The 72089-nt window shown below is 49.4% G+C and overlaps 1 protein-coding gene and 1 long non-coding RNA gene across 3 annotated transcripts; one reads left to right on the top strand and one right to left on the bottom strand.

Moving 5' to 3' along the window:
- Positions 1–30768: 30768 nt before the first annotated feature.
- LOC100283670 (uncharacterized) lies at positions 30769–33664 on the bottom strand. Of its 2 annotated transcripts, none has more exons than XM_020547765.2 (2): positions 32897–33097; positions 30769–32563 (listed from the first exon to the last, which is right to left on the bottom strand). In XM_020547765.2, the coding sequence occupies exons 1-2, from the start codon at positions 32975–32977 to the stop codon at positions 31475–31477; spliced, it is 1170 nt and encodes a 389-aa protein (XP_020403354.1). In that variant the 5' UTR covers positions 32978–33097; the 3' UTR covers positions 30769–31474. The 2 variants fall into 2 exon arrangements, with proteins under 2 accessions (XP_020403354.1, NP_001356786.1); NM_001369857.1 differs by lacking the exon at positions 32897–33097 and adding an exon at positions 33476–33664 and having other exon boundaries at positions 31167–32563.
- LOC109943968 (uncharacterized) lies at positions 32973–34210 on the top strand. The gene is made up of 2 exons (XR_002267098.3): positions 32973–33667; positions 33777–34210. It is a non-coding gene; the product is annotated as an uncharacterized lncRNA (long non-coding RNA).
- The last annotated feature ends 37879 nt before the right edge of the window (positions 34211–72089 follow it).

Raw genomic sequence — 72089 nt, 5'->3', positions numbered from 1 at the left:
GCCTGGGATCCCGGATTGGCGTGAAATTTGGCAAGTAGGTTACTGGAAGTGTGGTGAAGGTGCCTGAAAAATTTGGGTTCAATTGGAGCAAGTTTGGCTGGTTTGGGTATTTCACCGAGCACGTGGTGTGCGGGGATCTAGGGTTTTAGGGAAATGGCCATTTAGGGTGGGAATGCCCTCCCGAAGGAGCTAAAGGTTTGCAGGGATACACAATGGAGGTACATGAACACATTTCATCAATTGGATTCACAGGAATTGGAAGATTTGCAAAAGGTGGGAGAAGGGGTGGAGAGGAGGCAGACTTATCACAGGGGACTGAGAGGAAGAAGAACAGGAGATGGGAGGAAGACTTGCTCACCGAGGGAGGGAAGGAGAGAGGCGAGGTCGCCGGCGATGGTGGCCGGAGATGGTGGCCGCCGGAGAGGTCGCCGGGAGGAGGAAAACGCCAGACGCAGAGGCTGGGCGGCTGGGAGAAAAGAACCAGAGAGCCTCTGGCTCGGCTCGGGCTGGAGGCTGTTTTTTAAAACGCGAGATGGGCACACCGGACAGTCTACAGTGGCTGTCCGGTGCACACCGGACAGCGCACAGTAGATGTCCGGTGAACCACCGGACAGCGCACAGGAAAAGAGGAGTTTTGCGCGCGGCTGCCGGTGCACCGGACATTGCACAGTGCAGTGTCCGGTGCACACCGGACTGTCCGGTGAGCCCAGACAGAGAGGAGTTTGGAAAATTTTGAATTTTTCTATCTAACTCCTAACCAAACCAAATCCCAACTTATAATCACACAAAATAACACTTGTTGGGACAGGTATTGGCACCCTCATATACTTTTCAAAATATTTTGCCATAGGCTAGATAATTTTTAGAGAAAATAGGCAAATGGTGAAATTTGCATTTGGGCTTGCACTAGGGGTTTTCAAGAGTGATTTGAGTTTTGAATACTCCCCCTAAGTGCAGTACCTCATGCGTATTTCAAGAACCAATAATTGCATGAAAAGAAAGAATTTAAGTGCTAAAAGCTTAAAAACTAAGACTTGTCAAGTTTGACCCGAGTTAAGCTTTTTCACTCGCTTTATTGGCGGTTATCTCAACTAGGTTAGACAAGCCCTAGATGCAATACAAGGAATTTAAATATGCAATGCAAGCTTGACAACACCATTTGACATTTCACATAAAATTTCTGAGATCAAGAATATTTAGTTCATTCCTCAACATGCAAAAGCGGGTCTTATCAAGCGGCTTAGTGAAAATATCCGCTAATTGATCTTCCGACCTCACTCCTTCTAAAATGATATCTCCTTTAGCAACATGATCTCTAAGGAAGTGATGACGGATATCAATGTGCTTGGTGCGAGAGTGTTGTACAGGATTATTAGCAATTTTAACAGCACTCTCATTATCACACAACAAAGGTACTTTTTCTAGAACTACGCCATAGTCTAGAAGAGTTTGTTTCATATATAAAATCTGTGTACAACAAGCACCTGCGGCAATGTATTCCGCTTCGGCAGTTGACAAGGCAACACTATTTTGCTTTTTGGATGTCCATGAAACTAGTGATCTACCAAGCAGATGGCATCCCCCAGAAGTACTTTTCCTATCAATTTTGCAACCGGCATAATCCGAATCGGAATAGCCAATTAAATCAAAAGTAGCTCCTTTGGGATACCACAGACCAACGCTTGTGGTGTGCTTGAGATACCTAAGAATTCTCTTAACAGCGCGAAGATGAGCTTTCTTAGGATTAGATTGAAATCTAGCACACATGCAGACACTAAACATAATATCGGGCCTAGATGCGGTAAGGTATAATAAACTACCAATCATAGAACGGTAGAGAGTTTGATTAACCGGGTTACCTCCCTCATCTAAGTCGAGATGTCCATTTGTAGGCATGGGGGTCTTGATTGGTTTGCACTTCTCCATGTTGAATCTTTTCAACAAGTCTTTGGTATACTTCTCTTGTGAGAGAAAGTTACCATCTTTCATTTGCTTGACTTGAAAGCCGAGGAAGTATGTTAGCTCACCAATCATTGACATCTCGAACTCCTTCGACATCAACTCACCAAATTCCTTGCAATGACAGTCATTTGTCGAGCCAAAGATTATATCATCAACATATACTTGACAAATGAAAATATCACCGTTATGTTTCTTTGTGAAGAGAGTTGTGTCGACGGTCCCGATTTTGAAGCCCTTTTCGATGAGGAAGTCGCGAAGACGCTCATACCAAGCCCTTGGAGCTTGCTTTAGCCCATATAGCGCCTTGGACAACCTGTAAGCATGATTAGGATATCTAGGGTCTTCAAATCCAGGCGGTTGCTCAACATATACAAGTTCATTTATGAAGCCATTTAAAAATGCACTTTTTACATCCATTTGATAAAGTTTTATATCATAACATGATGCATATGCAAGTAGGATACAGATGGCTTCCAGTCGAGCAACCGGTGCAAAGGTCTCTCCAAAATCTAAGCCTTCAACTTGAGAAAATCCCTTTGCGACAAGTCTTGCCTTGTTTCTTACAATCACACCTTGATCATCTTGTTTGTTTCTGAACACCCACTTTGTTCCAATGATTCTTGCATCTTGTGGGGGCTTCTCTAGGGTCCAAACTTCGTTACGGGTGAAGTTGTTAAGTTCTTCATGCATGGCATTCACCCAGTCCGGATCCTGTAGCGCCTCATCTATACAAGTAGGCTCAACACAAGAAACAAAAGAGTGATGTTCAATAAAATTAGCATGTTTATGTGATCGAGTAATAACCCCTTGTGAAGGACTCCCGATGATTTGGTTTTGAGGATGAGCTTGAAGTAGTGATGAGTTTCTCCTGTCAACCACTTGGGAAGAAGATCCTGGAGCATCAACATCTTCGGCTTGTACCCTTGCTTGTTCATGAGAGACAAATGTATCTTCATTTGCATGCCTCTCATCCTTTTCATCATCTTGTGGTACATTTGATGAAGAAGGCCTGTCAATGATTTGCACCTCTTCTTCATCTTCTTTTGGTTTGATAGCTCCAATAGGCATGTTCTTCATTGCTTCCCTAAGTGGCTCATCACCTACATCATCAAGATTTTCAAGTGCTCCTTGGGAGCCATTAGTCTCATCAAATTCCACATCATATGTTTCTTCTACCACGCCAGTGGCATGGTTGAATACTCGATATGCTTTGGACTTTAATGAATAACCCAAAAGAAAACCAATATCACAACGTCTTTGAAACTTCCCTAGATGATGGCGTTTTTTGTAGATGTAGCATTTGCACCCAAACACTCGGAAGAAGGAGACGTCTGGCTTTTTCCCATTTAGCAGTTCATAAGGAGTCTTCGCAAGTAGCCGGTGAGGAAATAGCCTGTTTGATGCATAGCAAGCAGTGTTGACAGCTTCGGCCCAAAACCTCTCCGGTGTGTTATACTCATCAATCATTGTTCTTGCAAGAGTGATCAAGGTCCTATTTTTCCTCTCAACAACTCCATTTTGTTGAGGTGTATATGTGGCAGATACTTCATGCTTGATCCCAATTTCATCACAGTACTCATGAATGTTGGTGTTGTCAAATTCTTTGCCATTGTCACTTCTAATCTTCTTAATCTTGCAATCAAATTCATTTTGTGCTTTCTTGGCAAACTTCTTGAATATAGATGCAACTTCAGATTTGTCATGGAGAAAGAACACCCAAGTGTATCTTGAGAAGTCATCAACAATCACTAGACAGTAGAGGTTGCCACCGGCACTGACATAATTTGTAGGTCCAAATAAATCCATATGAAGTAGTTCCAGTGGCCTCGATGTTGACATGAAAGCTTTAGTGGGATGTGTATTAGCAACCTGCTTTCCAGCTTGACATGCACTGCATGGCTTGTCCTTTTCAAATACCACATCCTTTAATCCTCTAACCATATCTTTCTTTAATACCTTCTTGAGTGTGCTCATCCCAACATGTGCAAGCCTCCTATGCCAAAGCCATCCAAGAGAAGCTTTGGTGAAGAGACAAGTTCTTAAGTCTGCATCTTCTGAAGTGAAATCCACTAAGTAGAGGTTGTTGTATCTAAAACCCTTGAATACCATTGATTCATCATCCATTTTTGTTACAATAACCTCTGATGGAGTGAATAAGCATTGAAGTCCAAGATCACAGAGTTGTCCCACTGATAATAAATTGAAGCTCAAAGGTGCAACTAAGAGAACATTTGATATTGAAAAATCATTTGAGATTGCCACCTTGCCAAGTCCTTGTACTTTTCCTTTTGAGTTGTCTCCAAATGTGATTTTATCTTGACCATCAACATTCTCATCTAATGAGGTGAACATCCGTGGGTTGCCTGTCATATGTTGTGTGCATCCACTGTCAATAACCCAATGGCTCCCACCGGTCTTGTAGTTCACCTACATTCACAGATAATTCAAGCTTGAGTTTTGAGAGCCCTATATTGCATAGGACCAGTGACTCTCTCAATTAAGGACTTTGCCACCCAGATTTGTCTAGGTCTACTCTTATTTGGTGGACCTAGGAATGTAACCTTAATCTTTCCATTTGCAACCTTTCTTAGAACATAGTGAGCATTGAAAGTAAATGGTCTTGAGTGCTTAGGCAAGGGAGTTGGTGGTTTAGTTTTGCAGTTGTGGGCAAAATGACCTTCATTTCCACACTCAAAGCATTTGATAGGCTTGTGAGTCTGCATTGGCTTGTATTGAGTGATAGCTTTCTTTTGCACAAAAGCATTGTATCCAATACCACTCTTGTTATTTTTCATAACAGTGTTCATAAGCAGCTCATTTTGGAGGTATTGACCCTTGTTGAACTTTTGCACACTTGTTGCAAGATGTTCATTTTCACTTTTTAGTTTCTTGACCTCATTCTTAAGCCTTTGATTATCCACTGCCAACTCATTGTTGAAATCATTGTTCTCAATAGCAACTTTTCCTCTAGTGGTTGCATCAGTCAAATAATTCTTCAATTTTTGGTTGTCTAAAGTCAGGACTTCAACTTTTTCAGTCAATTCAGCATGTAGACTAGTTTGCTCTTCTTGAATCAAATCATCACATGAGGTTGCTACATCAAGCTTAACAACAGGGTTAATAGCCTCATGTGTTTTGCAAGATAAAAGTTCATTTTCAACAAGAAGATTGTCATGATCAAATTTAATTTGAGTATAGTCTTCCTTGATCTTAACTAGTCTATTTTGCAACTCCCTATTAGCTTCATTTAATTTGTCCTATTTCTCCTTAGCATCTTTTAGGGAGTTTGTGAGCTCATTTACAGTTGATGACATAGTTTTATTTTCTTCTTTTATTTCATCACTAGCCTTCATAACTATGTCATACTTGGCATTTAAAGATTCATTTTCATTTTTCAACCTATCACATTTAGCTTTTGACTTTCTAATGATTTGAGTATATTCTTTAAGTAAGTCAGCTAACTCATCATATGAAGGTGAAGCAAATTCTTCATCACTATCACTATCACTAGCATCATCAATATTAATATCATTTTGTACCTTTCGTTCACCCCTAGCCATAAGGCACAGGTGAGAAGTGGATGATGGCGATGGTGGTGGTGAAGAGAAGTCCCCGGCGATGGCCGCAACTTTTTCATCATCCTCTTCTTCACTTGAAGAAGATCCACTTGATGATTCGACGTCGGTGAGCCAGTCGCCAACAATATAAGCCTTTCCATTCTTCTTTTTGTGGAACCTCTTTTGCTTCCCATCCCTTCTTTTGAAGAATTTCTTTTCTTTCTTTTCATCATCGCTGTCATCTTCTTTCTTGCCCTTGAACTTGTTCTTCTTGGGCTTGTTGCATTGATGAGCAAGATGACCAAGCTCACCACAGTTGTAGCAGTCCATCTCAGAAATGGGCTTTCTTTTGTTGGAAAAGAACTTCTTCTTTCTTGAATCAAATTTGATGCCTTCTTTATTTAGCTTCTTCAACATCTTGGTGGTCTTCCTTACCATCAAGGCAATGTTTGCATCAAGGTCATCATCACTTGAGGATTCTTCCTCAACTTGTATTTTTGCTTTTCCTTTTCTTTCAAGATTTGCTTTGAGAGCCAAATCCTTTCTTTTGGAAGATGATTCTTCTTTGTTGATGTGCATGTACATTTCATGGGCATTGATCTTTCCCAAAATTTGTGTAGGTGTGGTAACTGAAAGATCCATTTGATGTAGCACAGTGACAATGTGTCCATATTTGTCTATTGGGAGGACACTGAGAATCTTCCTCACAACATCCGGTTGTGAGATTTGAGTAAGCCCCAATCCATTGACTTCCTCTACAAGAATATTAAGTCGTGAGTACATAGCGTTTGCATTTTCATTAGTAAGCATTTCAAAAGAATTTAACTTTCGCATAGCTATGTGATATCTCTCCTCACGTTCACTTCTAGTTCCTTCGTGTAGAGCACACATGTCCATCCACAAATCATGAGCATTTTTATGATTCCGAACTCTATTGAACACATCTTTGCAAAGGCCTCTAAAAAGGGTGTTTTTGGCCTTCGCATTCCATTTCTCATAATTGAACTCATCACCTACAAGATTTGTGGGATCTCTAGGTTGGGGAAACCCTTGTGTGGCGGCTTTATAGACACCAATGTCTATAGCCTCTAAGTATGCTTCCATACGAATTTTCCAATAAGGAAAATCGTCACCATCAAAAACGGGAGGAGGTCCATCCCCACCGGACATCGTAACTCTTGCGGTTAAGCTAATCTATGAGCAACAAGGCTCCGATACCAATTGAAAGGATCACGATGCCCAAGAGGGGGGGTGAATTGGGCTTTTCTAAAAATCAACACTAATTAAAACCTAAGCAAGAGCTAAACAAGAGCCCAACTTCACCCCAACAACTAGCACTAAGAAAATAATACTAGAAATGTAACAAGGCTAAAACAATGCTTCAAATACTTGCTAAACAAATACACAAAGTAAAGAGCTTGAATTAAGTGCGGAATGTAAAGCAAAGTTTAGAAGACTCCTCCAATTTTTCCCGAGGTATCGAAGAGTCGGCACTCTCCACTAGTCCTCGTTGGAGCACCCGCGCAAGGGTATCGCTCCCCCTTGGTCCTCGCAAGAACCAAGTGCTCACTACGAGATGATCCTTTGCCACTCCGGCGCGGTGGATCCCTCGAGACCGCTTACAAACTTGAGTCGGGTCACCAACAAGATCTTCACGGTGATCACCGAGCTCCCAACGCCACCAAGCCGTCTAGGTGATGCCGATCACCAAGAGTAACAAGCCATAGACTTTCGCTTGACCAAGAGAAGCCTAATGCAAGTGGTGTGTGCTCTAGGTGGCTCTCACTAGCGCTAATGAGGAACAAGCGTGGATTATGATTCTCTAATCTCCTCACAAGGCTTTTGGTGCTTGCAATACTCTACCAAGGTGCTGGAATAAATGTGGAGTGCAAGACATTGAATATGGTGGGTGGAAGGGGTATAAATAGCCCTCACCCACCATCTAGCCGTTACAGGCAACTTGCTGCGCGATGGCGCACCGGACAGTCCGGTGCGCCACCGGTGCGCCAACGGTGCGCCACCGGTGCGCCAACGGTCACTTCCAACGGCTAGTTCTGACACAGAGCCGTTGGACTCATGGCGCACCGGACAGTGAACAGTTCACTGTCCGGTGCACACCGGACAGTCCGGTGCGGTGTCCGGTGTGCCGCTAAAATTCATTTCCGAAGGCTGCGCTCTCGGGTTTCTGCGACTGGGAGAGTCCCTGCCGTGGACCAGCCTGGCCCACTTGGTAGAGGGTGCACCGGACAGTCCGGTGCACACCGGACAGTCCGGTGCCCCAAAGCCAGGAACTCTAAGTCTTGTTTTTCAGCTGATTTTCAAATCGGTTTTCGTTCTGACTTTTGTGTGAGTTCTAGAGTGACACCTAGCACTGTATATGAGTGTGATTGTGCACCAACACTACACTAGAACTCTCTTGGTCAAACTACTCATCGACAACCCCTCTTTATAGTACGGCTAAAGGAGAATAAAAGACCTAACTAAATCGCGAGTGTCCACATCTCCTTGACACTCGGACTCTTTAGACCTTCACCTTTTGTTCCGTCGTTTTAGCCGTCGCTTCGAGTTCTTATCTCCGGGATTGTTTTCACCGTTGTAGTACTTCTACCTGCCATGCGACCTAACTTACCATTTGTCTCTGCAAAACACACGTTAGTCACATATAATATTACGTTGTCATTAATCACTAAAACCAACCAGGGGCCTAGATGCTTTCACCTACTCCACGTTGTGGCGTCCCAATGGATGAGGGTTGCAATCAAACCCTTTCAAGCGGTCCAAAGACCCACTTGAATACCACGGTGTTTTGCTTTCACTTTACTATATACCGCTTGTGAGGAATCTCCACAACTTGGAGCCTCTCGCCCTTACACTTTGAAGTTCACAAAGAAGCACGGAGTAAGGGAGGGATTAGCAACGCACACAAGACCCGAAATCAGAGTACCAACATGCACACAAGTCGCAACAAGAGCTCACAACACAACTCAGCGAGTTCACAACTCAAATGGAGCTCTAATTGCTATCACAACGAATCAAATGCGCGGAATCGAAGTCTTGGTGCTTAGGAATGCTTAGAGAATGCTTGATGTACTCCTCCATGCACCTAGGGGTCCCTTTTATAGCCCCAAGGCAGTTAGGAGCCGTTGAGTGCATTCCAAGAAGGCAATTCTTGCCTTCTGTCGCCTGGCGCACCGGACAGTCCGGTGCACCACCGGACACAGTCCGGTGCAGATTTCTTTCCTTCTTTGGCGAAGCCGACCGTTGGCGATTTGGAGCCGTTGGCGCACCGGACACTGTCCGGTGCACACCGGACAGTCCGGTGCCCCATCTGACTGTTGGCTCTTGCCACGCGTCGCACGCGGATTCCGCGGCCGACTGTTGGCTCACCGGACAGTCGGGTGCACACCGGACAGTCCGGTGAATTATAGCCGTACGCCGTTAATCACTACCCGAGAGCAACAAGTTCGCCTGAGCCCGCCTAGCGCACCGGACACTGTCCGGTGCACCACCGGACAGTCCGGTGCACCACCGGACAGTCCGGTGCACCCAGACAGAGCTGACTATGGCTGAACAAAGCCATCTTTAATTTCAACTTGATTTTTCCTGTTTCCAGCACTTAGACACAATACATTAGTCTCTAAAACAATGTACTAAGTCCGAGAAACATACCTTTATACTTGATTTGTACTTTGTCCACCATTTAACACTTAGGCACTTGTGTTGGACACTAAATCACCAAAATACTTAGAAATGGCCCAAGGGCACATTTCCCTTTCAGGTGGGAGTCTTGCGGCCCAGTTTGCTCACTAGGTCGCGGCAATTGCTGCCGGCAAGGAACGCCCCGATGACATTCGAGTCGGTGATGTTGGGCAGCTCGGTGCGCTGCTTCGAAAACCACCGGATGTACTCTCGCATGGATTCCCCTGGCTGCTGGCGGCAGCTTCGGAGGTCCTAGGAGTTACCAGGGCGCACGTACGTGCCCTGGAAGTTTCCAGCGAAGGCCTTGACCAGGTCGTCCCAGTTGGAGATCTGCGCAGGAGGCAAATGCTCCAGCCAGGCCCGGGCTGCGTTGGAGAGGAACAGGGGGAGGTTGCAGATGATGAGGTTATCGTCGTCCGTTCCTCCCAGCTGGCATGCCAGCCGGTAGTCCGCAAGCCACAACTCCAGCCTTGTTTCCCCCGAGTACTTGGTGATGGTAGTCGGGGCCTGGAAACGGGTCGGGAACGGCGCCCGTCGTATGGCCCGGCTGAAGGCTTGCAGACCTGGTGGTTTGGGCGAGGGGCTCCGATCCTCCTCACTGTCGTAGCGTCCCCCACGCCTGGGGTGGTAGCCTCGGCGCACCTTCTCGTTAAGGCGGGCTCGACGGTCACGGCGGTGGTGCTCGGTGCCGAGGCGACCCGGGGCTGCAGGCGTCGCGTCCCGCGTGCGCCCGGTGTGGACCGAGGCCTCCCGCATGAGTCGGGAAGTCGTTGCGCGATGCTCCGGGGGCACCCTTGCCTTCGGGAGGCAGAGCTTTCGGCATGTCGGACCGCGACATCCTCCAGGAGATTCTTGAGTTCTCCCTGGATACGCCGCCCCTCAGTGGTAGATGGCTCTGGCATTGCTCGGAGTAGTATTGCCGCTGCAGCCAGATTCTGGCCGACCCCGCTGGAGGCCGGGGGCAACCTTGCCCTGGCATCGTCAACGATACGGTGCTGGACGTCATGGGCCTGATGACGCGCTTCTCCGGCGAGTGCTCGACCTGCCCACTCCTGCTCGATGTTTTGCCGAAGCTGCACAAGTTGCCCTGCTTCTTTGTCGAGCTTGGCCTGCATCTCGCGGATTTGCTCGAGCTGTGTGTCCTGACCCCCCGCAGGGACTGGGACCATAGCTAGCTCCCGCGGGATGTCAACGCGAGAAGCAGGCCCAGGGGGATCATCATCCTCCGGCATACCAAGGTGGTTGCCTTCGTCGCGACCCCCAGATCGACGTGGAAACATTCGCGACTTGGGCCACAACCTTCGTCGTCAAGGCTGTGGCCATCATCAGAGCAACCAGAGAGGCAGTAGTCACATGCAGTCATGAAGTCTCGCATGGCACTAGGATCACGGAGCCCGGAGAAATCCCAACCGCAGTCGGGGTCGTCCTCTTCCTCGGAACCCGGGGGCCCGTAGGTTGAGACGACCATCATTCGGTCCCAAGATGACCACATATGGTACCCCGGAAGGTTAGGATATGCCTTTATGAAAGTGTTCACCGAAGCGGGGTCGTTTGGTGGATCGAAGCTGAATCTAAAAGGCACAGGGTGGAAAACGGACGGTACCTCTTGATCGATGGACGGTGACGAAGTCGCGTCGGGGACGGACTGCACCGTTATCTCAGGTGCGAGGCTAACGCCTAGCAAGTCCTTCGCGAGTGTGCTGGCGTCATCTGTCCGCTTGGGGTTGGCACGTTGCGGGGAAACGACACTCATCGTTGTCTTAGGTACGAGGACAACGCCCGACATGTCCCCCACTGGGGTGTCAGCGTCGTCGACTCGCTCGACAGCCGACGAGGTGCCGCCTCCTGCCTGGCCACGGTTGCCCCATCTCCTCCTCCTGCGGCGAGGAGGGTGGCGAGACAAACCCGGATGCTGCTCTTCCGCCACGGGGGGAAGACGTCGTCGAGTTCGCCGCCGCCGGGCGAGCTGACGACCGTCGTTATTGCTGTCGCGCTGCGGAGGGGGGAGGAGTACCATGTCGTAGCTACCGTCGAGGGACATGAACTCGAGACTCCCGAAGCGGAGCACCGTCTCGGGCTGAAGAGGTTGCTGGAGACTACCCATCTGGAACTCAACGGGAAGGTGTTCGTTAACACGCAGCAGGCCCCTACCTGGCGCGCCAACTGTCGGCGTTTCGGACCCGGGGGTTCCTGGACCGACGAGTAAATTTGTCGCTGCGTGCCCCTGCCCAGATGGTTTGTCACGAGATGGAACACAAGGGAGAAACACGACTCGTATTATCTTGCACCAGGGGGTGTGCTCGTAGTAGGGGTTACAAGCGTTCGCGCGAGAGAGAGTGAGCCTGTTCGTTAGCTCGTTCCCCCGCGCGACCCTCCTGCATGAAGGCCCTGGACCTCCCTTTTATAGATGCAAGGATAGGGTCCAGGTGTACAATGGGGGTGTAGCTATGCACTAACGTGTCTGGCAGAGAGGTGCCTGAGCCCTGTGTACATGCCAACGTGGCTGTCGGAGAGGTGCTAGAGCCCTGTGTACGTGATAACGTGGCCGTCGGAGAAGTGCCTGAGCCCTATAGAAGCACAACTGTCGGTGCTGCTGGGATCCCGCTGACGTCTCCTTGCTTCCGTAGGGGGCTGAGAACCACCGTCGTCATGGACGCACGCGGGGAGCCATCATTACTTGTTTCCGGGGCAAGCCAGATGGGACGCCGGTCTTGTTCCCTCGTAGCCTGAGCTAGCTAGGGGTAGGATAATGATGTATCCCCCGTGGCGCGGTTGGTCCGAGCCCAAGGTCGGGCGAGGCGGAGGTTTCTCCTGAGGCCGAGGCCGGGGTCGGGCGAGGACGCGATTCCTCCCGAGGCCGAGGTTGAGGCCGAGCCCTGGGGTCGGGCGAGGCGGAGACCTCCTTCCGAGGCCGAGGTTGAGGCCGAGCCCTGAGGCAGAGACCTCCTTCTGAGGCCGAGACCTAAGGTCGGGCGAGGCAGAGCTTCCTGTTGCGCCCGAGGCCGAACTTGGCTATTGTCAGTCTCACCCTGGTGGGTGGCACAGCAGTCGGAGCGGGGCGAGCGGTGTTGTTTTCCTGTCAGGTCGGTCAGTGAAAGGGCGAAGTGACTGCGGTCACTTCGACCTTGCTGACTGAGGCACGCGTGTCAGGATAAGGTGTCAGACGATCCCTGCATTGAATGCGCCTGCGATACGGTCGGTTGGTGAGGCGATTTGGCCAAGGTTGCTTCTTGATGAAGCCTGCCCGAGCTGGGCTTCGGGCGAGCCGAGGGTGCGTCCACTGCTTGAGGAGGCCCTCGGGCGAGGCATGAATTCATCTGAGACTACTGTTCCCGCCCGAGCCCGGGCTCGAGCGAGGCGAGATTGCGTCCCTTGGTAGACGAGGCCTTGACCTGAACCGCGCCCAACAGTTATGCGGTTTGTGCTGATAGTGGTTACCAGTCGTGTTTAGGAGAGTTAGGGGTACCCCTAATTACGGTACCCGATAGCGCCCATCAGTCTTTGCGGTTTGTGCTGATGGTGGTTACCAGCCGTGTTTAGGAGTGTTGGGGGTACCCCTAATTACGGTATCCGACAACGATACATGTGGTTTGGCCTGGCACCGTATCGACTCGATATACGAGGCGTGTCGTGCTTGAGCCATTGTCTCTATCTGTAGTGTCGATCTGTTCTGGCTCGATTATTATTTTATTTAAAACCCGTTTATATATATTTACTATAGCTTATCCCTATTTTGACACAAGTCTTGGTTTAGCTGGTTAGCAAAGCGTAGCTAGCGTTTCTGTCGCGGCTAAAAATTTCCGTATTTGAAAATCTAGAGACTAAATTAGAATAAAAATTATTTTAATTTTTGTGTTGACAATATAAAGGCTAAAATGGAATAACAAATTATTTTAGTGTCCGTATTTAGCAATTTAGCGAGTAAGATAGAATAAATTGGAGAGACTAAAAATTAGTTACCGGAAACCAACACACTCTAAATCATATAGTATAGCATAATTCACCCTTTTATGCCCAATAGTGTTTTCTATACGTCTCGAGGAAAAAGTCTCTAAGGTCACACACCGATGGCACACGGACAACCAATAGCACGTGGTAGCGGAGATCTATAATTCAAAAAAAAAATGGCAATCCTTCTGGAGACGAATTCGCGAAGACCAAAGACGTAGAAAGTATGGGGAGGCGGATTCGTAGCTACCACAGTACAATAGTCGATCAAGAGGCCCGCGCGCCCTATTTTCCCGTCACAGGGGGGGTAGGCTAGTAGTGCTGTTGCCGAGATGATTCGGAGAACCTGAGCTACTGTTCCAGCACGCGGCATTGTTCCCACTCTGGTGTAGATATATCCTCGGCAAGCAAACTCCAACAGTGTCAGTTCTTGTGGTCGCCTGGAATGAAGGCGTGGTCGATCTTTTAATGGACAGACAACTTTGGTTGGATTATACATTTATTTATATCATGCTGAGATGATCACGGTGAATGAAAAAAGAACACTGCAATTCATGCAACGCATGCAAGCCCCCAACTTAACAGTTAACAGCCACCGAGTGCCGGAAGAGTCTGACGAAACGAAAAGGTCGAAAGAGTCGCCAACCACCCACCCGCGCCTCTTATTATGTAGTACTGAGAAAGGCATGTGCAACTGCACTGCACATGGCGACCGGCCGGGGCGGATGGGTCCTGCTCCTGCAGTGTGCTTTTCGGCCGCATAGATTGCGGTGACACGAACATAGTGGACGCGCACAGATACGTACGCCTATGCCCCCGTTTGTTTCGGCTTTTTGCAGCTTCTAGCCACCAGAAGCTGCTGCGGACAGCCAAACACTCAGCTTTTCAGTCAGCTTCTATAAAATTCGTTTGGGTAAAAACCATTCAAAATCAACATAAACATATAATCGGTTGAGTCGTCGCAATAATAGTTATCTGTCACTTTATAGATCCTGAGTCCCATGGACAACTTTATCTTCCTCCATACGTAATCCTAATGATACTCAGATTCTCTACACAGCTAGATTTTCCCCACAGCTAGATTCTCGGAAAAGTTGGTCAAAAAAAAGCTGAACCAAACAGGCCCTATGTCAGGTGAGAATGAGCTGCGCAGTGGAAAATGCTGCTGTCCCAGGCGCTTCCTCACCGTACCTGTCGCCACGACGACTTGGCCGCTAGGGCCATAATATATGTCGTCAGTCGTCACGTCTTGCTGCAGGCAGGTCCATACAAGACAACGAGGCATGGGCACGGGCAACATAGCTTTCGTAACCCGTAAGCGCCTGATACGTAAGCAAGATGGTGTGAGCAATGAGAAACTATCTGAGAACACACGGAACTCACCGGACGTCCACGTCAGAATCATCCACGTCCGTCCTGTACGCGTGGACTAGTAGTATACACCAGTAGAGCTCTGTGACTGTGTGTGTTATATCAGCATCAAGAGATGGGAGCAGCAAGGCGCTTCTGTCATGAGCCGTGACCGTGAGCGTACTACGTACTTTGCCTCGGCGGCTCTGCCGGTTCGTTGTGGAGGGTGGCGGCTGTTTTGCCGGCGGGCGGGCATTGATGACATGCGTCGCCGTCGCCGAGGCCGTACCGGATCGTAACCATCGGGATCGGGCTGCCGCATTGAATTCGATCGGCAACATGCAGAGATGGGCCTTGGCAGCTTGGAATTGAATGGTGGGTGGTGGCCCTAGATCTACGGCAGATGGCGGCCTACCTACACGTACGTACGTCGGTCGGTGTCAAGCGTAACCTCCCTCCGTCCCGTGGAACTCAAATTCTCTTGTTCCTAGTTCGATCGACCGGAACGTGTCTCTCTCTTTCTTCTCCAACTAGTTCGGGACGTTGCAGTTGAGTAGTAATTCACCGAGCCACGGCGGCGCGCGGGGGCCGGCGGAGGCGCACCGGTCGCTGTTGGCGCGCGGCCGCCGAACACACACCGGGGACTAGTAGTGCGCGCGGGGATGGCGCCACAAGCCCACAAGTAGAGATGGTCAAACGGGCCGTCCTGCCTGACCCGGTCCGGGTCCGGTGAAGCCCGGTCTGTATTGGGCCGACCCGCCAGGCACGCCAGGTAAATCGGGCCGAGCCATATTGACCTGCGGGTTTGAAATGCTGCATAAGTCCGGCATGACGCGGGCCTAAACGTGTTGGGTAGGCCCACCCTGAAAACAGGGTCGTGCCGGCCCGAGCCCATTTTCAATTGGCTACTGGCGGCCGGCTGTGGGTTGGCTCTCGGCCTACATGATGCTCGCGATCGCGAGGCTCGAGTACGACGGCGCCGCCGACGGCCGGTGGTGCTTGACGAGGGCAGACACCGCCGCGATGGGGCTCGCGCTGGCCCTGCGCCGGTCACGCTCCCTGACCAGCTCGTGCGCCAGCCGCTCTAGCTTCTTCGCGTTGCTCTGCTCCGCCACCACCTTCCCGCGGAACAGCACCGACTCCACGTTCCTCTGCGCCAGCATCTCCTCCGCCTCCGCGGCGGCGCCACGGCTCGGCCCTCGCGGCGTCCCTGTCGCCTGGATGCAAAAGCAGGGGGGTTAGTGTGTCAACCAAGATTACTCACGACCAGAGCAGAGCATGAGCAGCACTGGACAGTGAAAGCAGAGGACAGGTGCCGAGCGGTGGAGACTGGGGAAGAGAGACGAAAGCCGAGGACCGCCGAGCCGACGAGAGCCGACGAGCGTCGAGCGGCGATCTGCGGAGAGGCGGCGCAGCGGCGATTAGGGTTTCGCCTTTCGAGGAAGAGAGACGAGCGGCTGCGGCCTGATCTATCCGGCCGAGTGGGCTGTCTGTCTGTGGCCTGTGGGGAGTGTGGGCCGAGACGCCGAGTGGGTTGTTTTCACGAGCGGGCTTTAACCGGGCCTGATCTATAAACCGTGTCGTGCTAGCCCAACAGGCTGTATACTGTGCACGAACCCGGCACGCCTATTCGGGCCAGGCTAGCACGGATCCGGTTAAAACGGGCTGTGCCATGTCTCGTGCCGGGCCGGCGAAGCTTGCTTCCATTCGTGCTTTCGGACCGCGGCCCTTCTGTACATATGTAGCCACAAGCCAAACGGCCGGGCCCCAGGCCAGGCCTTCCCCTCCCAAGTGTCAAGTCGGCGAGCGTGTGAGCCGTGAGCCGGCGGCAGGGCAAGGGCAGGCAGAAGCCGCAGAACCGCAGGAACCTTTGCTCTCCCGTTCGTTCTATCGCAGCTTTGTCCTGCTGCCGCTGCTCGCTCGGGGCCCAAGATGATCAGGCAGGTGAAATCTGAGAACTGGTGGAAAAGCAGCCTCGCCGTCTGTCCGGACAGCAGCAGCTAGCCAGCGCCCAGCGGCCACTCCCCTCTGTCCGACGGACAGTTATCCGAGAATCTAGCTAGCAGCAGTAGGAGTATGGGTTCTTAGTACTAGTATATGGTAAATAAACTCTATTGATTGGTCCACATAGAGTAGTACACTTAGTACAACTACTCGCTGGAGGCAGGGAGGACAACGAATACGAGTTGTGTACAGGAGCAACCGAGCAAGCAAGCAGGCAGGTATGTCGGCACGTGGGTGTGTGCTCCGGCGGCCAGAGGGCTCTCGCTCGACCGACCCCGATCTTGATCCCAAAATCGCAGCTGCTTTTGCTACCCTAGCACCCTACACGAACGGTGGTTGGCAACATTTCCAAGTGCAGGGTACGGTGGTCACCCACACACGCGACCCAGATGGATGGCTAGCTAGCTAGCTTGGACACGACACCAAGGGAAGAGGGCCGCCCCTGCACCCTGCAAGCGTGTCTCTTCTCGAGACCTCTAGCTCTACGCCTCTACTACCGGACGCCAGCATACAGGAACACCGTCCGCGCACACACTAATTCCTCAACATCTGTTGAATCGTACAAATAGATTGTCTACTTTATTTTAATAGCTTAAGTTTTTAGGTTTATTTGGTTAGTGCGTCCACTGCTATGTCCCTTTATTTTCACGTTTACGTCTTTTTCTCTGGCCTCACGTGAGTGAGAGTGTTGAAGTGTATAAGGCGATGTTTAAATGCACTAAAGCTGATAGTTAGCGACTAAAATTAGCTGAGACATCTAAACACCCTAGCTAATAATTCAGCTATTAGTAAATTAGTTAATAGTTAAATAGCTATTTGTTAGTTAGTTAATTTCAGTATCAATTTTTAGCCAACTAACTATTAGTTCTACTGTAGTAGATTGTCTATCTTCTACAAATAACTTTAACTTTTGGGTTGAGTGCATGTGCTTGACCTAATTCCCCAAGGTCCACACGGTGTCTTGCATTCTACTCTCGAGTCCCACTTCCATGTACAGTTCCTAGGTGGACTTAGTGAGCGACAGGGACGGTTCTCCTTCTAAGTAAGCAGCATGTACGATCGTGCATTTTAGCATTACACAAGATATCACTTGGCCATCAAGGTGTTATTTCAGTTTCAACAATGGTGTGGCACGATGGATGTACCATACAATATACCATATCTCCAGATGTTTAGTTTCGTGAATATGGTTTAGTTGATGCATCATCATGAATAGGTTATGTGATCATCTTTAGTTAGCAGATCCTTGAGGATCAACTTAATACTTATGTCCTCAACTTCAATAGTTCGATCTTAGGCTCTTTGGTTTGTTGTTACAAGAAAGTAGTAACACAACCTTATTATCACAATACATAATAAGAGAGTTTGAAATATTTTTCCAGAACTTTAAGGCCCAGACTAAAATTCTTAAGCCAAAGAGCCTTGCCTTTGCCTCATAATAAGTAATAACTTCAACTTGCTATACTTTGCTTAGAGCATTTTCAGAAAATTGCTCCTCCAACGAGGGTGAAAATATAGCCCGTTGTGGATCTTTTATTATCCACACACCCTCCCAGATCAACATGTGAATAATCCATAAAATCAAGAATGCATACCTAACCTTTGATATGTGAGCACTGAATCTTTATATCACATCCTTCAGCCCTGAAACAGGCTTAGGTTGTAACTCAGAGTCCTTAACTCCCCCAAGGGATCCTCTAGCACTAGGGATATATATCTTCGAGTCCATTGGATGCGAGTGGCACCAAGGGCTTACATTTAAAGGTACCCCAAAATGTGAGGGCCCTAGGGCTTATAACATCAAGTACACTAGGATGCAAGGGGTCTATGAGCTTATAATGTCAGGTACCCCTAGGTACGAGGCACCTTGACGGCTTATACCGTCAGGTGCCTTGGGACGCTAGAGGTTCCGAAAGCTTACATCGCGTCAGGTGTCCCAAGCGCGAGGGGCCTCAAGAGGTTTTATTGTTGTAAGCCTCAAGGCACGATGGGCCCTAAGAGCCGACGTGGTTAGGGGCCCTAGTACACAAGTGGTCCATGGGCTTATACTATTAGGTGTCATGGGACAAAGGGGCTTCGCGACCTCACACTGCCAGGTGTCTCGAGACGTGAGAGCCTCCAGAGGCTTACAGTGTCAAGTGTCACAATGAGTCGGGGCCCCCAGTGGCTTATACTGTTAAGTGCACCGGGACATGAGGAGCCCTAGGGATTTATATCCTATATAGCAGGTTATACATTTTTGGGCTTAGTTAGGAACACTCTTGTATAATCCGAGTTAGTGTTGGGGCACTATATTAGTCAAGGCCAAGGGAGCCCCCTCCCCTACTCATGGGGTCATGAGAGTAGTGTTGACGCCCTTTTGGAGGCGTCAATTACTCAAGAGAACCGTGGCGGTGTCCTCTGCACAGGGGCGGACGGTCCGCGCGCAGGGCCGGACGGTCCGCGCGCAGGGCCGGACGGTCCGCGCGCAGGGCCGGACGGTCCGCGGCCTGGTGCGAGGCGCGGTGGTACTCTCTGCGCAGGGTCGGACTGTCCGCGGCCTGAGGCCGGACGGTCCGCGGCCTGGTGCGCGGCTAGGGCTTCTCTGCCTGACGGCCGGACGGTCCGCGCCCTGGGGCCGGACGGTCCGCGCGTACGCAGAGGCGGCGGAAGTCGTCGGCGGCGCCTGGATCTCGCTCCCGGGAGGGACCCCGTCGGGGAGGAGAGATCCAAGGTGGTGTCTAGGCTCGGGCCGGCCGACCTAGACTCCTCTAATCGGCGTAGAGTCGAAGAGAGGCGAAGAATTTGAGATTGAGAGGCTAAACCTAAACTAGACTAGAACTACTCCTAGGATAAAATGCGAATAAAAGTTGTATTGATTCGATTGTTGATTCTTACAAATCGGCCGTAGACCTCTCTATTTATAGAGGAGGGGGGCTGGACCCTTTACACAACTGATTCCGAGCTAATCCCGCGAATATAGCTAACAACCGTAGCACAAAACTCGGAACCCTAATCTGTTCTGCGCACGCGCGGACCGTCCGGCCCACAGGCGCGGACCGTCCGGACCGCGGACCGTCCGGCCTCAGGGCCGGACAGTCCGCCGCTCAATTCTGGTTCGAACATATGCCCCCCTGCCTTTTGGTGGAGCTGGGCGAACCAAAAGCAACTAACTCGATGTGATTACATCGGTTTCCTTAGGCATCTTGCCACATACTAGGATGGTACTGTTTGAGGAAACGCCCATTCAAAGCCTTAGGTAAATCCTTGCCTTGTAATGTTTGTAGTAAATAAGCGTTACCAGACATCACCTGTTTCACTTTATAAGGACCCTCCCAGCTTGGCGACCATTTCCCGAACTTTCGGTCTTTATTCCTCAGAGGTAGAATGGTCTTCCACACCAAGTCTCCTACTTGGAATGATTTTGCTTTGACCTTCTTGTTGTAGGCCCTGGCTACCATGATCTTGTCCTTTTCTATTGCTCCCAAAGCTATCATCCTCTTGTCGGTCACCTCATCAATATTATCCATCATTGAATTATAATAATCAGTAGCAGTTAGATCATTTTGTCTGGCAAACCTGACAGCATTCAAACTTATTTCCACAGGTAACACTGCTTCCTGCCCATAGACAAGCTCAAAAGGAGATACTTTAGTAGCACTATGCTTAGATATTCTATGAGCCCATAAAGCTTCAGACAAAATCTTATGCCAATGTCTAGGATTATCAGATACCTTTTTCTTTATCAAATTAATCAACGTCCTATTACTAGACTCGGCCTGTCCATTGGCCTGAGCATAATATGGAGACGAATTAAGGAGCTTAATTCTGTATAATTCAGCAAATTCACGTACCTCCTTTGACATAAAAGAAGTACCTTGATCTGTAGTCAAGGTCTGGGGAATGCCGAATCTATGAATAATATGCTCAGTTATGAACTCAATTACCTCCTTGTGCGTCATGTTCTTTAGAGCAACGACTTCAGTCCATTTGGTGAAATAGTCAGTGGCAACTAACACAAACCGATGCCCCTTTGATGATGAAGGATGGATTTCTCCAATAAAGTCTAATCCCCATCCTCTGAATGGCCAAGGCTTGATGATAAGATGTAATTCGGCTGCAGGGACCAACTGTAGGTCGCCGAATTTTTGACACACTTGGCACCCCTTGTAGTACTTGAAACAATCAGCTGTCATACTAGGCCAATAAAAACCAGACCTTCGCAACAACCACTTCATCTTTGGGGCTGATTGATGGGTACCACAAATTCCTTCATGTACTTCGGCCATGGCTAATATAGCATCATCTGGGCCCAAGCACTTAAGCAGGATATCATTAACCGTTCGGCGGTAAAGTTCATCACTCATCAAAACATACTTGAAAGCTGTTCGCCAAATGTTCTTATCTGTCCTGATATTGGGATTTTGCAAATAATTAAGTATAGGTATCCTCCAATCACTTGTATCGGCTTCATTGTCAGCCGAATCGATTAAGAGAACCTTTCTGGTAACCTCGGACGGTCCGGCGTCAACACGCGGACGGTCCGCGACCTGGGATTCTGGCTCTGCACTGGTTATCAGATTTTCAGTTTTGTGAAATTTCCCTCTCTTTATCCGATAACCCGATGCATCTTGTGCCAAGTTGTTAGCTCTATGATTCTCAACTCTAGAGATATGCTGAATACTGAATTCATCAAAAGAATGGATTATGCTCCAACATTTCTCAAGATAACTATTTAGAGTACCATCAAGACATTGATATTCTTCTAACACTTGTTGGACAACCAGCTGAGAATCACCAAATACCTTCACATGTTTTACTCCCATACCATTTAACAGTTCTAAACCGAATAGGAGGGCCTCATATTCAGCTTGATTATTAGTGCAATACGTTTTCAATCGGCTAGAGAAGTCAAAGGAGACATTACTTGGTGAAACAAGCACAATGCCAATTCCTTGCCCTTCATTGCAAACCGATCCATCAAAATATAAAGTCCAAGGAGTAATAGTGAGGTATGACATGTCTAGTTCATGAATATCATTAACCCGATGTTCTACAATGAAATCTGCTATGACTTGGCCCTTCATAGATTTCAATCGTTCATAGGCCAAGTCATATTCTACGAGTGCATAGGCCCACTTACCAATTCTACCACTCATAATTGGGTTATGCAACATGTATTTGATCACATCGGCTTGACCAGAAACAGTGCAATGACTAGACAATAAATAGCATCTACATTTGGTGCATGCAAAAAACAAGCATAAGCATAACTTTTCAATAAAAGTGTACCTTATTTCAGCATCCACCAACCTTCGGCTTAGATATGTCACCACATGCTCCTTCCCCTCGGTTTCTTGTGTCAGAACAGCCCCAATGACCTTATCCTCAGCTGCAATGTATAATCGGAATGGTACTCCTGCTCGTGGTGCTTTTAATACGGGAGCCGAAGATAAGTATTTTTTGATGAGATCAAATGCTTCTTGTTGTTCTGCCCCCCAAGCGAATTCGGCATCATTCTTAAGCCGAAGAATAGGGGTGAACGCATCAATCTTCCCGGCTAGGTTAGAAATAAACCTTCGTAAATAATTCACCTTGCCGAGAAACCTTTGTACCTCGACCTTACAGGTCGGAGGTCCCACATTCCGAATAGACTTGATTCGGTCAGGGTCTATTTCTATACCGTGTTCATGTATGACAAATCCTAAAAACTTACCAGCCGACACTCCAAAAGCACATTTACGTGGGTTCATTTTCAAACCATACTGACGCATTTTATCAAAGGCTTTGCGCAAATCAGCTATATGAGAACTAAACTCAGCCGATTTGACTACAATATCATCAATGTAAACTTCCACAGTGTTTCCTAACAATTCATGGAAGATCAAATTCATAGCCCTCTGATAAGTAGCACCAGCATTTTTTAGACCAAATGTCATGACAACCCACTCAAATAAACCAATGAAGCCTGGACATATAAAGGTCGTTTTAGACGCATCTTCTTTGGCCATGAAAATTTGATTATATCCGGCATTACCATCAAGGAAGCTAATAATTCTATTTCCTGATGCATTATTGATTAATGTATCGGCTATGGGCATGGGATATTCGTCTTTAGGAGTTGCTCTATTTAAATTGCGAAAATCAATGCATACTCTAAGTTTACCTGACTCCTTCTCCACCGGCACAATATTGGAGACCCATTCTGCGTATCTGCAAGGTATGATAAAATCAGCTTCTAGCAGCCGGTGGATTTCGTCCTTGATGCGTGGGAGAAGATCTGGACGAAATGTTCTAGCTCTTTGCTTGAAAGGTCTGAAACCAGATTTAATAGGCAGCCGATGCTCTACGATCTCTCGGCTTAATCCAGGCATTTCAGTATAATTCCAAGCAAAGCAATCTGAATATTCCTTCAATAGACCGATCATCTCATCTCTAGGATCGGTCTCCAGGGTCTTGTTTACAAAAGTCGGCCTTGGAGTTTTACCATCTCCTATGTCAATCTCCTCCAAAGGATCGGCCGATGTAAACCCCTGTCCTAGTTTATCAAGATCTCTGAATTCCTCTATCATGTCCCCCACAGAGGAATCAGATGATCTTTGTGTGATGGCGGACTTTCCGGTCTCGTGGACCGGATCATCCGTAATACTGTCTTTTCGCTGTGGTAGATGTTCGGTCTTAAAGTCCGAACTCTTTTGTGAAAGACCAGACCATCCGGCCTTGGCGGCCGAACTGTCCGTGACCAAAGACTCATGAACTTTGTGTGTATTCATCATTTAACTTTATTTAGGATTTAGCCGATTCTCCATCGGCTCTAGCATTACAGGAATGAAACCTTTCTTATCTATACTTATGAATTGATAATCAGAAAAGTCTACTCCTGTGAGACATGTAGCAGTCTCATAAGTCCAGAGTACAGGGGCATCGGCCACAGCGATGCAAGCCGATACATCAGCATGTACTTGTTCTATGTCATCGCCTACCCATTGTATCAGCATTTGATGTAATGTAGAAGGTATACATTGATTGGCGTGAATCCAATCTCTGCCTAGGATTAAACTGTAATTTCCTTCTACATCAGCGACGAAGAATGCAGCAGCAAGGGTCTTAGTCCCGATGGTTAATTCAACGGACGTGACTCCCCTGGCTTTGATCGAACTATCAGTCCCAACACCGCTGAGGGTCATGTTGGTCTTGACAAGTTCGTCATCTTGTTTACCTAATTTTCTGTATAATGAATAAGGCATTAGATTTACAGCCGCCCCTCCATCTACCAACATCTTAGCAATCGGTATCCCATCAATGTGACCGCGCACGAAGAGCGGCTTTAAATGATTTACCGATTCCTTTGGTTTAGTAAAGGCGGCTTCTTTAGGACCAAAATCAAACTGGGCAACAACAGGTTCATCGTCGCCGATGATAGTACAATCGGCAGAAAATGTAATAATATTTACATCCATACCTGGGCGTTCTGGAGAAGCCTCGTAGTCGACCAGGTCTTCTCCCAGCAGGTCGTCCTCTTCCATTGATGTTGTCGTGTCGTTGGAGGCTTCCAGGTGAACGGCGGACGGTCCGCGTGTGGGGGCCGGACGGTCCGCGCTTGGTGCAGGTTGTCCAGAGACTTCCTGGTGAACGGCGGACGGTCCGCGCGCAGAGGCCGGACGGTCCGCGCCTGGTGCAGATTGACTTTCTATTTCTGTGGCCGTTTGTTTTTTCTCAACGGCCTTCGGTCTCCATTTCTTTTGTGGTGGCGGGTATAGTGGATGTGTGTCATTAAATGTCTTTTCCGCCTCCTTCTCCTGGCTCTCCTTTGCTCTTAGGCGCTGTAATTTTCTCTTTTGGGATCGTGTCAATCCCGCTGGGCACCATTGAGGCATGGAGTATTTTGGATCAGCTGTTTTGATGGTAGCTGTATCCTTTTCTGTTGTGTTGGTCGATTTGCCGAAAATCATCGGCCCTTTATTGTCTCCCTGTATGACAACATCTGCAGTGCCTATTTTGATGATGTCCTTTTTTGTTGTTCTTTGAGTTGCTACAGGCATATGCCCCCCTGCCGGATTGGTCGGCCTAGGAGGCCGAGTAGTCCGGCAATCTTGTTGGGCCTGTGCCTGGTGACCAGATTCAGCAGCGCTCAATCGGTCTTGCACTGGCGGCGCCAACCTATCAAAAACGGATGTTTGGGGTGCCCCCCAGGTGGGGTACTGTGGCATCCCAAATGGATATGGTGGCATGCCCCACATTTGATTTGGGACATATGGTGGAGGTAAGTAGGTGTATGGATATGGCATAGATGGATAAGGAGGTGGAGGGGTCCATGTCGGTATGTTAGGTCTTAATTGTACAATAGGACCTTTCATTTCTTCCGATTGGTGAGGTGGTCCAATCGGCCTGACCTGACGTTGCTCATGAACGGGTGAGCGGGATCGCTTTGGTGGTCGGTCACTGGGGCCGGCCTTTTTTTCACGTATTTAGACAACAATTGATCGAAAGTCGGGCCAGGCTTGATCAGCCGACCAGCTGCTTTAAATGTATTTGTTTTCCACGTACCTATCTCGGGTCGTCGTGGTTTGAAGGTACGTGGTTGCTGCGGGTCCTGAGCACGGCCGGACCGTCCGCTGGAGTTCGCCGGACCGTCCGGAGAAGCGTCGGACAGTCCGCGTCTGGATGGCGGACCGTCCGCGATGCGCAGAATGGGTTCTTGCGCCTGTCTCCCTGTCTGTGTTTGCCCCCCAGTGCCAGAGGCTGTGATGGTCACCTTCAAGGTCTCCCCTCCATCAGGAGTCTTCTCGGCTACCACTTTTCTGCAAGAAGTCTTATGATTCCCACCGGCCTTTCTTGCATCGCCGATGACTATTTCTTTGCCTTTGCCTTCATCGGCTGTGTTTGGCCGAGTCAGGACTTTCTTGCCCTCAAAGTCGATCATGTTCATTAGAAAGGGCTCCGTGTCCACCTGCATTTCCTGAAATTTCAATCGTCCTTCGTTAATGGCCGATTGAATCTGTCGACGGAATACATTACAATCATTAGTGGCATGAGAAAATGAGTTATGCCACTTGCAATACGCACGACGTTTTAGCTCGTCGGCGGATGGAACAGTGTGATTTATTTTAATGTTGCCATTTTTGAGTAATTCATCAAATATTCTATCACACTTACCAACATTAAATGTAAACTTAACCTCCTCTTGCCGTTTCTTTTGAACCGACTGTAAGGAGGCACAAGCCGAAGATTTGGCCTGCTTTGGCCAAACCATTTCAGCAGCATACACCTCTGCTGATTCGTCCTCTGAGCTACTTTGGTCGCATTCTACTACATGTACGTTGTGACGAATTGTTTTAGTAGTTTCTTTGCTTCGGCTTTCACAAGCCAAAGCTCTCTGGTGTAATTGTGCTAGTGTAAAGAATTGGATGCCTTCTAATCTTTCTTTTAAATAATATCGTAGACCATTAAAGGCTAATCCTACTAACTGTTTTTCTGCTACATGAATTTGAAAGCATCGGTTTCTTGTATCTCGGAATCTCCGGATGTAATCATTAACCGATTCATCTTTTGTCTGTCGCAATGACACTAAATCTACCAAATCCAACTCATAGTCACCGGAGAAAAAATGATCATGAAATTTTTGTTCTAGATCCCCCCATGATGAAATGGAATTAGGAGGTAAAGTGGCATACCATGCAAACGCGGTTCCTGTTAAAGATAACGAAAATAAGCGCACGCGAAATGCCTCTGTGTCGGCCAATTCTCCCAATTGTGCTAAGAACTGGCCTATATGTTCACGCGTGTTTTTCCCTTGGTCACCCGAAAATTTTGCGAATTCGGGTATTCTAGTTCCCTGTGGGTATGGGTGGTGATCAAATCGGCTGTCATAAGGTTTCCGATATGATTGCCCCCCAGGGACCATGCTTACTCCGAGCTTATCTCGGAACGCCCCGGCTATTTCTTCCCTTACTATATCAATGGCAGCCGGTGCAAGACCACCAGCTCTCTGGTCAAACATAGGTGGGGTTGGTTGGATATTAGCATGTTGTCTTTCCTCCCATTGGTTTGAGTTACGTGGTGCATTTTCATTTGCCCTATATGGGTCATAGGTCTGATCGTTTCTTTCCGGCCTTCTAGGTGGGGCCAGAAAGCTTTCCTGGGCTTTGGATCCTGAATTAATGGGCTGGTGCATCGCATAGTGTGATGGGAAGTGTTGCTGGGATGGGCGAGGATTCATGTAATAATCCTCCTCAAAATACTCATGCGCGGACTGTCAGGATACGTACCCGGACCGTCCGTGGTTATATGCGGACCGTCCGTCGTTGTATGCGGGCCGTCCGACTGGGTAGTTTGAGTTCTGTACCGTGTGTGGTGGCTCGGGCGCATATCTGGGTAACTCATTAAAAATAGGCCCGACTGTTGCTGGCCCGGACGGTCCGCGCTCACGTGCGAACGGTCCGGGCATGTGCAGATCGGCTGGTTTGCTGCCGATTTGCGGTTGCTTAGGGTATGTGTCCATCGGCATCCCATAAAGGGGTTGTGACTGGTCGTGACAACCTGTAGCCGATGTGTTACACGCGTTATCTTCTAACCCAACCTCGTGTGAAGGAAAATTTGCGATGTTAGACTTATCGAATGCACGTACTAGTCTTTTAACATCGCTTTGCATACCCCCTATGATGCTCTGCATTTGTTCACGCTGCTCTTCTACATAATTTCTAAGAGATTGTAGCTCGTTGGTATTACTTACATTGGGGATATCTGGCGTGGGTTGGAGCGAAGCCGGATCCGTCGCCCGATGTCGGACGACCTTGTTGTTCCTGTCCACTTTGAAGTTGGCCAGGAACTTTGCTTTCGCCTCCTGGATCATCCGCTAATTGTGCTCCTCGAACTGAAGCTGCTCGTCAGCCGGCAAGGTTTCCCAAGTCGGCTCTATGATGTTGCTTGGAGAAATATCAGAGCTATCCCTTGAACCGGCCATTGAGGACCGATTTGATGAGCTTAGATATGTCCTCCCCAGCGGAGTCGCCAAAAAGTATGTTGACGCCCTTTTGGAGGCGTCAATTACTCAAGAGAACCGTGGCGGTGTCCTCTGCACAGGGGCGGACGGTCCGCGCGCAGGGCCGGACGGTCCGCGGCCTGGTGCGAGGCGCGGTGGTACTCTCTGCGCAGGGTCGGACTGTCCGCGGCCTGAGGCCGGACGGTCCGCGGCCTGGTGCGCGGCTAGGGCTTCTCTGCCTGACGGCCGGACGGTCCGCGCCCTGGGGCCGGACGGTCCGCGCGTACGCAGAGGCGGCGGAAGTCGCCGGCGGCGCCTGGATCTCGCTCCCGGGAGGGACCCCGTCGGGGAGGAGAGATCCAAGGTGGTGTCTAGGCTCGGGCCGGCCGACCTAGACTCCTCTAATCGGCGTAGAGTCGAAGAGAGGCGAAGAATTTGAGATTGAGAGGCTAAACCTAAACTAGACTAGAACTACTCCTAGGATAAAATGCGAATAAAAGTTGTATTGATTCGATTGTTGATTCTTACAAATCGGCCATAGACCTCTCTATTTATAGAGGAGGGGGGCTGGACCCTTTACACAACTGATTCCGAGCTAATCCCGCGAATATAGCTAACAACCGTAGCACAAAACTCGGAACCCTAATCTGTTCTGCGCACGCGCGGACCGTCCGGCCCACAGGCGCGGACCGTCCGGACCGCGAACCGTCTGGCCTCAGGGCCGGACAGTCCGCCGCTCAATTCTGGTTCGAACAAGTAGAAACCCTTTTACTGTGGACCCAAAGTCAGTTTCCTATATGGGGATCTTCATATGTGTCTTGGAAGTAACAAGAGATATGCCCTTCTTTGGACGTTGAGAAATATACTTGTTCAAAAGCGCTCAAAAAGAAAACTTTGATAAAAAAAAACTAAGCATATAGTGCGTTTCTAGGCTTGTTGTCCAGATGCATGCATATGCCTAGTACCTGTCTTCTCTCCTAGCTCTCTTCATCTCTGGCATAAATAATTGAACCAAGTGCAACAAGCTCCATGTTTAGGTAGAAACTGCTACGGAGTAACTTGAAAGGTGAACCCAATGGACATCCCCAGCCGTATCCACGCATTTTTAGCATGCATGAAAGAGATGCGCACGTAGAAGTTAAGGAAGCCATTGCACTAGGAGGTATATATATAGAGGATGCACGGCATGCAACTTCAATTCCACGCAACTAACAATGAGCTATCCCCTTTTGTGGTGCGATGAGCGCGAGGCAAGGACAGCAAGCAGACAAAAGTTGAGACCACAGCCCAGAAAAAAAAGATAAGCAAAGAAAACAAGGCAGATCGGGAGGACACATAGATGATACTGATAGTTAGAAATAAGCAAACAACTTGACAAAGAGCCAAGGAGTTTGGCAAGACTAGTGTTTAATAGACAGCGCCTCCAAGGTTAGATCAGCAGAGCGTAGTCGCAGGCAGTAGTCATCCGACGATAAAGAGTAGTAGAGTACTTCGTTAGAGTAGGACACACCGTATATAGAAACACGAGTGAACTTCCCTTAAAGTTCGTGTACCGTGTTACTTTATCTATTCCAAGCAATGATGTGAATCATCGGAACAAGAGCATGCATGCATAATCTATATCCACGCATTGTTAGGGCATATACAATGAGTATCTTAAGTTGTGTATTAGAGTATGTCTAGGGGTGAATGTAAAAAAACTCAAGACACGTATCTTGACGAAGACACAGTGTCTTAGCTCTATGTTCGAGACAGAAGACTAGCTGATTGGTCACTTTAATTTATTGAATGCTCTGATTAGTACAATGAATATCGTAAGACACATGTTTTAGACATGACCACTGTATTATGTTGTATTTTAGTTGTATCTTGTACTTGGAGTACCGTGCAACAGTGTCTAGGTTGTACATGCCCTAAATTGTTTAAGCTGATACTGTTATCGAGGAGCTAACAAAGAGTAGTAATTATTTGGCATTTGGTATAGCAGACGGCAAGGCACCATATCACAAGAGCAGTTCCAACGACGATGACTTATGAACTACAGTAACTCCAAGTAATTTTACATTTTTATAGCAGAGAGAGAAGAAGATAACTCTTGATTGTTTAGATCATATGAGTTTAATATGTGGATCTAATAAGATTACGAGTTACATCTAAAAGTTAACGTATTGTGAAAGAATTCATCTTAGAGCTAGCTCCTCGTCGTCGTGTGAGAGCAAGTATAATAAAAGACTGTTGTAAATAGATTGAAAGCTGAGATAGAATAGAGAGAAAAAGAGAAGCGATGAGAGAAACGAGTTGTAAACTTAGATACAACTATACAAGAACAAAAAAACTTCGTGAGAGGGACAAATAGACGTGAAGAACTAGCTGTTATATAGATGAACTAAAAGGTAGCAGCTTTGAGGGTGTCCTGGTAGGTACTGCCTTCATGCACAGCGAGGCAAGGCGTAGTTGTTTATTTAATAATACCCCAATTGCCCGATGCATCAACAGATTGATGAAGCAAATATTCCTCCTGCCCGCATCCCTAGGAGAATGTTTTTTTTTGCGGACCCCTTTTTTTTATATTACCACCGGTCGTGGACGCATGGTGACGGAAGAGTTTGTGTGTGCCATAGCCATACTGCCATTGCAGCGGTAGTAGAGAGGCCAACATGGAGAAGGAAATACTTGCATGCTGTACAGGTACACGGCCTGGTTGGAAGTATCATCGGGTGACAACTTTTTGATGTGGGCAGGTGAACTGGGCAAGCGCGAATGCTTAACAAAAAACAGATGAGTAAAAAAGTTGCATCCTTTACCCACTTGGACATGAAAGCATGAGGGACGGAGAAAGAGATCTCACTATCTCAGAAAGATGCACCATGATGAGCAGGGAGAGGTAGGGGTAGCATTGTACCTTTTTTGAAATAACAAAAACGATAAAGGTTGTACAAACGGCCTGCCCAGGCACTTACAGATGGCCAAACATATGATAAAATAATACCTAGTGTATCCATGGGGAGAGAAAGAGAGAGAGTAGTGTTCGTCATACGTACATATGCTCCTGCTCCATGCGGATGTGCCTTCTCTTGCTCCTCCATCCTGAACTCCTCCCCCTCTCTCTCTCTCTCTCTCCTCCTCCCTCGCTAGTGCTTTTCATGGCTGGAAGATTCTTGGTTTGGGAAGATGGTCAGACATGACATCTCAGAGCTAGCCCTGTACAAGAAAAAGGAGCGCATGCAGAGGTGACAGATAAAAAGACAAGCTCGCTAAAGTAGAGAAACATCGAGCTAGCATCAGATATACGGAGCATATTTAGTTTATAACACTGAATACAAATAAAGGACACATTACATGCGCTCAAAAAACACAGCCTTTGTTCTCATAGAAAGTACTTACTATTATATATATGAGTAACAAGTCAAAAACAAAATGAATCTCTCTAATCATTTGGATAGATGGATACACAAACTTGCAAGTCCCCTTGTAATTAACATCTAACTCTACACCAGTAGCTTCAGAGTTCACATACTGCAGCCGTTGTTGTTACCAGCCAAACACACTGATTCACTAAACCTTGTGCCAATGTGTGGCCTGAACACACTGATGTACCATCCTAACTTGAAGCCAGCCCAAAAACAAGCTGCCCAAGCCCCAGTGAAGCAGCTACAACAATGGCAGATATAGTGAGAGATCAGAAATGGGAAAAGACGACCGAGAGATGTCGATCAAGCTTATGTAACATGACCTCTGGTGTGTTAGAGCCCCAATTAAAGTCGATGGTCAGCAAAACACACATGAACTCGCGACGACGACGGCGAGAAAAGACGAAGAACACCACCAGGACCCAGTACTAGGAAAGAGATCAAACACTCCCATGTCAGGGCAACCACCACCAATGCCAACCTCTTATTGAACCCTTGTCTCTACTGCATGCCCATGCACGCTCGCAGGGAGCCTTTGCATGAGCCATGCATGGCGCCGCCCCCCGGCCGTGCATGTTTCTCCATTACCAAGAAGCGCCACTGCCGCCGATCATGCCGCTCCAGAACCCCGGCGTGTCGTGCCCGGCACCCGTGCCGCCGCCGCCTTGCTCCTTGTTGTTGTGGTCAAACTGAGTATGGCTGCTATTTCCATCGCTGGCGCCACCGGTTGCACCACCCCCACCTTCAGAGCCAACCGGCGGCTTCAAGTCTTCGAAGGGGAACAATAACCTGCCCGCGTTCTCCGGCACGCCCTGCAACCCCGCGCTGGAACCGTACCCCGCCGCGGTAGCACCGGACCCCGGCCCGTGCGCGTCGAGAGAGAACCCGAGCACGCTCTGTGACGGTGGAGGCGGCGGCGTGCGGTACTCTCCGAGCGCGAACCCTGCCGCCGTGTAATCTCCTGGCATCGCCATCGGCATCGGCATCTGCAGCGGCATGTAGCAGCCGGAGCTCCGCAACAGCTCCATTGCCGAGAGCGCGCCGACCGCGGGCCCCGCGCCGCCGCCCCGACCGTTGCTCGTCATCCCGCCGCCCGGGTTGCACACGTTGCTGCTCTCCAGACTCGGGAACGCCGCGAACTCGGGGGCGTGCAGGCCACCGTGGTGCGGGAACGCCAGGTTGAGGTCGTGGGCGCCCTCGTGCGCCAGCTTCGGGTTCTTGGACCCGGCCCCCGCCGTGCTGGCCATGGACGAGCTCGTGACCGAGCCGGAGGTGGAGGCAGACGCCGACGCCGACGATGAGGAGCGCTTGTTCTTGCGGGAGCCGCCGCCCACGGGGACGTTGCGGAGGGATCCGCCCTCCGTCCAGTAGCGGCGGCACGTCTTGCAGAAGTAGCGTGGCTGCTGGAGGCTGTAGTTGTTGTAGTAGCAGAATTTGGTGTTGGTGGAGTTGCACCGCGGGCAGTTGAGCGCCTTCTCCTTCTGCGGCCGCGCGCGCCGCTCGGTACTACCCGCGCCCGCCAGGGGCGCCGGCGCGCCACCGCCCAGGAGCCCCCCAGGTGCCAACGACGGCGCCGGCGCCGGCGGGTTCGGATTCGAGCTTTGGCTCGGATTTGCGGCGCCCGCGTTGGCCGCCATCAGCATCTCCTCCATGGGCTTCACCAGCCCTAGGCCCTGATGAGGACGCGCGCATGGTGCAGCGACAGCACATCATAGAACGCAGAGGATTAGCACCAAGTTAGTTAAACAACCACAGCAAGAAGCAAGAACAAGTGAACAAAAATAGCATGTGTGGGCACGCAGATGCAGCAGGGAAGGAGGGTGGAGCTGGATGTAGGGATGGTAGAATCTTTATGGTGCAACTAGGAACCAAACAAATGGATACAAAGACAGATTAGAGAGAGGGAAAAGAAAAAGGGAGAGTAAAGGTAAAGGCGATGAGCCTGGCCGCGGAGGAAGAGACGAAGAAAGAGAAACAAAACACCCCACAGACAGCACAAGACACACCTTTGCTGCTTGTGCTCTTGTAGGGTTGTGTGTTTCAGTAGTACTACTGCTGCCGCTGTTGCTTCTGCTACACATCACCATGGGACGACATGACTGCTCTTTTGATGCACAGGGGGTGGTGAGCCAAGGAGACTAGGAGAGATAAGGAGAAAAAAGCCATGGAGGAGTGGGGAAAAGGATGATAAAAGGCACGATAGAGAGGAAAGGGAGATTAGAAAGGGAGGAAAAGAAAGGTGGTGGCTTGTGTGTGCTGCTTCCAATCGCCGATTAAAAGGGCGGGGAAGCTAGCAGAGGATTAAAGCCACAAGGGCCTCACCTCCAAAGGCTACGCATGGGATGGATGCTGATGATGGTATGCATAGATATACACGAAGGATATAAAGGAAGAGCAGAACCCGAGAAGAGACGGAAGGAAGCACGAGAGATCATGCACGCACCAAGAACAAGGCGCAGAGACGAAGATGAACACCGGCAGGATCGAGAAGAACAAGGGCCAAATTATCACAGATGATGCATATGGGCCGGGTAGCTCAGATGCATGTGGTGCAGAACCGATCTTTGTTCTGAAAGAAAATTTACCTGCTGCCAGTGGGCTGCATCCATGCAAGACCTCCAATTCCTTTGCTACCCCCCACAATTCTTTGCTCCTTGGATGCAGTAGTAGTCCGAAGGGAGATGTGGAGAGAAGGGAGGGTGAAGAAGATGAGCTTCCGCTGGATTTCTTGAGGACGAAGAGAGAGAATGCTACCCTGTGCCCTGTGGTTGGCCAGTGTGAGTGGAATTATGCCTCCTTCCCTTCCCCTCTCCGCTCTCTCTTGCCCAATAGCCAATCTAGCAGTGGAGGATTATTTTTTTACAATATTTTTTATGCACCTCTCAGCTGCTCCGGCCAGAACCTCCACCTCTCGTCGTCAGTGATGGGAAAAGAATTTGGAGCGCTGTGTTTGGCTTGCAATTGTGGCCAATTTTTAGTTCTGCTGTACAGGCAGCTGGGGAGAGTAGTTGCGTTCTTGCTCATGACTCGTGAGGTCCACACCAGTCAACCGGCCGGGATTCCACAGAGGAACGCGGAGGAAGCCCTGGGGAATGGCCGTTTGTGGTGCGGAGGGCGGCGTGGCACGTGCGGCCAACCCGACTATTTCCCTGGCCGTCACTATTTTAGTGCTGCTTTTCGCGTTCACCCTTTTTCTTGGCACATGCCACATGACACCTGCTTTTCTTTTCTATTTCCAACACGAAATTGTAATCTTTTTAGATATATCTAATGTGTTTCTCATATGAATACATGCTACCTTGCTTTTGAATTATAAAACATTTTAATTTTTTATATACGTAGTTTCTACTATACATCTAAATATAAATTATGTCTGAATACATAACAAAATATTACATTCTATCCGTTTTTATTTATATGTCATATGTGCTTTGTTCTAAGTTAAACACCTCTATCTTTACTCATTTTTAAATATAAACATATGTATTTAATGTAAGAATTATTTTAAATTTTATTAAAGGAAGTAATTCTATAATATGTATTATAAAACTATAAAATTTAAAATGGACGATACAAAATAGTAATATTTAACTTGGGATAAAAAGTTTGTCAAAGATTGTTCCACAGTGAATTTTTTAAGTAGGTTGCCAGATCGAGAACAAAAGATAAATACATATCAATGTGAGATAACACTATGCATCATGTTTGCAATAGTGTTTATTGCCTATACAATGTGATGAAATGGCCTATTGTTCGACCCTACTTTTATAGTCCAAGAATGAGCGGTACTTATAGGAGACATAACTAGGTCGATTACAAGATATGTTTGGTAACCAAGCCTAGCCGAGACTATCTCGCATTATCTGGTAACTTATCTCTATATGTACATGTGTTTCATCCTAATCAATCAGGTTTTACCATATTTATATGGATATTGATCTTATCTTCAAATATGATACAATTTTTCCATTTTAATCTTAGGGAACTTTATTGCCGATAAGTTCTTTCTCTCATCATGTGGGTTAACTCCCTAGAATCTCAATCGAGCCATGGGCCCACCTATCATGATCTTTTTTGCTCAATTGTCCTTGGATACCATGGTCTATATCTTCAACAGTAGCCCCACGACTTATCTGACTAAGTCAGAGACTCGAGTAGATAATACTCTTATCTTAATTCTTCTTGTATGACTTTGACCTTGTTGTATCTAGGTTGTTTATCTCTTGTAGCCAAGTCCCCAACCTTGTCATGCATCCTCGAGTATGTAGACTTGGCATTTTACTACTTAAAATTCGATCACTTTATCAAACTAGTACTTCAAATTCTAAAAAAATTGTGTTGCTTTGACTTCTTTTATCAACGCAAAAGTAAAGAACTTTGTAATGCTTCAGATTCTATAACTGGTTATAAAAGTTACTACTACACGACCTTTGGACTTTTATAGGCCATATGTTCAAAGTCTTGCCTTCCAGACATAGGATGGTATCCTACCCGATTATGATCTATGTTGTCATTCATACTTGGTTTATAACCTGATTTGATCTATAACACATAACTAACTTACAACGGTAGCCCCTACGTATATAAAGAGAGCTAGGGACCCTTTGTAGCATGAAGGAGATATGGTATAAGACGACATATCCATTGCAGACGCATGATGAAGTCCCACCGGGTTATTATCTTTGTTGTCATTCGTACTTAGATTGAGACCAGATTAGATCTATAACACATAACTAACTTGTAACTGTAGCCCCTTCTAGACATAGGGTTCATTTTATTTATTTATTGTCTTATTCATTTAAGAAAATGCTTTTAAACATACAATATTCATGCGCACAAAAATATTTAATTGAACAAAAATCATTTCTATTTTAATCGATGGGTCCCACGAGGAGTGACAACGGTCTCTATCAACAGGATGAGGCGCTAACGCATACGACCCTGAACATCTCTGCCTCTGCCTCGTGGGACCATCCGAGCTCCACTGTGGGGAACCTCGGCATTATAGTATCTACAGAGACTCGCATACCGGGTTGCGTCGTGCTGGGGGTTGAAACACCGCCAGGTGGCCCATGCCTCAGCCGCCCATCGTCGCGTACCGATGTACTCCCCTTTCCACGGTGTGTCACTGCCGGTGGGACCCGACGGCCAGGTCCTTCCCCTTTGTCATCTTCGAGCAATAGGAAAGAAACATGTGACGCCTAAGAGGGGTGAATTAGGACTTCTAAAAACTTCTTCTAAACTAGGCCACAAATAAAACCCTAGAGCAAAACCTATGCAATTAATCAAACTAGAATGTGCAAACTAGGTTTTGTCTAAGTGTTTGCTATCTCTACCGCAATGGTTAAGTTTCAATCTACAATGATATAAGTATAAAGACAAGATTGAAAATTAAATGTTTAATATAAATGCGGAAGCTAAAGAGCGAGGTAGAGATGCAAACTCTCGTGGATGACGCCGGTAATTTTACCGAGGTATCCGGAACCGCGCAAGGTCCCAACTAATCCTCGTTGGTGCCCCTATGCAAAGGGAAGCCCACGCGAGGGCCAAGCACCTCAGTCGAGTCACTCCGTAGAGAGCCGTGGGCCTTCTCCACGCGCAACTGGTGCTCCACTTCTGGCTCCTCTTGGACGCTCCCTGTCGTCTCTACTATCGAGCTTCTGGACGAAACACCGTGGGCCTCGTTCCCTCCGGTACATGATGGCGGTCGTGACACAAACGCGGTTGCCACGGTCTCGCGAGACTCCCGCCTCACTCGGTACAATTACAACGACTCGCGTGAGAGCCGAAGGGTTGTGTGGTTTATCTAAACTCACTCAACTAATTAGAGTTCACCTAGAGCAAGCGCTAAAGCGGTCTAACTAACCTAAGCACTTCGCAAAGCACCTACGCTAATCACCAACTGATTCTATTAAGCACTTGGGTGTATGAGCACATGGAAATGTGAACTACGTGCCTTGGTATGTCTCTTGGGCTCCCACCCCTTGAAATGCTCGGTTGGGGGTGTATTTATAGCCCCCAACACAAAACTAGCTGTTGGAGAAAAGTTGTGCTCTCTGCGGTGCACCGGACAGTGCACTCCTCACTGTCTAGTACGCCTAGCCGTTAGTCTGACACCGGAGACGACTGTTGGCACGTAGGTTTTTTACACCATACAGTCCGGTGGTCTTCTCTCCACAGTGCCACTTGGAACTAGCCGTTATGGTTATTGTTCCTGGTGCAACGGACAGTCCGGTGTGCCACCGGACATCCGGTGCTCCAGACTAGACAGTCCACCGACAACACTTCCTTTGTTTCTTGGACTTCACTTGATCTTCATAATGTCTTCTTTTGAGGTGTTGCTTTCCTCAAAGTCTTGGTCCAAGTAACTTTAGCATCCTGTGAACTACAAACACAAACACTAGCAAATTCATTAGTCCACAGGTTATGTTGACCATCAAACACTAAAACCTATTTAGCCAAATGGCCCACGGTCCATTTTCCTTACAATCTCCCCCTTTTTGGTGATTGATGATAACACAACCAAAGCAAGCAAATATAACAAACGTTTGAATGAAAAATATGCAATATACTTGTTAGGATGCATGATTGTCCCCACAATGTGATATTATGGACTTAAGCCTCCCCCTAACTCCATAATTCACTTAGTTCCTATTTTAAACCAAAGAGCCAAAACCACTTGAAGGATCAAAATTTTAATTTGGTGGTGTTTGGTGTTTAATACAATTTTCATTGCTTTGGTCCCTAAACTTCTCTCCCTTTGGCATTGTTGGGGGCCTTCGGCTTCCGAAGGTCCTCAAAAACATGATTTAACAGTGTTTCTAGAGTATAATGTGTGAACAGGTATCTTCGGACTCGTATCAGAGAGGGAGAAGCTCAAAAGATACGAAGGTTGACACAGCGCCGAAGCTGTGAAGCAGGAAAGCTTCGGCATGTTCGCAGAAAAGGGAACCGACTTGAAGATGAAAAGGCCATTTAGACCTCGATAGATTACTATAGAATTACCACCAAATGTAAAGGGCATGTATGTAATTTTGTATGGGTTGTACCCCGTGCCTATAAATAGGTGAACAGTACCCCCGTACTGTTCACGCTGATTTGGTGTTCACTTTTGCGTCACGCTTGTACTTTCATTTCCTTCAAATTGGAGGTACATCTGTAATTCAATGTTATTTTTATTTATATATAATAATGATATATGATGGTCTACGTAATTCTTTATGTTTCTTGTAATTCATTCTTCGTCAATATGTAATGCATTTATAAAGGTTCGCCCTTTGTGACCTTCGTCCGAAAATCATTATATCCCAAGGGAAATAATGCTTCGTAGGACGAAGGACTTAACCGATTAACATTTTCTATGTTGCCTTGTTCTTGAAGCATTTGAGAACAAGTCCCCAACATTGGCGCCCACCTCCGGTGAACTCACTTCCACTCTTTGAAGTTTTTTATCTTCGGCGATCATAAACCTTCGTTATGGCGCCGAAGAAAGCTTCAGCACCTGGGACTGCAGCTCTACAACCGCTGGACCACAATCAGGAGACAGTCTCTCTTCGGGAGGCCCGAAGCCAGAAAAGGAAGGCTGTTAGCCCGTCACCACCAGAGGACGAGTTAGATCAAGAAATCAGAGATATGGAGATGCTTCATCAACAAGTGCAGAGGAAGAAAGAAAAGATGGCCAGGCTAGCTGAACTACAGAGGCAGATAGACGAAGCCTCTGAAGAAGTTCGTCACCTTGCTCAGGATGAGCAACACCGAAGGCCTCAGCACCAAGACCTTCATCAGGAGGGTTTTCCCAACGGAGATGACTGGTATGACAATTTCCATCATGGGAATTTTGTTTTTGACGATGCTTCTCCTCTGTCCGCTGAGCTGCAGGCTACACCTTGGCCTCCGTCCTACAAGCCTCCTCAGCTTCCCGTATTCGATGGCCACTCAGACCCGAAGCAGTTTTTGATGAGCTACGAGGCAACAGTATCTTCCTATGGTGGCAATGCTGTGGTCATGGCCAAATCTTTTGTTATGGCTGTCAGAAGTGTTGCTCAAACCTGGTATTCCTCCCTTCGACCAGGAACGATCACTTCATGGCAGAAGCTGAAGGACCTCTTGTTAACTAGCTTCCAAGGGTTTCAGACGAAGCCGGTTACTGCTCAGGCTCTGTTCCAGTGCACCCAGGATCACGAAGAATACCTTCAGGCGTATGTCCGAAGGTTCTTGCGTTTGAGAGCACAGGCACCAACGGTGCCCAATGAAATTGTCATTGAGGCCATGATCAAGGGGCTTCGGCCAGGACCGTCAGCTCAGTACTTCGCCAGGAAGCCCCCTCAAACTTTGGAGAAGCTTCTCCAAAAGATGGATGAGTACATTCGGGCCGATAACGATTTTCGCCAAAGAAGGGAGGAGGCCTTCAGGTTTTCTGAAATGACCAGGGGCTTCGGTGGGAGGTTTTACCCGAGGCATGTTAGATCAATTCATAACTCTACACAAAGTGATGATAAGGGGAGCCAACAGCAAAGGCCACAATATTCCTCACAGGCTTCGGGGCAACAGCAAGCTCCCTTCCGACCACCAGCTCCAAGAGGCAGAGGTGCCAGGGGCTTCGGAGGAAGATTTGGCGATCAACAGAGAAGAATCTTTTGCTTATTCTGTGGTGAGAACAAGGGCCATACTACCAGGATGTGTCATGTTACCATCCAGAAGCAAAAGGAAATAGCCGAAGCCGCAGCACAACAAGCTCAGCCGAAGCAGGTCATGCATACAGCTTCGTATCACTCGCCCTACATCCCAGAGTATGTAGGCAACCACCCTGCAGTTTCTGTTGCTTCGACGAGTCAATCTCAAGCTTCTTGGCAACAACTTCCGCCTCCACCTCCGTTACAGCAAGGACAGCAGCCAGAAGGGAGCCAGTATGCTCCACACCAAAGGGACTTCCGAGAGCAGTCCGAAGCTCGTACAGTCAACAGCACCGTGCCAGAGTCAAAGCACATCTATTGACAAATATCCTACCCTAATAGCAATCTTTTCTATCCAGTTTTGTTTTCTGTAATAAAGGATATTGTTTAGGTTTCATATAAATACTTTCGTTGATTCCCACAAGGAAAATATATTTTTCTCAGGCTTAAATTGTTAAAGTTTAAAGACTTGTGATAATCAAGAGGACCTTCGGACTACCGAAAATTATTCGAAACAGCAAAAAGTCGTTCTAAGGAACGCAGAGTAAGTTGCCGAAGTCACAAAAAAGTCGTTCCAAAGGGAACGCAGTGTAAGTTTTTTGCTCCAAAGTCGTTCCTAAGGGAATGCAGAGCTTACAGCGAAAAGTCAACGCTGATTCCGCCAAAAGTAAAGGCGAAGAAGCTCCAAAGACGTTCCTAAGGGAATGCAGAGCTTACAGCGAAAAGTCAACGCTGATTCCGCTGAAGTAAAAGGCGAAGAAGCTCCTAAGGGAGGCTTATAATGAAAAATTTTGTATGTTTTGTCGCAGGAACGCGTGTATCTTCGGAATAAACAACATTTTACTCAGCATAACATCATCGCATCATTTCGCATAACATAAGCATCATACATCATATTGCATAAAGCACAAGAAGGGGATGTGACATCGATCTTCGGAAGAATGTTTTGAAAAGGGCAAACCATGCTAAGTAGCTTCACATTGTCAAGAAGCCTGGATATTATTCATCAGAACACTGGATATTGTTGTGACAAACAAAAATCCTTCTTCACGAAGCATGAAAAGAAGGGAAGGTGTTTTTTCGTCAAAGACTCAAAAAGCGGTACGTGTAAAGTTTCATGCATCGTAAAGAATTAAGCAATAAAAAGGGTATATTACATTCAGGATTACAAAATGTTACAATTCAGAAGTTTACTTTACAATAGTGTTCAATTTTCTTTTAGAACAACTTCTGCAGCCTCATTCAGGAGTCGATTGACGACTTCGTCCATGATTGCTTCGGCCATCTTTTTAATATCATCGTCTCCTTTCGGCTGAGGGCCTGGAGACGCTTCAGCAGGATCTGAAGGACAGGACACGGCTATGCTGCTATTACAAACGGAAAACGAAGCTTAAAACCAAAAATTACAACACAATACAAACTATTAGTTAATACCTAATTGACCTTCGGGCTCTGTGCTCTTTTCAGCAGCCTTAGCCACTTCTCTAGCATCGTGAATGCCCTTTTCACTTCTTTGAATAATTTCTCCTGCCATTTCTCGGCCACCATTATCCCAGATATCAGTAAAAAACTTTCCACCAATTATGCTTGCTTCGGCCGAAGGGTCTTTTGCGTCTTCAAAGGACAAAGCAGTTTCAGATTGTGCTAAGATTTTTACGTGTTCACAGCCCTTCTTCTCTAGAATGGTGGCAATTCCTCTGGCCCCAGAGAAAGCACATATATCCCCACGGCTATTTAAAATTTCTTCGAAGGCTTCAGCTTCGTGGTCGATCCATTCAATAGGACCTTCGGGATTGCCTCTTATAAAGTTTTCTTCACTAGAGAAGGCGCCGACCCTGGCGAAGCTAGCCTTCAACTTCTTAACACATTCTATAGATTTGTTATAGCACCTCTTCTTGGATGAACGAAGCTCTTCAACAGTTGCTTCCAAGTGATTCGCCCATTGGTCGCTGAGCTCTCGCCTTGTTTCTTCAAGTATACGTTCTTCCCTGGCTCTGGCCAGTTGTTTCCGAAGATCTTCTATTTCGTGTTTCTGAGCTTCAGCCTGACTCTTGAACGCAGCTTCGTCTTCCTTTATTTTATTTACCAATGAGTGTAATATTTTATCTTTTTCGAGGCCTTCGTTCCTCAGTTCAATTACTTCGGAACGAAGGTTGCTCAGGGCTATAGTACACCCTTCGTCTTCAGCATCTTTTTGTGCCCTGAGGGCATTACTAAGGATCAGGCCCTGCAAAGAAAAGTATGTGTGTTTCAATAAAACAAGCAAAAGGTTTTTTTTGGTATCAACAAAGAATACAAGGATCCCATTTGTCGCACCTTTAAGCTATTGTAGGCCAGGCTGTCGGCCAAATCGTTCTTCGACAGCACCGAGAGCCCGTCTTCTAAGGTTGGGAATCCGAAGCTCTTGCTCATCTCCCGGCAAACAGAAATTTCCTTGTTGTCAGGGAGACAATACAAAAAGTCTTCTTCTCCACTACCATTGAATATTAACGCCCCCTTTGGATACTTCAGCTTTTGGGCGTAATGCTGGGCCTCTTGCTCCTCTTTTTCTGAAAGTTTTTTCCCCGAAGCATGACGAACAATATAATCACGAACTCTGATGGATGCTTTGGGGGCAATGACTCCGATCTCTTCAACAAAAGTTGGCTTTGTTATTTTTTCCTCAGTTTCCAAGGATTCTATCTTCGCGGGCTCTGAGGACCCAGCTTCGGCTTCAGTCCCTTGCACTGGAGTTTTGTTATCAGAAATTTCAGTTGTCGTTTCAGGAATGGCAGCAGCCTTCTTCGGAGGTGTGCTTGAAGTTTTAATTGTTTCTAGTACATCTAGCACATTGGCCATTCTTCTTCTTTTTGGAGTCACTGCTGGCACTTTTTGATTTTTTATTGTCTCAACATTTGCTGCAGGACTCATAATTTCTGGTACTTTTTCTTCAGTTGGTTTTTTCACTTCTCCAATTTTTTCTGTGGATGGCGCTTCGGCCATTTCTTTTGTTTCTGGCAGCGAAACCTTCGGTTCTTCTAGTTCTATCTTTTTCGCCGTTTTGGTCATCCCTGCAGCTGCAGGTGGCATGACTGGTCTGGTTGGCTTTTTAGCCTCGGTAGCCGAAGAAGATTTTTCGGTAAACTCCGGCACCGAAGCTGGTTCGATATAGCGCGGCCGGTGAGTGAGGACTTTTATTTTCTTTCTTTCAGGCTCTGGCTCGCTAGGAGCAGTTGCAGCTTCTTCTTTTGCAGAGGTTATGTTCTTTCTTTTCTGCCTTCGGACGGGGTAGCAATAGTCAGGGTAAACAAACCCAATTGCATCAAATACCCGATTCAGCCTTTTCTTTTTTCGGCCTCCGAAGGCTGCTGACATCGCAGTATCTTCAGCCTTTGAATAAGCACCAAGCAATTCGTCACTTAAATTTTCAATACTCTTTAGCCAGTCATCATCTGGCTCAGTAAATTTATCTCCAAACTTGAAGGTGTACTTCAGTCTCACAAGCCCACCTTCGTCGGCCTCTTTTATGGTTTCTTGAGGCATTTCCCATTTCTCCGCAAGAGGCCAAACCCGGAAGGCAATATGCTCTTGTACTAAATCTCTTGTTCCAATAAAAGAGCAGATGACGCCGAAGGCCCTCTGGCATTCTTCGACAGCTTCATTCATTTCCACCTTCGGCCTCCGAAGGCCGAAGCTTTGCCAAATAGGACGCATAATTATACCTTTGATATCTTCTCGTGCTGATAGGTCATTCTTCACATAAAACCATTCTGTCATCCAGTCCCCGGGCCATCTCTTCCGAAAGGTTGGTACGGGACAGCTTGCCCCGGACCGAGAGACGAAACTGTAGCAGCCAAAGTTATTATGGTACTGTTCTTTGCCCCAAGGCTTTGTTTCATATAATAATTCGTGTATATTACAGAAGCTTCTTGCATCAGGCTTCAGACCTTGGCTTCTCGCGGCCCACACGAAGATATTTAGCCTTATAATTGCCTCGGGAGTAAGTTGATGAAGATAGACTTCGAAGATTTTCAACACCTCCACGACGAAGCTACTCAAGGGAAATCGTAGCCCAGCTTTCAGAAAGCTTCGGTATACTACGACTTCATTTTCTTCAGGGTGTGGACAAGTCTTCTCTCCTTCATCGGCCCTCACAATGGACAAATCCCAAAAATACCTTCCTCTCATGTTGACAAGATGATTCTCTTTGATAGTTGATTTACCATAAACTGAATGGCTTGGTCGCCAGGGACGATCTTCGGAGTCTTCGCTACCGCTGTCCACATCATAACTGTCACTGTCACCAGTATCCTCAGACAAGCCTTCCAGAATTTCCTTGGTAATTTTTTCCGTGTTTGTCTTCGACATCGCTATAAGAAACCCCAAGTTTTTCTCCTCATCAAGAGTCAGCTTCGTCTCACCAGCAGTTTTCTTTTTCTCTTCATCAAGAGACAGCTTCGTCTCAGCAACAGCTTTCTTGTCTCCAGACATCTTCGGAAATACTAAAAAACTGTTTTCAAAGCCGAAGCTTTAAAACTAAAGACTCAGGGAATCTTAGCGCGCAAAAGCTAAAAATCGAGCGAGCGAGAGCAAGTGACAAGAGAGCGTACCAAATGAGCTCGCGGTATGCTCTTATTTATACGCTCGGTGCGGTAAAAATGGAAAGACCCCGCCTGTCAGTGAATGTTGCTATTCTAGCAAAGGGAAGGTGTTTTTTCGGACCTTCGGCTTAAAGCCTTCGTCCATGTCGCAATCTAAATTTATTATTTTAACAAATTAATATTGCGAGGGGCTACTGTTGGGGGCCTTCGGCTTCCGAAGGTCCTCAAAAACATGATTTAACAGTGTTTCTAGAGTATAATGTGTGAACAGGTATCTTCGGACTCGTATCAGAGAGGGAGAAGCTCAAAAGATACGAAGGTTGACACAGCGCCGAAGCTGTGAAGCAGGAAAGCTTCGGCATGTTCGCAGAAAAGGGAACCGACTTGAAGATGAAAAGGCCATTTAGACCTCGATAGATTACTATAGAATTACCACCAAATGTAAAGGGCATGTATGTAATTTTGTATGGGTTGTACCCCGTGCCTATAAATAGGTGAACAGTACCCCTGTACTGTTCACGCTGATTTGGTGTTCACTTTTGCGTCACGCTTGTACTTTCATTTCCTTCAAATTGGAGGTACATCTGTAATTCAATGTTATTTTTATTTATATATAATAATGATATATGATGGTCTACGTAATTCTTTATGTTTCTTGTAATTCATTCTTCGTCAATATGTAATGCATTTATAAAGGTTCGCCCTTTGTGACCTTCGTCCGAAAATCATTATATCCCAAGGGAAATAATGCTTCGTAGGACGAAGGACTTAACCGATTAACATTTTCTATGTTGCCTTGTTCTTGAAGCATTTGAGAACAAGTCCCCAACAGCCAATGTTGGGGACTTGTTCTCAAATGCTTCAAGAACAAGGCAACATAGAAAATGTTAATCGGTTAAGTCCTTCGTCCTACGAAGCATTATTTCCCTTGGGATATAATGATTTTCGGACGAAGGTCACAAAGGGCGAACCTTTATAAATGCATTACATATTGACGAAGAATGAATTACAAGAAACATAAAGAATTACGTAGACCATCATATATCATTATTATATATAAATAAAAATAACATTGAATTACAGATGTACCTCCAATTTGAAGGAAATGAAAGTACAAGCGTGACGCAAAAGTGAACACCAAATCAGCGTGAACAGTACGGGGGTACTGTTCACCTATTTATAGGCACGGGGTACAACCCATACAAAATTACATACATGCCCTTTACATTTGGTGGTAATTCTATAGTAATCTATCGAGGTCTAAATGGCCTTTTCATCTTCAAGTCGGTTCCCTTTTCTGCGAACATGCCGAAGCTTTCCTGCTTCACAGCTTCGGCGCTGTGTCAACCTTCGTATCTTTTGAGCTTCTCCCTCTCTGATACGAGTCCGAAGATACCTGTTCACACATTATACTCTAGAAACACTGTTAAATCATGTTTTTGAGGACCTTCGGAAGCCGAAGGCCCCCAACAGGCATCAACCACCGAAAAGGAAGACATTAAAAGCATGTAGGAAGCAAATAAGAACTTGCCCTCATAAAAAATTTATCAGTTAAAACCAATTGAAGAACTTGACATTATAACTCCTCCTAAATGAGTGTTCTCCTTTAGAAAGAATTTTCTCCCCATTAGATACGAAGAAATACTCCCCCTGACAGAGATCTTCTACTTAGGAAAAAGCATGTGAAAATAGAGATGCAGGACATGATTTGATTAGACTAACTTCCCTTATTCATAGGTAACAGAATATGATTTAACCACTTATGCATGTATAGCAACATGGGAAGTATAAGATATGAAATATATTCTAACCAAATATTGGAGAAGACATGTAAATCATGTTGCGATGGTTTTTTGGACGAGGGATTCCTATATTGCCCTTCTCATTAACCGTAGCAGGTTTTCTGAAGCTAGTGAAACTTTGTAAAGGCATCATAGTGGATCTCTAGCCATTCACCTTGAAAGTGTTTAAGGGCCTTGCAAACCCTGGCTAGGTGGGATACACAACTTGTAGGTAAAGATACGCAACCTCTGGAGAGTGTAAAACTGGTATATCAGCCGTGCTCACGGTCATGAGCAGCTTGGACCCTCTCATGAGTAAAATATGGAACTAAACTTAATCTGTCATATGCATTGCATCGCAGGTGTTATTATTAATTTTGATCTCTTATTTATTTGGGTTGGTATCTACCTATACTTAGTAACTGTTAATAAAATTCTGACCAACTCTAAAAGCAATGCTCAACTTTAACCATCTCCTTTGGTAAGCCTTACACTTCACATGAGCTCTCACCTTTGGTGAGTTCATGCACATTATTACCGACAACTTGTTGAGCGATGAACATGTGAGCTCACCCTTTTTGTACTCACATCCCTCCCAGGTAAGGACAGGTACCACAGGATGAGGCGTGTGAAGGATGCTGTGATGAGCCCGTGAGTGGTCTAGGTCGTCGTCTCCCAGTCAACTATGGTTGCTGGATCATTGTCTTTGTATGATATAAATTATTTAACTATTTTGTATAGAACTCCGTTATATATTTGTCGGGGACCATAATTAGGGGTACCCCCAAGACTCCTAATCTCAGCTGGTAAACCCCCATCAGCACAAAGCTGTGAAGGCCTGATGGGCGCGATTCAGGCCAAGGCTCCGCTCAAAGGACACGATCCCGCCTCGCCCGAGCCCGACCTCGGGCAAAGACAGCCGACCCCGGAAGATTCACGCCTCACCCGAGGATCCCCTCAAGCAACGGACGCACCATCGACTCGCCCGAGGCACAGCTCGGGTAGGCTTCGCGGAGAAGCAACCTTGGCCAAATCGCCACACCAACAGACCATATCGTAGGAGCATTTAATGCAAGGATCGTCTGACATCTTATCCTAACGCGCGCTCTTCAGTCGACAGGGACGAAGTGACCGCAGTCACTTCGCCGCTCCACTGACCGACCTGACAGGAATACAGCGCCGCCTGCCCTGCTCCGACTGCCGTGCCACTCGCCAGAGTGAGGTCGACAACGGCTAAGTCCAGCCTCGGGCGACATAGGAAGCTCTGCCTCGCCCGACCCCAGGGCTCGGACTCAACCACGACTTAGAAGACGACGAACTCCGCCTCGCCCGACCCCAGGGCTCGGACTCAGCCTCGGCTCCGGAAGGCGATGGACTCCGCCTCGCCCGACCCCAGGGCTCAGACTCAACCTCGACCTCGGAGGAATCGCCACCTCGCCCAAACTTGGGCCCGGACCGGGCACATCGCCAGGGGGGCCTTCATTACCCTGCCCCTAGCTAGCTCAGGCTACGGGGAACAAGACCGCCGTCCCATCCGACTCGCCCCAGTAAACAAGTAATGATGACACCCCGCACGCTCCATGACGACGGCAGCTCCCAGCCCCTTACGTCAGCAAGGAGACGTCAGCAAGGATCCGACAGCCCCGACAGCTGTACTTCCGTAGGGCTCCAGCTCTCCTCCGACGACCACGACATCACATGAACAGGGCAGCAACACCTCTCCGACAGCCACGACGACATGTACATAGGGCACTAGCTCCTCTCTGCTAGACACGTTAGCACATTGCTACACCCCCCATTGTACACCTAGGCCCTCTCCTTACGTCTATAAAAGGAAGGTCCAGGGCTCTCGTACAGAGGGTTGGCCGCGCGGGAGAACGGGTCAACGCATAAGGCTCTCGCTCTCTCTCTCCCACGCGAACGCTTGTAACCCCCTACTGCAAGCGCATCCATCCGCCCTGGGCGCAGGACAACACGAAGGCCGCGGGTTCCCTTTACTGTTCTCCCCCCTTTGTGTCCCGTCTCGCGCCGACCCATCTGGGCTGGGACACGCAGCGACAATTTACTCGTCGGTCCAGGGACCCCTGGGGTCAAAACGCCGACAGTTGGCGTGCCAGGTAGGGGCCTGCTGCGTGTTGACGAACAGCTTCCCGTCAAGCTCCAGATGGGTAGTCTCCAGCAACCTTTCCAACCCGGGACGATGCTCCGTTTTGGGAGTCTTGAGTTCATGTCCCTCGACGGCAGCTATGACATGATACTCCTTCCTCCGCCGCGCGACAGCGACAATGGCGGCCGTCAGCCCGCCCGCCGGCGGCGGAATCAACGACGTCTTCCCCACATGGCAGAAGAACAACATCCGGGTTTGTCCCGTCACCTCCCCCACCGACGGAGGAGGAGGTGGGGCAACCATGGCCAAGCAGGAGGCGACACCTCGTCGGCTGCCGAGCAAGTCGACGACGCCGGCGCCCCAGCGGGGGACACGTCGGGCTTCGACCTTGCGTCTGAGACGAAGACGAGCGTCGTTTCCCCGCAACACGCCAACCCCAAGCAGACGAAGGACGCCAGCACGCTCGCGATGGATTTGCTGGGCGTCGCCCTCGTACCTGAGACAATGGTGCAGTCCGCCCCTGACGCGACTTCGTCACCGCCCGTCGACCAAGAGGTACCGACCGATTCCCATCTCGTGCCTTTTGGATTCAGCTTCGACCCACCAAGCAACCTCGCTTCGGTGGAAGCCTTCATAGAGGCATGTACCAACCCTCCGGGTACCATATGCGGTCGCCGTGGGACAGACTGACGGCCGTCTCGACCTACGGACCCTCGGGTTCCGAGGAAGATGACGAGCCCGACTTTTGTTGGGATTTCTCCGGGCTCGGTAACCCCAGTGCCATGCGGGACTTCATGACCGCATGCGACTACTGCCTCTCCGATTGTTCCGATGGTAGCCACAGCTTCGGCGACGAGGACTGCGGCCCGAGTCGTGAATGTTTCCACGTCGATCTAGGGGGTCCCGGCGAAGGCAACCATCTTGGTATGCCGGAGAGCGGCGATCCCCCTAGGCCTGCGCCTCGCGTTGACATCCTTCGGGAGCTAGCTGTGGTCCCAGTCCCTGCGGGTGGTCAGGACGCACAGCTCGAGCAAATCCGCGAGATGCAGGCCAGGCTCGACGAGGGAGCAGGAACACTTGAGCAGTTCCGGCGGAACATCGGTCAGGAATGGGCAGACCAAGCTTCGGCCGGAGAAGCGCGTCATCTACCCCAGGGCATCCAGCACCGCATTGCCGACGACGTCAGGGCAAGGCCGCCACCGGCTTCTAGTGGGGTCGGCCAGAACCTGGCTGCAGCAGCAATACTACTCCGCGCGATGCCGGAACCATCGACCACCGAAGGGCGGCGTATCCAGAGAGAGCTCAAGAATCTCCTGGAGGATGTCGCGGTCTGACGGGCCAAAAGCTCTGCCTCCCGAAGGCAGGGGTACCCCTCGGAGCATCGCACCGCGACTTCCCGATTCGTGCGGGAAGCCTCGGTCCACACCGGGCGCACGCGCAACACGGCGCCTGCGGCCCCGGGTCGCCTCGGCAACGAGCACCACCACCGCAACCGTCGAGCCCACCTCAACGAGAGGGTGCGCCGAGGCTACCACCCCAGGCGTGGGGGACGCTACGACAGCGGGGAGGATCGGAGCCCCTCGCCCGAACCACCCGGTCCGCAGGCTTTCAGCCGGGCCATACGACGGCCGCCGTTCCCGACCCGGTTCCGATCCCCGGCTACCATCACAAAGTACTCGGGGGAGACGAGGCCGGAACTGTGGCTCGCGGACTACCGACTGGCCGGCCAGCTGGGTGGAACGGACGATGACAACTTCATCATCCGCAACCTCCCCCTGTTCCTCTCCGACACTGCTCGAGCCTGGCTAGAGCATCTGCCTCCGGGGCAGATCTCCAACTGGGACGAACTGGTCCAAGCCTTCGCCGGCAACTTCCAGGGCACGTACGTGCGCCCTGGGAACTCCTAGGATCTCCGAAGCTGTCGCCAGCAGCCGGGAGAGTCTCTCCGGGACTACATCCGGCGATTCTCGAAGCAGTGCACCGAGCTGCCCAACGTCACCGACTCGGACGTCATCAGCGCGTTCCTCGCCGGCACCACCTGCCGCGACCTGGTGAGCAAGCTGGGTCGCAAGACCCCCACCAGGGCTAGCGAGCTGATGGACATCGCCACAAAGTTCGCCTCTGGCCAGGAGGCGGTTGAGGCCATCTTCTGAAAGGACAAGCAGCCCCAGGGCCGCCAGCCAGAAGACGTCCCCGAGGCGTCCGCTCAGCGCGACACCAAGAAGAAGAACAAGAAGAAGTCGCGAGCGAAACGCGACGCCACCGACGCGGACCTTGTCGCCGCCGCTGAGTACAAGAACCATCGGAAACCTCCTGGAGGTGCCAATCTCTTCGATAAGATGCTCAAGGAGCTGTGCCCCTATCATCAGGGGCCCGCCAAGCCCACCCTTGAGGAGTGCGTCATGCTTCGGCGCCACTTTCACAAGGTCGGGCCACCGGCGGAAGGTGGCAGGGCCCACAACAACGACAAGAAGGAGGATCACAAGGCAGAGGAGTTCCCCGAGGTCCACGACTGCTTCATGATCTACGGTGGGCAAATGGCGAACGCCTCGGCTCGGCACCGCAAGCAAGAGTGTCGGGAGGTCTGCTCGGTAAAGGTGGCGGCGCCAGTCTACCTAGACTGGTCCGACAAGCCCATCACCTTCGACCAGGGTGACCACCCCGACCGCGTGCCGAGCCTGGGGAAATATCCGCTCGTTGTCGACCCCGTCATCGGCAACGTCAGGCTCACCAAGGTCCTCATGGACGGAGGCAGCAGCCTCAACATCATCTACGCCGAGACCCTCGGGCTCCTACGGATCGATCTATCCTCGATCCGGACAGGCGCAACGCCTTTTCACGGGATCATCCCCGGGAAACGCGTCCAACCCCTCGGACAACTCGATCTGCCCATCTGCTTCGGGACTCCCTCCAACTTCCGAAGGGAAACCCTCACGTTCGAGGTGGTCGGGTTCCAAGGAACCTACCACGCAGTACTGGGGAGATCATGCTATGCCAAGTTCATGGCCGTCCCCAACTACACCTACCTCAAGCTCAAAATGTCGGGCTCCAACGGGGTCATCACCGTCGGCCCCACGTACCGACACACGTACGAATGCGACGTGGAGTGCGTGGAGTACGCCGAGGCCCTCATCGCCGACCTGGAGAGCCTCTCCAAGGAGGTGCCAGACGTGAAGCGCCACGCCGGCAACTTCGAGCCAGCAGAGACGGTTAAGTCCGTCCCTCTCGACCCTAGCAACGACGCCTCCAAGCAGATCCGGATCGGCTCCGAGCTCGACCCCAAATAGGAAGCAGTGCTCATCGACTTTCTCCATGCGAACGCCGAAGTTTTCGTGTGGAGTCCCTCGGACATGTCTGGCATACCGAGGGATGTCGCCGAGCACTCGCTGGATATCCGAACTGGATCCCGACCCGTGAAGCAGCCTCTGCGCCAATTCGACGAAGAAAAGCGCAGAACCATAGGCGAGGAGATCCACAAACTGATGGCTGCAGGGTTCATCAAAGAGGTATTCCATCCTGAATGGCTTGTCAACCCTGTGCTTGTAAGAAAGAAAGGGGGGAAATGGCAGATGTGTGTAGACTACACTGGTCTAAACAAAGCATGTCCAAAGGTTCCCTACCCTCTGCCTCGCATCGATCAAATCGTGGATTCCACTGCTGGGTGCGAAACCCTGTCATTCCTCGACGCCGAAACCCTGTCATTCCTCGACGCCTACTCAGGGTATCACCTAATCAAGATGAAAGAGTCCGACCAGCTCACGACTTCTTTCATCACACCTTTTGGCATGTACTGCTACGTTACTATGCCATTTGGTTTGAGGAATGCGGGTGCGACATACCAAAGGTGCATGAACCACGTGTTTGGTGAACACATTGGTCGGACCGTCGAGGCTTACGTCGATGACATCGTAGTCATGACGAGGAAAGCCTGCGACCACCTCTCCGACCTTGAAACGACATTCCGGTGTCTCAAGGCGAAAGGCGTAAAACTCAATCTCGAGAAGTGCGTCTTCGGAGTCCCCCGAGGCATGCTCTTGGGGTTCATCGTCTCCGAGCGGGGCATCGAGGCCAACCCGGAGAAAATCGCGGCCATCACCAACATGGGGTCCATCAAGGACTTGAAAGGCATATAGAGGGTCATGGGATGCCTTGCGGCTCTGAGCCGCTTCATCTCGCGCCTCGGCGAAAGAGGCCTACCTCTGTACCGCCTCTTAAGAAAGACCAAGTGCTTCACTTGGACCCCCGAGGCCGAGGAAGCCCTCGGGAACCTGAAGGCGCTCCTTACGAACGCACCCATCCTGGTGCCTCCCGCTGCCGGAGAAGCCCTCTTGATCTACATCGCCGCTACCACTCAGGTGGCCAGCGCCGCGATCGTGGTCGAAAGACGAGAAGAAGGGCATGCATTGCCCGTCCAGAGGTCGGTCTACTTCATCAGTGAGGTACTGTCCGAGACCAAGATCCGCTACCCACAAATTTAGAAGCTGTTGTACGCGGTGATTCTGACGCGGCGGAAGTTGCGACACTACTTCGAGTCTCATCCGGTGACTGTGGTGTCATCCTTCCCCCTGGGGGAGATCATCCAGTGCCGAGAGGCCTCGGGTAGGATTGCAAAGTGGGCGGTGGAAATCATGGGCGATACAATCTCGTTCGCCCCTCGGAAGGCCATGAAGTCCCAAGTCTTGGCGGACTTTGTGGTTGAATGGGTCGACACCCAGCTCCCGGCAGCTTCGATCCAACCGGAACTCTGGACCATGTTTTTCGACAGGTCGCTGATGAAAACAGGGGCATGCGCGGGCCTGATCTTCATCTCGCCCCTCGGGAAGCACCTCCGCTACGTGCTGCGCCTCCATTTCCCGGCGTCCAACAACGTGGCTGAGTACGAGGCTCTGGTCAATGGGTTGTGCATCGCCATCGAGCTAGGGGTCCGACGCCTCGACGCTCGCGGTGACTCGCAGCTTGTCATCGACCAAGTCGTGAAGAACTCCCACTGCCGCGACCCGAAGATGGAAGCCTACTGCGACGAGGTTTAGCGCCTGGAGGACAAGTTCTACGGGCTCGAGGTCAACCACGTCGCCCGGCGGTACAACGAGACTGCGGACGAGCTGGCGAAGATAGCTTCGGCACGAACAACGGTTTCCCCGAACGTCTTCTCCCAGGACCTACATCAACCCTCAGTCAAGATAAACGACACGCCCGAGCACGAGAAGGCCTCGGCCCGGCCCGAGGCAACTTCGGCCCCGCCCGAGGCACCCTCGGCTACCGAGGGTGAGGCTCTGCGCATCGAGGAAGAGCGGAATGGGGTCACGCCTAATCGAAACTGGCAGACCCCGTACCTGCAATATCTCCACCGAGGAGAGCTACCCCTCAACAGAGCCAAAGCTCGGCGACTGGCGCGGCGCGCCAAGTCATTCGTCTTACTGGGTGACGGGAAGGAACTCTACCACCGCAGCCCCTCCGGCATCCTCCAGCGATGCATATCCATCGCCGAAGGCCAGGAGCTCTTACAAGAAATACACTCGGGGGCTTGCGGTCATCACGCAGCGCCTCGAGCCCTTGTTGGAAACGCTTTCCGACAAGGTTTCTACTGGCCGACCGCGGTGGCCGACGCCACTAGAATCGTCCGCACCTGCCAAGGGTGTCAATTCTACGCAAGGCAGACGCAGCTACCCACTCAGGCTCTGCAAACAATACCCATCACCTGGTCGTTTGCTGTGTGGGGTCTGGACCTCGTCGGTCCCCTGGGACCCCTGCAGAAGGCACCCGGGGGCTACACGCACCTACTGGTCGCCGTTGACAAATTCTCCAAGTGGATCGAAGTCTGACCCCCTAAACAGCATCAGGTCCGAACATGCGGTGGCATTCTTCACCAACATCATCCATCGCTTCGGGGTCCCGAACTCCATCATCACCAACAACGGCACCCAGTTCACTGGCAGAAAGTTCCTGGACTTCTGCGAAGACCACCACATCCGGGTGGACTGGGCCGCCGTGGCACACCCCATGACGAATGGGCAGGTAGAACGTGCCAACAGCATGATTCTGCAAGGACTCAAGCCGAGGATCTACAACGACCTCCACAAGTTCGGCAGGCGATGGATGAAGGAACTCCCCTTGGTGGTCTAGAGCCTGAGGACGACGCCAAGTTGAGCCACGGGTTTCACGCCGTTCTTTCTAGTCTATGGAGCCGAGGCCATCTTGCCCACAGACTTAGAATACGGTTCCCTAAGGACGAGGGCCTACGACGACCGATGCAACCAGACCAACCGAGAAGACTCACTGGACCAGTTGGAATAGGCTCGGGACGTGGCCTTACTACACTCGGCGCGGTATCAGCAGTCCCTGCGACGCTACCACGCCCGAGGGGTTCGGCCCCGAGACCTCCAGGTGGGCAACTTGGTGCTTCGACTACGACAAGACGCCCGAGGGCGGCACAAGCTCATGCCTCCTTGGGAAGGGCCATTTGTCATCGCCAAGGTTTTGAAGCCCGGGACGTACAAGCTGGCCAACAGTCAAGGCGAGGTCTACAACAACGCTTGGAACATCCGACAGCTACGTTGCTTCTACCCTTAAAATGTTTTCAAGCCGTTCATATACCTCGTTTACATATGAAGTCCAACCATCAAGGAAGGGTCAGCCTTGCCTTGGCAAAGCCCGACCCTCCCTCGGGGGCTAGAAGGGGGGAACCCCCTCCGCGTCAAAATTTTCCTCGGAAAAAGTCTTCTTGCCACAATATCTTTCGTGCTTTTTGACTACTTCGGTAGTGGGATCATGAAAACGACGGAGTACAAGTAAGCAGGCAAGGCCGACCGAGCCGAGAGACTCCTACGCCTCCGGGATACGGATACCTCACTCATCACCTTCTGCGAGAAGTAACTCGCGTTCGGATGAGCGATCCTACTGACCGAACAAGCCTTAACGCTCAAAAGACTTTCTGCCGAAACGGTTTTTCGGGTTTTCTCGACTACGTCGATAATAGAACCCGCGGACGAGCAAGAGTACACGTAAGCGGCAAGGCCGATCGAGCCGAGGGATTCCTACGCCTCCGGGATACGGATACCTCACTCATCACCTTCCGTCAGAAGTAACTCTAGCTCGGATAAACGATTCTGCTACCGACGAGCAAGTCTTGATACTCGAAACAAGAGGAAGAGAGACGCAGCTTTACAACACGATGACGGTATGTTTGGGCCTCGACAGCCGCAAAAAACATATGCATACTACAGGCGAACCGATCCTGCAGGCTCAGACGTCGATGGAGGGGGAGCAGCAGCACCCTCGGCGTCAACTCCACCTTCGGCGAAGTCCGACCGAGCCTCGGACGGCAACACGGGCGAAGGATCTCCGCTCCGAAGGACGACGTCAGCACCACGCCCGGGCCATCGCCGCTAGGGTCTCCTCCAGGAACCCGGCCCGAGCAGACGGCTCGGCCGGCCGCCCCGAAGCCTCAGGCAGCTGTCCCCCGAGGACACCAGCCCGGCTCGTGGCCTCGATAGCTCGACTCCGGCGTTGGTCGGGCCAGTGGACGACCCGGCCAAGCCCCGACCGACGAAGCTTCCTTTTTCGAGCCAACTCCGCCTCTGTCTACGCTGACACCGCTGCCCTCGGCCCCGGCTCACCGCAGAGCGGCCGGGGGTTTCTTCGACTAAGCAAGTGAAGCCTCGGGCGGCAATGCCGACCGAGCCGAGAGATTCCTACGCCTCCGGGATACGGATACCTCACTCGTCACCTTTCGCGCAGAGCAACTCACATTTGGTTAAGCGGTTCGGCTAGCCGACAGGCGAGTTCCAGTGCTCGAAAATGAGGAAAAAACACGGTATTACGCCCAAAAATACCTACATGTTTAGGCCCCGACAGCCACAATGAACAAACACCGGCACTCAAGGTGCCATTACAAACGGAACTCCAGTTCCACTCCCGCGGGTATGAACAACCTCCACATCGGAGAGCCTGCGGGACGACAGACTCCGGGCGACTCGCCAGCGACCTCCACAGCAGCAGCCATGGTCCCAGGATGGACGCAGCCACCGGAAGGCTCTCGTTCGCGTCCCCACTCAAGGGACGCGAACCAGATATTAAAGCCAAAGAGCCGGAGGTCGGTCCGCGGGTGGCGCTGACGGTCTCGTCGGCGGAAAAGCCTACCTCTCCAGCTGCCACCACCTCATCATTGACGGCGGCGTCCACCTGTCCACCAACACCACACCGGCGGGCGCCGGCCGCTCCAAAGCGCACCGGCAGGTCCTCACTCCCATCCTAAAACGAGAATGGAGTGAGACCTCCCGGTGCGGCTGGCCACCGTCGCCCGGACAAAGGATGGAATGTTGCACCCTGGCTGGGCAGCAACAGTTCGCCTTCCCCGGCATGGCTGGGGGCGCCTCCTCCGCAGAGTTGGAGGATGGTTTCCACCCCCAGAAGCTGGAAGAGGCGGGACGCCAGCCCACGCGAAGGCAGGCCCCGGCTCGCCTCGCTCTCCGCCCCAGCAAGGATGATGAAGATCCTTGAAGCTGAGGGCGGGACTGAGGTCGCAGCCCGGCTCGCTTCTCCCCACCATCGAACTGGTGGTCACCGTCTTGGGTGACCACCGGCGAGGGGATGCAGCCGGGCTGCCTAATGAAAATCCTTGAAGCCGAGCGATGGCTGAAAGGTACCAACTTCCGTGAAGTTGTGTTCCTCCAACGACAACAAGACAAAGCGACGTGAGTGCTCCCCATTCAGGGGCTCGGAAGGTGGAAGGACGCGATGCATGAAGGGAGTGCAAAGACATAGTTGCCATCCAAGGGAGTCGCCCTCCTTTTAAAGGCGACTCCCCCCACTTGCGTCCTCAGCCGTCGCGGATTGAGTCTTCTCCAACACGCTCCAAGGTCCTCCCCCTACGACACGGGGGTTGGGTCCCACGCGTCATGCAAGATGGCCCAGGACAGAAGAAGCCAAACCGCCACGCGCGAAGCGCGTAACTGCCCAGCGGTTACAAGCATTCCTCCACTTTCGCCTGGACCAGCGGGTGAAAAGTCGGACCGCCATGCAGGCGGCATGCCACTGCACCAAGGGGACGCACCCTTTCGACTTCGACGAGTCCAGCTTGGAGGTCCAGGCCCACACGTCATGTAACCGGCACGCCGGTTACTACGTGCAAGAAACTACACCGCCACTCACGCCAGTACCACGCCTTCTCGACTGCGAAACCGGTGTCGCGACTCGATGCGACCCTGCGCATGACCCGACAGTGCCAACCGAGCACATCGGTCACGGGTCAGTCAGCCGCGGGAGAAGGCGCGACGGTCGATACGGCCAGAAATGGGCCGACAGTAATGGCGGTGGCAGGCGGGCGGAAGCAGCAGTCAAGTCGTCAGCAAGCTCACGCCCCCTCCTGGGACAGCGAGAGAAACCTCTCCCACAGCGTGAAGACGACGCGCCCGTATTTCATTCCTCGAACGGCTCACGCACGCACAATAGCTGCCTCGCGAACCACTCGTCCCATCGCATTAACTCTGCGGCGGGACAGGCGGCACCTTTGGTAGGCAAAGCAGGCGACGCTTCACCTCCACCATAATGACCGTGTCAAAAAAAGGTGTGTCACGTCATTCGATTTCGTATCCTTTTCCACTTCCTCTTTCTCTCTCTTGCCACAGGGACCGGGAAAGGGGATACTCCGAAAGGGATCCTTCTCCGCGAAGGAAGCGGGCCCCGAGCCCCCCTACTTATCAGAGGTTCGAAGGCTGGCCCCTCGGAAGGGTTCAACAGCCGCCTCAGAGCACTCGGGCTCCGCGCCCACTACTGGTCAGAGGTTCGAAGGCTGGCCCCTCAGAAGGGTTCAACGGCCGCCTTAGGCCACTCGGGCTCCGCGCCCACTACTGATCAGGGGTTCGTAGGCTGGCCCCCGAAGGGTTCGACAGCCGCCTTAGAGCACGCAGAGCAAGGGATGACCCTGGGTACGTTCGATACTTAACCAAGGCTTGGGCTACGCTCCCGAGGTACCCTAGGACATTTCCGAGACCGACGGGAACGATTTTGTAACGGAATCCCACCAGAGGGAGGCATCGAGCCCTCGGACCCCGTCAGAAGGGGACCGGGTCCGGCGAATCACCCGCAGGTACTTTTGGAGCGCGCCTCCGGGCCACTAGCCGACCCCTAACGAATGGGGCACGGGCGTCCACTCGGATCACCCGCTAGCAACTCACTGGAGACACCATGTTCGGCGCCCTCCGAGGGCAACATGGCGCTTTCCCCCCTCCTCCTTGCGGAAAGGCGACACAGGGGCGTATGAAAAAAGCCGAGTCTGTCCTTGACCGTCCTCTCGCTCTGTGCGGAGGCTCGGGGGCTGCTCTCGCAAACCCGGCTCCGGCCAAACCGTTGACAGCGTCAACATACCAGCCCGAGAACTTGGGACCTGACTAAGCACCCGGGCAACGACCAGTTCGCATGAGGGAACAACCAAACCGGCCGAGCCATCACGAAAGGCACTAAGACCTCGAAGGAGTCAAAACACTCCTCCGAGGCCTCGGGGGCTACACCCGGCGGGCGCGCACCCACCGGAACGAAATGCAACCGAGAAAGGCCGGTCCCCTTGCAAAAAAGTGCGACAAAAGCCTCCAAGCGAGTGCCAATACTCCCTTTGAGGCTCGGGGGCTATTGTCGGGGACCATAATTACGGGTACCCCCAAGACTCCTAATCTCAGCTGGTAAACCCCATCAGCACAAAGCTGCGAAGGCCTAATGGGCGCGATTCAGGCCAAGGCTCCGCTCAAAGGACACGATCCCGCCTCGCCCGAGCCCGACCTCGGGCAAAGACAGCCGACCCCGGAAGATTCACGCCTCGCCCGAGCATCCCCTCAAGCAACGGACGCACCGTCGACTCGCCCGAGGCACTGCTCGGGTAGGCTTCGCGGAGAAGCAACCTTGGCCAAATAGCCACACCAACCGACCATATCGCAGGAGCATTTAATGCAAGGATCGCCTGACATCTTATCCTGACGCGCGCTCTTCAGTCGACAGGGCCGAAGTGACTGCAGTCACTTCGCCGCTCCACTGACCGACCTGACAGGAATACAGCGCCGCCTGCCCTGCTCCGACTGCCGTGCCACTCGCCAGAGTGAGGTCGACAGCGGCTAAGTCCAGCCTCGGGCGACATAGGAAGCTCCGCCTCGCCCGACCCCAGGGTTTGCCCCCGTCTCGGCCTTGGAAGATGGACTTCGCCTCGCCTGACCCCAGGGCTCGGACTCAACCACGACTTAGAAGACGACAAACTCCGCCTCGCCCGACCCCAGGGCTCGGACTTAGCCTCGGCTCCGGAAGACGATGGACTCCGCCTCGCCCGACCCCAGGGCTCGGACTCAACCTCGACCTCGGAGGAATCGCCACCTCGCCCAAACTCGGGCCCGGACCGGCCACGTCGCCAGGGGGCCATCATTACCCTCCCCTAGCTAGCTCAGGCTACGGGGAACAAGACCGACGTCCCATCCGGCTCGCCCCAGTAAACAAGTAATGATGACACCCCGCACGCTCCATGACGACGGCAGCTCCCAGCCCCTTACGTCAGCAAGGAGACGTCAGCAAGGATCCGATAGCCCCGACAGCTGTACTTCCACAGGGCTCCAGCTCTCCTCCGACGGCCACGACACCACATGAACAAGGCAGCAACACCTCTCCGACAGCCACGACGGCATGTACATAGGGCACTAGCTCCTCTCTGCTAGACACGTTAGCACATTGCTACACCCCCCATTGTACACCTGGGCCCTCTCCTTACGTCTATAAAAGGAAGGTCCAGGGCTCTCGTACAGAGGGTTGGCCGCGCGGGAGAACGGGCCGACGCATAAGGCTCTCGCTCTCTCTCTCTCTGTCCCACGCGAACGCTTGTAACCCCCTACTGCAAGCGCATCCATCCGCCCTGGGCGCAGGACAACACGAAGGCTGCGAGTTCCCCTTACTGTTCTCCCCCCTTTGTGTCCCGTCTCGCGCCGACCCATCTGGGCTGGGACACACAGCGACAATTTACTCATCGGTCCAGGGACCCCCCGGGGTCGAAACGCCGACAATATTAATGATGTGACATTCGTTTCTGTACCATGAGTCATCATATGTGTGAGATTTGGTTCTAGCACATATTTGATTATTCGCGTCCGGGTTAGCCCAATTGTAGTCGGACGACGACCGCGTGAGCCTCGGAATTATTCCATCTCACTTAACTTGGGAGGAGCAAGCCAACTTAAAAAAGAGAGCCGCCCTTCCTGGGGTGATTGGGCATTTCCCTGGTTTGGGTGTGCTTAATGAACCGTTGGACTCTGTGCATCCATAATTTGTTGGGCCTTGGTCAACCCCACCTGGGTTGGGTGTATCATCTATATCAGAGCTAGGGCCCATTAATATAAGGCAGGAATGATGAGGACATCCTCCACTATTACCAGTTGGAAAAGACGCAATTGGCCTAATTATAGTCGGACGACGACCGTGTGAGCCTTAGAATTATCCCACCTCACTTAGCTTGGGAGGAGGAATCCACCTTAAAAGGGAGAGCCACCCTTCCCCCATTAGACTACTCTTTTGGGGCGATCGGGCCTTTCTCTAATTTGGGTGTGCTTAATGAATTGTTGGTCTCTAGACATGCTAATCTATTGGGCCTCGGCCAAGCCCGTCCAGGCTGGGTGTATCACTCTCCCTCAAAATTTGTGGCCATCATCGGCCACTAGACAAGCTTTGTCCTCATCCTTCTCGAGGATGATTCAAGCCATAGATCGATAGAGGAACCCAACACCGACATTGTTGAGGCAGTCAAGAGAACATGCTTCATGGAGACACCGCTATGAGATGATAATGGTGGGGGATGAAGATGCCCACAACCAAGAGGAGGAATACCAGTGCCAGATGTAGATCCTCGCCCGTGAGGAAAGCCTCCAACATCAACAAACGGAGCTCGATGCCCTCATCCGTAAATTCAACAGAGTCTACAATGACATCGAGCAACAACGCTTTGAGGCTGAAAAGGCCTTGAGCACGAAAGGTCTAAGACTAGCTCACCCAAGGGAGCAACGAAGCCTAGTACTTCCTCAACCCTGGACAAAACATGGCTGTTGTGGCCATGATGCTCTAGTCCACCCCCAAGCCGGTCGAGTTGGAGGCAAGAACGATGTACCAGGACCTTCGCGACCTGGTGGAGAGGGTCATCTTACAAAAGGCCAAGATTGACCGGCAGACGCCTACCGACAGGGACAGTTTCGGCACCTGCTCCACATCAACTTGGAGCATGGAGGCTCTACCCTCCAAATCCATGGAGTCGTGGGTTCCCATGAAAAATCGGCTCGGAAACATCTGTGATGCCCGCAAATTCTCAACAACCATTGAGGGGCATGATGTTGTGTAGTAGTCGTGTGCGAGTGAAGCCCCATTGTGACTGGGTCAGGACCGCGCGCCTTCGGGCATGTGAAAGTCTCCTAGAGGGGGGGTGAATAGGGCGAATCAGAAATTTATAAACTTAAGCACAACTACAAGCCGAGTTAGCGTTAGAAATGTAAATGAGTCCGCGAGAGAGGGTGAAAAACAAATCGCAAGCAAACAAAGAGTGAGACACAAGGATTTGTTTTACCGAGGTTCGGTTCTTGCAAACCTACTCCCCGTTGAGGTGGTCACAAAGACTGGGTCTCTTTCAACCCTTTCCCTCTCTCAAACGGTCACTTAGACCGAGTGAGCTTCTCTTCTCAATCAAACGGAACACAAAGTTCCCGCAAGGACCACCACACAATTGGTGTCTCTTGCCTCGGTTACAATTGAGTTGATCACAAGAAGAATGAGAAAGAAAAGAAGCAATCCAAGTGCAAGAGCTCAAATGAACACAAATGTCGCTCTCTCTAGTCACTATTTGATTTGGAGTGATTTCGGACTTGGGAGAGGGTTTGATCTCTTTGGTTGTGTCTACAATTGAATGCTATAGCTCTTGTAATGTGTAGAAAGTTGGAAAACTTGGATGCCATTGAATGTGGGGTGGTTGGGGTATTTATAGCCCCAACCACCAAAAGTGGTCGTTGGAAGGCTGTCTGTCGCATGGCGCACCGGACAGTCCGGTGCGCCACCGGACACTGTCCGGTGCGCCAGCCACGTCAGCCGGCCGTTAGGGTTCGACCGTTGGAGCTCTGACTGGTGGGGCCTCTGTGCTGTCCGGTGGTGCACCGGTCAGGTCCCGTAGACATGCATAATTGTAAGTGCAAAGGTTACTTAGAATTGAACCAATAAATATTTTCATAAGATATGCATGGATTGTTTCTGTATTTTTAATATTTTGGACCACGATTGCACCACATGTTTTGTTTTTGCAAATTCTTTTGTAAATTCTTTTCAAAGTCCTTTTGCAAATAGTCAAAGGTAGATCAATAAGATTTTGAGAAGCATTTTCAAGATTTGAAATTTTCTCCCCCTGTTTCAAAATGCTTTTCCTTTGACTTAAACAAAAACTCCCCTTAATAAAATCCTCCTCTTAGTGTTCAAGAGGGTTTTAAGATACCAATTTTGAAAAATCACCATTTTGAAAAAAAACTCTTCTTAATTAAAATTTTTGAAATTGGTGGTGGTGCGGTCCTTTTGCTTTGGGCTAATACCTTCTCCCCCTTTGGCATGAATCGCCAAAAACGGATACTTGAGTGAAATATAAGCCCTTATAACTACTTTCTCCCCCTTTGGCGAACACAATATGAGTTAAGATTATACCAAAGTTGGAGAGTTGCTCGAAGCGACGACGAAGGGTGAGTTATGGAGTGGAGTGGAAGCCTTTGTCTTCGCCGAAGACTCCAATTCCCTTTCAATCTATGACTTGATTTGAAATACACTTGAAAACACATTAGTCATAGCACATGAAAGTGATATGATCAAAGGTATATTTATGAGCTATGTGTGCAAAACATTAAAAGAAATTCCTAGAATCAAGAATATTTAGCTCATGCCTAAGTTTGTTAAAAGTTTGTTCATCTAGTGGCTAGGTAAAGATATCGGCTAATTGTTCCTTGGTGTTAATATATGCAATCTCGATATCTCTCTTTTGTTGGTGATCCCTTAAGAAATGATACCGAATGGCTATGTGTTTAGTGCGGCTATGCTCAACGGGATTATCCGCCATGCGGATTGCACTCTTGTTTTCACATAGAAGAGGAACTTTGGTTAAATTGTAACCATAGTCCCTAAGGGTTTGCCTCATCCAAAGCAATTGCGCTCAACAATGGCCTGTGGCAATATACTCGGCTTCGGCGGTAGAAAGAGCGACAGAATTTTGCTTCTTTGAAGCCCAAGACACCAGAGACCTTCCCAAGAACTGGCAAGTCCCCGATGTGCTCTTTCTATTAATTTTACACCCTGCCCAATCGGCATCCGAATAACCAATTAAATCAAATGTGGATCCCCGAGGGTACCAAAGCCCAAACTTAGGAGTATAAACTAAATATCTCAAGATTCGTTTTACGGCCGTAAGGTGAGCTTCCTTAGGGTCGGCTTGGAATCTTGCACACATGCATACGAAAAGCATTATATCCGGTCGTGAAGCACATAAATAGAGTAAAGAACCTATCATCGACTGGTATACCTTTTGATCTACGGATTTACCTGCCGTGTCGAGGTCGAGATGCCCATTGGTTCGCATGGGTGTCTTGATAGGTTTGGCATCCTTCATCCTAAACTTGTTTAGAATGTCTTGAATGTACTTCGTTTGGCAAATGAAGGTGCCCTCTTGGAGTTGCTTCACTTGAAATCCCAAGAAGTACTTCAACTCCCCCATCATCGACATCTCGAATTTTTGTGTCATGATCCTACTAAATTCTTCACATGTAGATTCGTTAGTAGACCCAAATATAATATCATCAACATAAATTTGGCATACAAACAAATCATTGTCAAGAGTTTTAGTGAATATAGTAGGATCGGCCTTTCCGACTTTGAAGCCATTAGTGATAAGGAAATCTCTTAGGCATTCATACCATGCTCTTAGGGCTTGCTTGAGCCCATAAAGCGCCTTAGAGAGTTTGTAAACATGGTTAGGGTACTCACTATCTTCAAAGCCGGGAGGTTGCTCAACATAGACCTCTTCCTTGATTGGTCCATTGAGGAAGGCACTTTTCACGTCCATTTAGTAAAGCTTAAAGCCATGGTAAGTAGCATAGGCAAGTAAAATGCGAATTGATTCTAGCCTAGCTACGGGTGCATAGGTTTCACCGAAATCCAAACCTTCGACTTGTGAATATCCCTTGGCCACAAGTCGGGCTTTGTTCCTTGTCACCACACCATGCTCATCTTGCTTGTTGCGGAAGACCCACTTGGTTCCTACAACATTTTGATTAGGACGTGGAACCAAATGCCATACCTCGTTCCTAGTGAAGCTTTTGAGCTCCTCTTGCATCGCCACCACCCAATCCGAATCTTGTAGTGCTTCCTCTACCCTGTGTGGCTCAATAGAGGAAACAAAAGAGTAATGTTCACAAAAATGAGCAACACGAGATCGAGTAGTTACCCCCTTTTGAATATCGCCGAGGATGGTGTTCACGGGGTGATCTCGTTGGATTGCTTGGTGGACTCTTGGGTATGGCGGTCTTGGAGCTTGTTCATCTTCCTCATCTTGATCATGGGCATCTCCCCCTTGATCATTGCTCTCCTCTTGAGGTGGCTCAACTTCTTGATCCATTCCTTCATCATTTTGAGCCTTATCCTCCTCTTGAGTTGGTGAAGATGCTTGCATGGAGGAAGATGGTTGATCTTATGCATTTGGAGACTCTTCGGATTCCTTAGGACACACATCCCCAATGGACATGTTCCTTAGCGCGACGCATGGAGCCTCATCATCACCTAGCTCATCAAGATAAACTTGCTCTACTTGAGAGCCGTTAGATTCATCAAACACAATGTCACAAGAAACTTCAACTAGCCCAGAGGACTTGTTAAAGACTCTATATGCCCTTGTGTTTGAATCATATCCTAGTAAAAAGCCTTCTACAGCCTTAGGAGCAAATTTAGATTTTCTACCTCTTTTAACAAGAATAAAACATTTGCTACCAAAGACTATAAAATATGAAACATTGGGCTTTTTACCGGTTAGGAGTTCATACGATGTCTTCTTGAGGATTCGGTGTAGATATAACCAGTTGATGGCATAGCAGGCGGTGTTGACCGCCTCGGCCCAAAACCGATCCGAAGTCTTGTATTCATCAAGCATGGTCCTTGCCATGTCCAATAGAGTTCTATTCTTCCTCTCCACTACACCATTTTGTTGTGGCGTGTAGGGAGAAGAGAACTCATGCTTGATGCCCTCGTCCTTAAGGAAGCCTTCAATTTGAGAGTTCTTGAACTCCATCCCGTTGTCGCTTCTAATTTTCTTGAACCTTGAGCCGAACTCGTTTTGAGCCCGTCTCAAGAATCCCTTTAAGGTCTCTTGGGTTTGAGATTTTTCCTGCAAAAAGAACACCCAAGTGAAGCGAGAATAATCATCCACAATAACTAGACAGTACTTACTCCCGTCGATGCTTATGTAAGCTATCAGGCCGAATAGGTCCATGTGTAGGAGCTCGAGTGACCTGTCAGTCGTCATGATGTTCTTGTGTGGATGATGAACACCAACTTGCTTCCCTGCCTGACATGCGCTACAAATCTTGTCTTTCTCAAAATGAACATTTGTTAGTCCCAAAATGTGTTCTCCCTTTAGAAGTTTGTGAAGATTCTTCATTCCAACAGGTGCTAGTCGGCGATGCCAGAGCCAGCCCATGTTAGTCTTAGCAATTAAGCAAGTGTCGAGTTCAGCTCTATCAAAATCTACTAAGTATAGCTGACCCTCTAACACTCCCTTAAATGCTATTGAATCATCACTTCTTCTAAAGACAGTAACACCTGTATCTGTAAAAAGACAGTTGTAGCCCATTTTACATAATTGCGAAACTGAAAGCAAGTTATAATCTAAAGAATCTACAAGAAAAACATTGGAAAAGGAATGGTCAGGAGATATAGCAATTTTACCCAATCCTTTGACCAAACCTTGATTTCCATCCCTGAATGTGATAGCTCGTTGGGGATGTTGGTTTTTCTCGTAGGAGGAAAACATCTTCTTATCCCCTGTCATATGGTTTGTGCACCCGCTGTCGATGATCCAACTTGAGCCCCCAGATGCATAAACTTACAAAACAAATTTAGTTCTTGATTTTAGGTACCCAAACGGTTTTGGGTCCTTTGACGTTAGATACAAGAACTTTGGGTACCCAAACACAAGTCTTTGACCCCTTGTGCTTGCCCCCAACATACTTGGCAACTACCTTGCCGGATTTGTTAGTTAAAACATAAGATGCATTAAAAGTTTTAAATGAAATGTTGGAATCATTTGATGCAATAGGAGTTTTCTTCTTAGGCAATTTTGCACGGGTTGATTGCCTGGAACTAGATGTCTCACCCTTATACATAAAAGCATGGTTAGGGCGAGAGTGAGACTTCCTAGAGAATAATTTTGTGCTCGGGATAACCGGCAGGGTACAAAATGTAACCCTCGTTATCCTGAGGCATGGGAGCCTTGCCCTTAACAAAGTTAGATAATCTTTTAGGAGGGGCATTAAGTTTGACATTGTCCCCCTTTTGGAAGCCAATGCCATCCTTGATGCCAGGGCGTCTCCCACTATAGAGCATGCTTCTAGCAAATTTAAATTTTTCATTTTCTAAGTCATGCTCATTAATTTTTGCATTAAGTTGAGCTATGTGGTCATTTTGTTTCTTAATTAAAGCTAGGTGATCATGGATAGCATCAATATTAATATCTCTACATCTAGTGCAAATAGTAACATGCTCAATGGTAGATGTAGAAGGTTTGCAAGAATTAAGTTCAACAATCTTAGCACGTAAAATGTCATTCTTATCTCTAAGATTGGATATGGAAGCATTGCAAACATCTAATTCTTTATCATTAGCAATTAATTTTTCATTTTCATTTCTAAGGCTAGCAAGAGAAACATTCAATTCTTCAATCTTAGCAAGTAATTTAACATTATCATCTCTAAGATTGGAAATTGAAACATCACTAACATTAGAATCAACCTTAGCAATTAATTTAGCATTTTCATTTCTAAGGTTGGCAACAATATCATGACAAGTGCTTAGCTCACTAGATAATTTTTCACATTTTTCTACTTCTAGAGCGTAAGCATTCTTAACCTTAACATGCTTCTTGTTTTCTTTAATTAGGAAGTCCTCTTGGGAGTCCAAGAGTTCATCCTTCTCATGAATAGCACTAATTAATTCATTCAACTTTTCTTTTTGTTGCATGTTTAGGTTGGCAAAAAGGGTGCGCAAATTATCCTGCTCATCACAAGAGTTATCCTCATCACTAGAGTTTCATATTTAGTGGAGGATTTTGATTTTACCTTCTTCCTTTTGTCGTCTTTTGCCATGAGGCACTTGTGGCCTACGTTGGGGAAGAGGAGTCCTTTGGTGACGGCGATGTTGGCGGCGTCCTCGTCGGAGGAAGAGTCGGTGGAGCTCTCGTCGGAGTCCCACTCGCGGCACACATGGGCATCGCCGCCCTTCTTCTTGTAGTACCTCTTCTTTTCTCTCCTCTTGTCTTTCTTGTCGTCGTCCCTGTCACTGTCACTAGATAGTGGACATTTTGCAATAAAATGACCGGGCTTACCACACTTGTAGCAAACTTTCTTGGAGCGGGGCTTGTAATCCTTCCCCCTCCTTTGCTTGAGGATTTGGCGGAAGCTCTTGATGATGAGCGCCATTTCCTCGTTGTCGAGCTTGGAGGCGTCGATGGGGAGTCTACTTGATGTAGACTCTTCCTTCTTTTCCTCCGTCGCCTTGAATGTGACCGGTTGTGCTTCAGGCGTGGAGGGGCCATCTTGCTCGATGATTTTCTTTGAGCCTTTGATCATCAACTCAAAGCTCACAAATTTTCCTATCACTTCCTCGGGAGACATTAGTGTATATCTAGGATCACCACGTATTAATTGAACTTGCGTAGGGTTAAGAAAAACGAGTGATCTAAGAATAACCTTGACCATTTCATGGTCATCCCATTTTTTGCTCCCGATGTTGCGCACTTGGTTCACCAAGGTCTTGAGCCGGTTGTACATATCTTGTGGCTCCTCCCCTTGGCGAAGCCGGAAGCGACTGAGCTCCCCCTTGATCGTCTCCCGCTTGGTGATCTTGGTCACCTTGTCTCCTTCGTGCGCGGTCTTTAGCACGTCCCAAATTTCCTTGGCGCTCTTCAATCCTTGCACCTTGTTATACTCCTCTCGACTTAGAGAGGCGAGGAGTATAGTGGTGGCTTGAGAGTTGAAGTTTTGGATTTGGGCGACCTCGTCTGAATCATAGTATTCATCCCCTGGTGATGGTACCTGTACTCCAATCTCAACAACATCCCAAATGCTAGTGTGGAGTGAGGTTAGATGATGCCTCATTTTATCACTCCACATATTATAATCTTCACCATCAAACATAGGTGGTTTGCCTAATGGGACGGAAAGTAAAGGAGTACGTTTGGAAATGCGAGGGTAGCGTAGAGGAATCTTACTAAACTTCTTGCGCTCATGGCGCTTAGAAGTTACGGACGGCGTGTCGGAGTCGGAGGTGGATGGCGACGAAGAGTCGGTCTCGTAGTAGACCACCTTCTTCATCTTCTTCTTCTTGTCACCGCTCCGACGCGACTTGTTGTGTGAAGGGGATCCCTTCACCTTGTTGGCGGACTCCCCGGATGGCGCCTTCCCATGGCTTGTGGCGGGCTTCTCGCCGATCCCGATCTCCCTCTTGGCGGATGCTCCCGACATCACTTCGAGCGGTTAGGCTCTAATGAAGCACCGAGCTCTGATACCAATTGAAAGTCGCCTAGAGGGGGGTGAATAGGGCGAATCTGAAATTTATAAACTTAAGCACAACTACAAGCCGAGTTATGTAAATGAGTCCACGAGAGAGGGTGAAAAACAAATCGCAAGCAAACAAAGAGTGAGACACAAGGATTTGTTTTACCGAGGTTCGGTTCTTGCAAACCTACTCCCCGTTGAGGTGGTCACAAAGACCGGGTCTCTTTCAACCCTTTCCCTCTCTCAAACGGTCACTTAGACCGAGTGAGCTTCTCTTCTCAATCAAATGGAACACAAAGTTCCCGCAAGGACCACCACACAATTGGTGTCTCTTGCCTCAGTTACAATTGAGTTGATCACAAGAAGAATGAGAAAGAAAAGAAGCAATACAAGTGCAAGAGCTCAAATGAACACAAATGTCGCTCTCTCTAGTCACTATTTGATTTGGAGTGATTCCGGACTTGGGAGAGGGTTTGATCTCTTTGGTTGTGTCTAGAATTGAATGCTATAGCTCTTGTAATGTGTAGGAAGTTAGAAAACTTGGATGCCATTGAATGTGGGATGGTTGGGGTATTTATAGCCCTAACCACCAAAAGTGGCCGTTGGAAGGCTGTCTGTCGCATGGCGCACCGGACAGTCCGGTGCGCCACCGGACACTGTCCGGTGCGCCAGCCACGTCAGCCGGTCGTTAGGGTTCGACCGTTGGAGCTCTGACTGGTGGGGCCTCTATGATGTCCGGTGGTGCACCAGACAGGTCCTGTAGACTGTCCGGTGCGCCGTCTGGCGCTGCTCTGACTCTGTCGCGCACTGTAGCACATTGAATGCGTTTGCAGTCTACCGTTGGCGCGAAGTAGCCGTTGCTCCGCTGGCACACCGGACAGTCCGGTGTGACACCGGACACTGTCCGATGCTTCACTGGACGGTCCGGTGAATTATAGCGGAGCTGCCTCCCATTTTCCCGAAGGTGGCAAGTTTAGCTTCGAGTTTCCTGGTGCACCGGACACCGGCACCGGACACTGTCCGGTGGCACACCGGACAGTCCGGTGCGCCAGACCAGGGTGACTTTTGGGATGTCTTTAGCTCTCTTTATTTGAACCCATCTTTGGTCTTTTTATTGGCTTGTTGTGAACCTTTAGCACCTGTAAAACTTATAGACTAGAGCAAACTAGTTAGTCCAATTATTTATGTTGGACAATTCAACCACCAAAATCAATTTAGGAAAATGTGTAAGCCTATTTCCCTTTCAGCATGCGATCCAAAAGAGACACTTTTTCGCAAAGGTGTGCACGCCCGCTAACATCACCAAATACGACAGGGACCACCAATCCTCGTGTTTGGTTGGATGACTACCGTCTTGCCTATCGCATGACGAGAATAAAATGATCCTTTGATCATCCAGTTCCTCCCCACACCATCTCGCCGAGGGGGACATGGCATGGCTCAATCACTTACCAAGAAAAAACACCATCCACGACTAGGTCGACCTCAAGAAGGCCTTCATGAGTAATTTATAGGGCATGTACAAACAATCTAGGGGCACTTGGGACCTCAAGTGATGCGCCTAGAAAAGCGAGGAAAGCCTTTGTGATTACATCCAAATGTTCTTCTAGGAGAGAAACAAACTCCTTGACGCCACCGACGCTGATGTGGTGAGTGCTTTCACTTACTACAACACTAACGAGTCACTCACTCATGAGCTTGATCGTGGACTGTTGAAAACCACCGCCGACCTCCTAGACATCGCAACCAAGTTTGTCTATGGAGAATATGCGGTGGGGGCTATCTTCTGCATGGGGAAAACCCAAACCGACGATGCGCGACACGAGCGACGTAAAGAAGAGCGTTGGATGTACCCTGACAGACGCCGGAGGGGCAACTATGCCCGGCCTAAAGAAAACGAGGTCGTGTAGGATCTAGGACACCAGCTAGAGGGGGGTGAATAGACGGTTTTGACTAAAATGAAATACACTAGACAAATTTAATTAAAACAACAATGTATGAAAATATTTCTAGCCTTGATGAACCAATTAAATGCAACTAGCAATCCAATCTAATGCCACAAATGTAATCAATATATACGTTACCAACTACTTGTAAACAATGTAAATTAGTTGCGAGAAAGACACCGAGATTTATCCCGTGGTATCGGTGATTTGACGTTCACCCCTAATCCACGTTGATGTGGAATTCAAGCTTTCACTTGCTCCTCTACCAAGACACGGCTTGATCTTTGAGCCAAGTGGACAAGAACTCACTCAATACCTCGATTTCACTAGTGTCACCTTTGCCACTCCGACGAGATAGGCACAAACCTCTCACAATCAATTTCACGGCTCCTCCATAGTCTTCACGGAGAGCTCGACGAAGACAACACCTAAGCCGTCTAGGAGGCGGCAACCTCCAAGAGTAACAAGTCGATGACACTTGCTAGGTCACCTAGTGCCTCAAATATTTCAACGGATGCACATGCTCTATGGTGTCTCAATCACTCACTAGAATGTGATCTCAATCAATTAGTGTGAGTGGTTGAGTGGAATGCTCACAAATGAGTTCAATGTCTGCTAGAAATGGCCAAGAAAGCCTCCACACACAAGCTACCCTTCTATTTATAACCTCTCTACTCATATGTAGCCGTTATGGGCAATTTACACAGTTTCTGCGTACACGCGGACGGTCCGCGCCCTAGGGCCGGACGGTCCGCCGTACCAGTAACGGCTATATCGACCGTTTGAACTCTGACAGAGCTGTCAGAAAAGCCAAGGTCGGACAGTCCGCCCACTAGGGCCGGACGGTCCGGAACCTGACAACCTTAAGAAACAAACAACTTGAAATGTCTTAGTAAAACGAGCGGACGGTCCACCAATCATGGCCGGACGGTCCACACATGGACCACTTACCGTCCGGCTAAAAACCTCGGACGGTCCATAGTACAAAGTCCCAAAAATACACTGTCCCTGCCCAAAGTCGATTTTCCTTATGTGGACGGTCCGCCACAACGAGGAAGGGACAGACCTCTCTAGCAGAGTCGCGGACGGTCCGCCGTCCTAAGGGAAGCAAGTTTTTGCGCTATCTCAAGAAAAACTTAATTTTGAAATCCGTAGCATTGTTACCCCCTTATACGCATATTATCGTTTATACTCTATGAGGCACTAAGTCATACACCATTCAAGTTCATTGACCCCTCTTAATAGTACGACTGTCTATCCTATTAATCCAGTCAGTTTCTTCTCTAAACACCTGCTGACCGGCAAAAGCAAAAACCTA

Source organism: Zea mays, chromosome 2, assembly GCF_902167145.1.
Source record: "Zea mays cultivar B73 chromosome 2, Zm-B73-REFERENCE-NAM-5.0, whole genome shotgun sequence".
NCBI lineage: Eukaryota > Viridiplantae > Streptophyta > Magnoliopsida > Poales > Poaceae > Zea > Zea mays.
Note: the sequence above shows the minus strand (reverse complement) of the source record. Positions and strands in the feature narration are given on the sequence as shown.

Coding starts and splice junctions, on each gene's coding strand:
- LOC100283670 (XM_020547765.2), bottom strand. CDS start 32,977: ATGGTGATGTGTAGCAGAAGCAACAGCGGCAGCAGTAGTACTACTGAA. Junction 32,564..32,896: donor CAAGAGCACAAGCAGCAAAG/GTGTGTCTTGTG, acceptor CGTCCTCATCAG/GGCCTAGGGCTGGTGAAGCC.